Source organism: Chanodichthys erythropterus, chromosome 8, assembly GCF_024489055.1.
Source record: "Chanodichthys erythropterus isolate Z2021 chromosome 8, ASM2448905v1, whole genome shotgun sequence".
Taxonomy (NCBI): Eukaryota; Metazoa; Chordata; class Actinopteri; order Cypriniformes; family Xenocyprididae; genus Chanodichthys; species Chanodichthys erythropterus.
This window is the reverse complement of record NC_090228.1, coordinates 37,470,234-37,542,322: the sequence shown is the minus strand read 5'-3', so window position 1 is coordinate 37,542,322 and position 72,089 is coordinate 37,470,234. Positions and strand designations below refer to the sequence as shown.

General features: G+C 39.7%; 1 protein-coding gene across 1 annotated transcript; it reads left to right on the top strand.

Moving 5' to 3' along the window:
• The first annotated feature begins 29,660 nt into the window (after positions 1 to 29,660).
• On the top strand, positions 29,661 to 46,786 carry LOC137024870 (NACHT, LRR and PYD domains-containing protein 3-like). The gene is made up of 10 exons (XM_067392811.1): positions 29,661 to 29,741; positions 32,059 to 32,226; positions 34,224 to 34,367; positions 35,528 to 37,384; positions 37,482 to 37,655; positions 40,799 to 40,972; positions 41,954 to 42,124; positions 44,742 to 44,900; positions 44,987 to 45,033; positions 45,377 to 46,786. The coding sequence occupies exons 2-10, from the start codon at positions 32,078 to 32,080 to the stop codon at positions 45,898 to 45,900; spliced, it is 3,399 nt and encodes a 1,132-aa protein (XP_067248912.1). The 5' UTR covers positions 29,661 to 29,741; positions 32,059 to 32,077; the 3' UTR covers positions 45,901 to 46,786.
• The last annotated feature ends 25,303 nt before the right edge of the window (positions 46,787 to 72,089 follow it).

Here is a 72,089-nt window from a genome sequence, read left to right as displayed (position 1 = left end):
ATCCTGGATTCAATCTTTTTGTCAACAAGTTCTCTTTCAATTAGGACTGGTTTTATATTTTGATTTGGATCTGAATAATCATAGGCCTCATTTATTTGAGAGTAGGCATTTCATTTTTTTAGTAATTTTTTTAAAATTTTTGAATAATTTTGGAAATATTAAATAAAATCTGAAGAAAATTGGTATTGTTGATCACACTAGTTTTGAAACTTTTGTTTTGTAAAAAAATATGGCACATAGTCACACTTGTGGTGTTCCCGGTCAAAAATGACCGGCCTATAAAAAATAGCTTATAAATCACTCATTATATCATATTTTCACCCAATCTTGGATTCAATCTTTTTGTCAACTTGTTCTCTTTCAATTAGGACTGGTTTTATATTTCTGTTTGCATCTGATTAATCATGGGCCTCATTTATCTGAGAGTAGGCATCTCATTTTTTGAGTAAAAAACAAATAATTTATGAGTAAATTTGGAAATATTAAAAAAAAAATATGAAAAAAATGGCTACTGTTGATCACACTAGTCTACTCTAATGTTTCACCAGGAATTTTGTTTTGAAACTTTTGTTTTGTAAAAAATATGGCACATAGTCACACTTGTGGTGTTCCCGGTCAAAAATGACCGGCCTATAAAAAATAGCTTATAAATCACTCATTATAACATATTTTTACCCAATCTTGGATTCAATCTTTTTGTCAACTTGTTCTCTTTCAATTAGGACTGGTTTTATATCCTGTTTGCATCTGATTAATCGTGGGCCTCATTTATCTGAGAGTAGGCATGGTCAAAATGGTCACAATGGCCGACCATTGAAAGTGAATGGGAGAGATTGAAAATAACAGAACAATTTAGATTTCAGGAGCATGTTCATTATTTTCATGTACACATATGAGCATATGTGCTTGCAAACATCGAGCCCTTGGACCTGTGCATGTAAACTTTTGCAGCTCGTTTTTGTATTTGGTTGCGTTGTGAATTTTTGCAGCGCGTTTTTGTATTTGGTTGCGTTGTGAACTTTTGCAGCGCGTTTCTGTGTTTGGTTGCGTTGTGAACTTTTGCAGCGCGTTTCTGCATTTGGTTGCGTTGTGAACTTTTGCAGCGCGTTTTTGTATTTGGTTGCGTTGTGAACTTTTGCAGCATGTTTTTGTATTTGGTTGCGTTGTGAATTTTTGCAGCATGTTTTTGTATTTGGTTGCGTTGTGAATTTTTGCAGCGCATTTCTGTGTTTGGTTGCGTTGTGAACTTTTGCAGCATGTTTTTGTATTTGGTTGCGTTGTGAACTTTTGCAGCGCGTTTCTGTGTTTGGTTGCGTTGTGAACTTTTGCAGCGCGTTTCTGCATTTGGTTGCGTTGTGAACTTTTGCAGCGCGTTTCTGTATTTGGTTGCGTTGTGAACTTTTGCAGCGCGTTTTTGTATTTGGTTGCGTTGTGAACTTTTGCAGCGCGTTTTTGTATTTGGTTGCGTTGTGAACTTTTGCAGCATGTTTTTGTATTTGGTTGCGTTGTGAACTTTTGCAGCGCGTTTCTGTGTTTGGTTGCGTTGTGAACTTATGCAAGATGTTTTTGTATTTGGTTGCGTTGTGAACTTTTGCAGCGCGTTTTTGTATTTGGTTGCGTTGTGAATTTTTGCAGCGCGTTTTTGTATTTGGTTGCGTTGTGAACTTTTGCAGCGCGTTTCTGTGTTTGGTTGCGTTGTGAACTTTTGCAGCGCGTTTCTGTGTTTGGTTGCGTTGTGAACTTTTGCAGCGCGTTTCTGCATTTGGTTGCGTTGTGAACTTTTGCAGCGCATTTCTGTATTTGGTTGCGTTGTGAACTTTTGCAGCGCGTTTCTGTGTTTGGTTGCGTTGTGAACTTTTGCAGCGCGTTTCTGTATTTGGTTGCGTTGTGAACTTTTGCAGCGCGTTTCTGTGTTTGGTTGCGTTGTGAACTTTTGCAGCGCATTTCTGTATTTGGTTGCGTTGTGAACTTTTGCAGCGCGTTTCTGTGTTTGGTTGCGTTGTGAACTTTTGCAGCGCGTTTCTGTATTTGGTTGCGTTGTGAACTTTTGCAGCGCGTTTCTGCATTTGGTTGCGTTGTGAACTTTTGCAGCGCGTTTCTGTATTTGGTTGCGTTGTGAACTTTTGCAGCGCGTTTTTGTATTTGGTTGCGTTGTGAACTTTTGCAGCGCGTTTCTGTATTTGGTTGCGTTGTGAACTTATGCAGCATGTTTTTGTATTTGGTTGCGTTGTGAATTTTTGCAGCGCATTTCTGTGTTTGGTTGCGTTGTGAACTTTTGCAGCATGTTTTTGTATTTGGTTGCGTTGTGAACTTTTGCAGCGCGTTTCTGTGTTTGGTTGCGTTGTGAACTTATGCAGCATGTTTTTGTATTTGGTTGCGTTGTGAATTTTTGCAGCGCATTTCTGTATTTGGTTGCGTTGTGAACTTTTGCAGCGTGTTTTTGTATTTGGTTGCGTTGTGAACTTTTGCAGCACATGTGTTGTCAAACTCATGAAGAAGTTACCCGTTGTACTCCAGTGAAGTCCACAATATGGAGAAAAATCCTGCAAAGTTTTCCTCAACCTTATTTTCCTTTCAACTGAAGAAAGAAAGACATGGGGTGAGTGAGTTATCAGGAAATTTTAATTATAAAGCAAATCCTTCTTCTTTTGAAGCCGGGTCACTGCAGTCACGGCCAGTTTGTGTTTGTGTGTGTGTGTGTGTGTGTGTGTGTGTGGTAATGTCAGATGGATAAATGTATATTAGATGCAGGTTAGGGTAGGATCAAATTTCTCTCTGTGGAAAAGAATGTGTGTAATACTCAAAAAAGTTTGTATGTTTTAACGTGTGTGTGTCTGGGTAGCGTGTGTATAAATGTATCGATACATGCACAGGTCCAAGGGCTCGATGTTTGCAAGCACATATGCTCATATATGTACATGAAAATAATGAACATGCTCCTGAAAACTAAATTGTTCTGTTATTTTCAGTCTCTCCCATTCACTTTCAATGGTCGGCCATTGTGACCATTTTTGACCATGCCTACTCTCAGATAAATGAGGCCCATGATTAATCAGATGCAAACAGAAATATAAAACCAGTCCTAATTGAAAGAGAACAAGCTGATAAAAAGATTGAATCCAAGATTGGGTGAAAATATGGTATAATGAGTGATTTATAAGCTATTTTTTATAGGCCGGTCATTTTTGACCGGGAACACCACAAGTGTGACTATGTGCCATATTTTTTACAAAAAAAAAGTTTCAAAACAAAATTCCTGGTGAAACATTAGAGTAGACTAGTGTGATCAACAGTAGCCATTTTTTTCATATTTTTTTTTAATATTTCCAAATTTACCCACAAATTATTTGTTTTTTACTCAAAAAATGAGATGCCTACTCTCAGATAAATGAGGCCCATGATTAATCAGATGCAAACAGAAATATAAAACCAGTCCTAATTGAAAGAGAACAAGTTGACAAAAAGATTGAATCCAAGATTGGGTGAAAATATGGTATAATGAGTGATTTATAAGCTATTTTTTATAGGCCGGTCATTTTTGACCGGGAACACCACAAGTGTGACTATGTGCCATATTTTTTACAAAACAAAAGTTTCAAAACAAAATTCCTGGTGAAACATTAGAGTAGACTAGTGTGATCAACAATACCAATTTTCTTCAGATTTTATTTAATATTTCCAAAATTATTCAAAAATTTTAAAAAATTTACTCAAAAAATGAGATGCCTACTCTCAGATAAATGAGGCCCACGATTAATCAGATGCAAATAGAAATATAAAACCAGTCCTAATTGAAAGAGAACAAGTTGACAAAAAGATTGAATCCAAGATTGGGTGAAAATATGGTATAATGAGTGATTTATAAGCTATTTTTTATGGGCCGGTCATTTTTGACCGGGAACACCACGAGTGTAACAAGGTAACAAAACCCCCACAAAAAATTAAGAAAATGTCCAAAAAAATATTGAGATTTAGTTATACCCTTTGGGAACAAAGTCACTAAGTTTCAGTCCAAAGCGATAACATTAACTAGTATTTTCGGGAAAAAGAAAATTGGTGTTCGGGTCAAATTGACCCAAACACAACATGAGGGTTAAAAAACGAATTTTTTTTCAACACATCCCATAATTTTGAAAATATCAGCCTCTACCAAATGGTTGATATGGCACTTAAAGGTAAAATAATGAAATGCATACACATAGTATGAAAATCAGAAAATATGAACTATAATACTAATTTATTTTAAAACATAATCAAAATAATATATATTATATATTGAATCTTGTTTATTAACTGAAATATTCCATAAAATATTTCAGATTTTCATTTTAACCCAGGAAATTACATGTTTTCTTGTTTGTTTGTTTTTTAACAATAAACTAAAATAAATAATACAAATTACATTCTTTCTGCATTCAAAAACTATAAACAAAATAGCAAAAGATAGTAATATAATGGCATTTTAGGCTTTTATGATTCAAGAAACACCATCAAGTGTGGTAGTGCAACAGGATTTTTCTTTTTTTTTTAGACATATGAACATTTCTCTTCTCTATTGGGTCATCAACATCACTGAGCTCAGCATCAGAATATGGGGGGTTTTCTGGGGCAAGGGCCTGAAGAGTGCACGTTCTTGTACCATAGAAACTGTTGACATCCATCTAGTAATTGTAAAAAAAAAAAAAAGCAATAACAAACACATAAATAACAATCTCTTACAATTTTAGTAATGTTAGTACCAGCATTTGTCATTTAAGTAGTAATTGCCTCTGATAATTATGATTTCCACACATTAATTCAATGAATTAATTATATTTAGTTCAAAAAATATGCAAAAGTGGCAAAAAATACATATTAAAGAAATTATCTCAGCATATTCATGAAGAAATAACAATAGCTGTCATATTCATAGCTAAGAATGGTCAGAAATTTATATTTCTCAGCAAATAGTCCATTCTGACTGCAGAAATGGACGATCTGAAAAGATTATCTTAGCTTTTCTGCATTTACCTTTAAGTGACAAATCAAACGTTTGGTTGAGCATGTTTTTGAAAAATTATTAAAAACATACTAAAGTTTTTTCATGTCACCAAGTAACATCATTTTGTAAAGTTGGGGCTCTTACAGTGTAATATGTCAAAAAAGTTTGCTTACCTTGCAAAATTTCACCAAGAACAGTTCACATGGCAGGAGTGATTTCTTTGTTTCTGACATCCATGTTTGAGGAAGTGTTGTAACAAGTGCTGTTGATCGAAACTCTGACATCTAGTGGATTTTTTTTGGCATAACATACCTCAACCAGATGGTAGAGATGGCTCAATCAGCTTGATTTAAATTAGGTACTCCTCTCAATGAAATAAAGTGACTCAAATGTGCTCAACCATTTGGTCGAGCGGGCAGTTAAAGGGTTTTAAAGGTAAAACATGATTGTTCATTAATAAATGACACCTAATGCTATAACTTATTATTTATTGTTGAATAAAAGTTTCTTAATAGACTTTAATATATATTATTGGCTTGTTTAATACAAAATGGCTTGTTTAATACATAATTACATAAGTGTGCTTACCCCATAAGTGTGCTTACCCCAGCAAGAGTGGTTAGTAAAATTAGCCTTAATAATCAACAATATTTTCAGGTTATTTAAATGACAATGTGTAGTAAATTAGGCCTACCTATAAAATCAGTTAGTTTAGACTGGAGTGAGGTGAAACCATAACAAAGCAAGTTGTTGTTAGCTAGGTGCATTCAATTGTATATGGTACAAAATTATATTATTAGTTAATATAACTTCTAAATGCTACTTTTTAATACTTTTCAGGTTTAGCAAAAAAGCATCTTCTCCTACAAAGCTATAAAATCACTTTTTTTTTTTTTTGCAAAGAGGGCAAGAAATAATTACAGTGAGAGTGACGGGTACTTTATTGACAGTATCAGGCTCGCAGATCACGTGGGTAGGGCACTTTTTACTGTTTGTGTGTTCACCACCGAAGACCATTTTTGACCCAGGAAAAACCCTGCATTGATTCATTTGAACTGAAATATTTAATACTTTCAAAGCAAAAATTATGTATGCGATTAATTTAGATTAATTAATCACAGAGTATGTAATTAATTAGATTAAAATTTTTAATCGATTGATAGCCCTAATATATACATATATATATATATATATATATATATATATATATATATATATATATATATATATATATATATATATAGAATGCTGTTTCTGTTGATACACCTCAGGTGCCACTGAGACACCAAATGGGAGCTTTAGCCACCGTTTCCTGCCCCATGGGGTCCAGAATGTGGTCATGAAGCTGCTCTCTTGGTCCAGCTTGCACTGTAAGAATGCATGTTTGGCATCAACCAATGTGAAGATCCTTGCCTTAGGCAGTTTGTATAGCACATCCTCCAGAGTTGGCATTATGTAATGAGAGCGCTTCAGAGCTTTGTTCAGGAACTTTGGGTCCAAGCAAACCCTCAGTTTGTCTGTTTTTTTTTTACAATCACCATGTTGCTGATCCAATCAGTTGGCTCTGTAACATCTGCAATATGACCCTCTTCCTGATACATGTCCAATTGGGCTTTGACAGCTGCTTTCATAGTGATTGGAACATTCCGGGGGGCACATTGTATCCAGCTCAAAGTGGACCTCACCAGGCAGAGATTCCACAGGAGAGTTAAACACATCACTGTATTTGTCAATTAACTGTTCCTTAGTTAGAGGCTCAGAACGTTCATGTTCCATTTTGAACACATCATCTGGGATTGTAAACTGCATCAGGCCTAGCTGTTCACAAGTAGAGCCTGAGAGAAGTGGACTTTGATTTGTCTCTACTATCTCAAATGACAGTTGGTATCTCTCTCCTTTGACCAAACATTCTGTGTTAAAAACACCCATGGAGTCCAGTGACTCGCTGGAGTACAGCCACAGCTTGACGTTACTGGGGTGGAGTGGTGTGTGTGGTGCCACCCTTACTTTGTCTTTGTAGCTCATGACATTGCATGTTGCCCCTGAATCAAACTGACAATGCAGTGACTTGCCATGTAATTGCAGGGAAACAAACCATTTCTTCCCTTTCATGTGCACTGTGCAAATGGACTCAACCGTGTAAATATCATCATCACTGTGTTGACCGGCTCCTCCTTGGAATATTCAATGCAGTGGAGCTTCCCCTCTGTAGATCTGATTTTGCTTTTAAATCACACTTTAGCAAAGTGATTGCCAGTTCCACAGAGTCTACATGTTTTGCCGTATGCTGGACAATGATCCCTGCCTCTTGAATGCACATTACCACAGTATCGGCATGTATTGCTTGTGTCTAAAAGTCTTGGTGAATTACTCTGCTTCCGCTGGTTAGGCCTGAATGGTTTCCTAGCAACCGCGTGAACTGTTTAGGCAGGAGGCATGCATGCTTGAAGTATGCTTCCAATGCATCTAGAATGGTTGTAATGTCTCTCTGTTGCGCCGATGTGAGATTCAAATTGTGCCGATAAACACATCTGCATTCAGATCCCATCACACTTCTCAGTGTGGCAGCTTGGACCTCCATGGTCTTTTCAGCCAGGCCCGTGACTAGTGCATAGTCCTCAAACTCTGCTCTGAATAATTCCCAGTTAATGCTCCAGTCTCCGTTCATGTTCATCGGTGATGGCGGAGGTATGTTAGCCGCAACGTGGGCTGGTCCGCCGCTAGACAGGTGAGACGCGGCCGCCACATTATCAGCGTCCATAATCAGAGAAATGGTTGGAATCAGCGGTTACAGCGTAAACTTAAAGATGAATGCGCTAGGCATCTTCTGACACCATGTTTATGCAGCAGTATAAGCAAAATAATAGGCAGACTCGTGAGTTTAGCTCAGTAACTGTATGGATAACAGCGCGGGCTGCCAAAACAACAAGCCCAAAGCAATCGACTGTCGATCGCATGAACCATCCTGTAACACTATTCACCCGTAAAGAGCACTCAAATAAACTACATTTAACAAGTTGATAACACGAACTAATGGTCAAATATAACATCACACAGAATACTTTCTCGTATTTGATCATATAAACATGACATGAACACATGACACATGACATTTCCGACCGCATCACAGCACAGAGACAGCACTCATAAAGATAATAAATGATATTCGCCTTAACACAGATTCAGGTAAATTATCAGTGCTGTTTCTACTCGACCTCAGTGCGGCGTTTGACACTGTCGATCACAACATTCTTCTTGACAGGCTGGAAAACTGGGTTGGGCTTTCTGGGATGGTCCTTAAATGGTTCAGGTCATACTTAGAAGGGAGTGGTTATTATGTGAGTATCGGTGACCATAAGTCTGAGTGGACATCCATGATATGCGGAGTCCCTCAAGGTTCAATTCTTGCACCCCTCCTGTTCAACCTATATATGCTGCCACTGAGCCAAATAATGAGAAAGAACCAAATTGCATATCACAGCTATGCAGATGACACCCAGATTTACCTAGCCCTATCAACTAACGACTACAGCCCCATTGACTCCCTGTGCCAGTGCATTGATGAAATTAAAAATTGGATGTGTCTAAACTTCCTTCAGTTAAACAAAGACAAAACTGAAATCATTGCGTTTGGAAACAAAGATGAAGTTCTCAAAGTGAACCAGACCTTCACTCTAGGGGTCAAACAACTAAAAATCAAGTCAGGAATCTTGGTGTGAATTTGGAGTCAGATCTGAGTTTCAGTAGCCATGTAAAGACAATAACTAAATCAGCATATTATCATCTCAAAAATATTGCAAGAATTAGATGCTTTGTCTCCAGTCAAGACTTAGAGAAACTTGTTCATGCTTTCATCACCAGCAGGGTGGATTATTGGAATGGGCTCCTCACTGGTCTTCCCAAAAAGACCATAAGACAGCTGCAGCTCGTACAGAATGCTGCTGCCAGGATTCTGAGCAGAACCAGAAAATATGAACACATCACACCAGTCCTCAGGTCCTTGCACTGGCTTCCAGTTGCATTTAGAATTGATTTTAAAGTACTGTTACTTGTTTATAAATCACTCAATGGTCTAGGACCTCAATACATTGCAGATATGCTCATAGAATATAAACCTAACAGATCACTCAGATCATCAGGATCAAGACATTTAGAAATACCAAGGGTTCACTCAAAGCAAGGAGAGTCTGCTTTTAGCTGTTACGCCAGCCACAGCTGGAACCAGCTTCCAGAAGAGATCAGGTGTGCTCCAACAGTAGCCACATTCAAATCCAGACTCAAAACACATCTTTTTATCTATGCATTTGCTGACTGAGCACTGTGCTATGTCCGAACTGTTTGCACTTTATTTTATTCGTATTATCTTTTTATTCTTTTAATTCATTTTCCTGTTTTTATTTCATTTTTAATGTATTTTATATACTTTATGTATCATCTTGTTATTCTAACTTTTAATGCATTTTAAATACTGCTGTCTGGTTGAAAGAGCTGGGAGAATTAGGAAGAAAGTGATTAGGTTAAAATTTGGTAAATTTGGATAAGGGGACAAACCATGGGGAAATTTAAGCTGTAGTGCATGGTTAATATATCTCTGGATTACAGTCAGGACACTTTCCAAAGGGGGAAATTTCCAAAAGGGAAATTTTAACTGCATTGCATAGGTAAGATATCTCCGGAAGGGGGATTAGGGCTGTGTGGTGCAGTTTGAGGTGTCTTGGCAAAAGGGGAGATTGAAACTGTGTTTATCAGTTTGAAGTGCCTTAACAGGTAGCAGTCCTGTTGTGTGAGGAAGATCCATTCTGATCCGCTCTGATGGATAGATCCGTTTAGATCCAACTCTGATGGACGACAACAACAACAAAAACAACAACAACAACAAACTCCCTGAGACTTCCTAGCTCTTCCATCCAGATAGCAAAATTCTCTGTTTTTACTGTTTTTTCTATTCCTTATGTTCTATTTTTATTATTCTTTTTTATGTAAAGCACTTTGAATTACCATTGTGTATGAAATGTGCTATACAAATAAAATTGCCTTGCCTTGCCTTGCCTTGCCTTCAACAAGCTGGCGCGCATGTGACGTCAGCACCCATCGACGCATTTTTTATTTTTATTTTTTTTTTTACTTAAGTTGCGTTCACGTCACCTCACATTTACCGGTATCTTGAAATGACAACACGTGACATTATATTCAGAGCTGTTCACATTCTTTTGGTCCTTGGTTGATCACTATCAACGCCTAATAAATGAATCTACAGCGGTCAGGTGGTACAGCGGCCATGTGGTACATCTGGGAGCTTTCAGAAATCTCCCAACTTACAAGCTGTAATTACGAGCTCTACGAGGACGTGAACGCTTTTTACAAGATAGAATCTCGTAACTACAGGAATTACGAGGCCGCGTGAACGCACCTTTATTTTCGTCCGTCACGAAAACAAATGAATAATTATAAAAATAATATAAAAAAATGTCTGAACATTTTATGCATTAGGAAAGAGAAAAAAATATATACATAAAAAAAATACATAGGAACAACCTCAATTAATTGGGTGGGTTACACATATATTATTGCACATCATGTGAACAAAATGTTGTCTTGCTTCGATGGCTCAACCTTCCAATCTCCATAATTGGCAGGATAGCGGCAATAAAGATGAAAATTTTACCAAAAATGAATTATCTATTCTCAATGATTCTAACCCACCCCACACTCACATGGTTTAAATCACTAGACTCCATTATCACTCACTTCTACTAGAAAAATAAAACGCCAAGGATAAAACTCACTACAATACAAAAAAACAAGGCTCAAGAAGGACTAGAAGCACCAAATTTTCATTACTACTCAATGGCTAACCAACTGCAATACATATACAAATGGATCCACCTGTCACAGACACGTCAGGTTCCACCTCACTCCCTTACCCACGCACTCAATCACCAGCATACTAATCATCCCCACCTGCACCTCATCAGCACCGGCATTTAAGCCCCACACTCACACACACTCACTGTCCGGTCTCGTTCGCAATACAGCCAATTGTATGCTTACCTTAAGGACTCCAAGTGCTATACTTACCTGTCTTCATCATCTCCTTCGTCTCCAGATCTCCTCGTGTTCCTACCTACCTGCCTGTGTGTGTGAGTGTTACCTTCTGCCATCTCCAGCGTCTCCTTCCACCATCACCTGAACATAAAGAAAAGGACAGTATTACCTCTCATTCATCTGCAAGATCTTCATACCCACCATTCACTTACCTGTTGCTCTGATGATCATTCAAATAAACCATCATTACTGCTTTTATCTCTGCCTCCGGTGTCTCTGTTGTAACAGAAGACCGGACCATAACAGCAACTCATCAGCATGAGCCACAACGATCCCTTCCAAGAGCTCGTAGACGCGTTGCGCCGAGCACTCCCCTCACAACCATCATCACCGTCACCAGCACCCATCGCCGCTGCTGCTTCCGCTTCCACCGCCACCGCTGCTTCCGCTTCCACCGCCACCGCTGCTTCCGCTTCCACCGCCACCGCTGCTTCTCCTGTGTTCACCGCCAGTCCCATGACCAAACCGGCGCCCTACAATGGATCGGCGGAGGATTGCAGCGGATTCCTCCTTCAGTGCGAGTTGGTCCTGGAGATGCAGCCGCACCTCTACCCCACCGACACGGCTAAAATTGCGTTTATAATTTCCCAACTGCAAGGCAAGGCCCTTCAATGGGCAGATTCCCTCTGGACTCAAAAAGGCTCAGTTGTAAAATCTTACCCAGCGTTCGTCACCCACTTCAGAGAAGTCTTCGGGAAGCCCTTGGCCGACTCTTCAACTGGTGAGAAACTTTACAATCTCAAACAAGGAAATAAAACTGTTAACGACTATGCCTTGCAGTTCAGAACGCTAGCCGCAACCAGCGGATGGAATGAACAAACCCTCATCACCACCTTTCGCCAAGGTTTGGAGCCTAATGTGCGGCTGCATCTCGCTGCATGCGAGGACTCCATTGGACTCGAACGCTTCATCCAACTCGCCATCCGCGTGGGTTCTCATATGCAGTCGTGTCTCCTTGAGAACCAGGGCCAGCCACTTACACAACCACTCTCCTCCGTCGGTCCGAACCCGTCAGCTCTCCAGAACCAGCAAGTGAACCCATGCAAGTGGATAACTCCCGTTTATCATCTACAGAGAGACAGAGAAGGCTGACCCTGAATCTATGTTTATACTGCGGATCTCCTGGGCATGTAATCTCCACATGCCCAACCAGTCCTCCTCGGCCCGTGGTGAGTGCTATCATTCCCTCCATCCAAAAAATGAAACCACTCACTACTATAGTAAACCTTACTGCTGCTAATGCTTCCGTTCCAGTGGTGGCGCTCTTCGATTCAGGGTCAGCAGGAAATTTCATCTCCGGCGCCCTCTGTCGACACCTCGGGCTCAAGACCTCGCCTTCTCCGACTAACTACCATGTCCACTCCATCACGGGCAAACCCCTGAGCCGTAAGATGATCCGTCGAGTTACTGGTCCTCTTCAACTACAAGTGGGTATCTTTCATACGGAGAACATCCATCTGCTGGTTCTGGAGGAGTCCACCGCTGACGTGGTTCTAGGGCGCCCATGGTTAGAACAACATAGCCCCACCATCTCCTGGCGCACGGGCAAAGTCCTGAAGTGGGGCGACCACTGCTTCTCCAGCTGTTTCCCAGGACTCCCTGTTCCAAGATCTCCTCTCTCCAAGAATATCTCCATCAACGCCACGTCCATCGAAAGTCCTGTGGAAAAGCGCTCCGTCGACATTCCACCCGACTACGCCCCCTTCAGTGACGTCTTCTGCCCGCAACGTGCCTCCAAGCTTCCTCCACACCGGCCATGGGACTGTGCCATTGATCTGTTACCGGGTGAGCCAGTGCCTAGGGGACGCATTTACCCCCTATCCTTACAGGAGGAGAAGGCCATGGAGGAATATATCAAAGAGGCCCTTAACCAAGGATACATCCGCCCGTCTACTTCCCCTGCTGCTTCAAGCTTCTTCTTCGTGGCCAAGAAGGACGGAGGCTTGCGGCCTTGCATTGATTATCGCTCCTTAAACAAAATTACTGTCAAATTCCGTTATCCACTTCCCCTCGTCCCAGCGGCCCTGGAACATCTCCACGGTGCCACTGTATTCACCAAGCTGGACCTCCGCAGCGCGTATAACCTCATCCGGATACGCGAGGGGGACGAGTGGAAGACCGCCTTCGTCACGCCCACCGGCCACTACGAATACCTTGTGATGCCGTATGGCCTGGTCAACGCCCCCTCCATATTCCAGGACTTCATTCATGAGGTGCTCCGGGAGTTTCTCCACAAGTTCGTTCTGGTGTATATCGATGATATCCTCATTTACTCCCGGAGCTTGGCCGAACATCGCCACCACGTTGCGGAGGTCCTCCAACGCTTACGGCAGTTCCATCTATTCCTCAAGGCAGAGAAGTGCTCGTTCCATCAGCCCTCAGTCCACTTCCTGGGATACGTGATTGATCACAGTGGCATCCGGATGGACGAGGGGAAGGTCTCTGCCATCCAGAACTGGCCAACTCCAAGCACCATAAAAGAACTCCAACGATTCCTCGGTTTCTCCAATTTCTATCACCGCTTTATCAAGAACTACAGCACCATTGTCAGCCCACTCACCAACCTGTTACGTAAGCAGCCCAAGTCTCTGTCCTGGTCCCAACCTGCCACCGACGCATTTGAGACCCTCAAGAAGGCCTTCACCATCGCTCCCCTCCTCGTCCACCCTAACCCGGACCTGCCATTCGTCGTAGAGGTGGACGCCTCCACCACCGGAGTGGGAGCGGTTCTATCACAGCAGCAGGGGAATCCAAGTAGACTCCACCCATGTGCCTTCTTCTCCCACAAGCTCAACCCGGCAGAGGTAAACTATGACATCGGGGACCGTGAACTCCTGGCTGTTAAGCTCGCCCTTGAAGAGTGGAGGCATTGGTTGGAGGGAGCTAACCATCCCTTCCAAGTTCTCACCGATCATAAGAACCTTGAGTATCTGAAAGCGGCCAAAAGACTCAACCCTCGCCAAGCCCGGTGGGCAATGTTCTTTTCAAGATTCAACTTCTCCATCTCATATCGGCCAGGCTCCAAAAATATTAAAACTGATGCCCTCTCACGTCTCCATGCATGCGAAGAAAAGAATGAAGATCCTAAACCAATTCTGCCTGAATCTGTCTTCTTGAGCCCCATCGAGTGGTCGGAAGAGACCTTACCCTCCTCCAATGCCTCATCACGCACTCCGCCGGGTTGTTGGAACCAGTACCTGGGTTGGGTAGAGTACGCCCAGAACTCCCTCCGTCAAGCCACAACTGGATTAACACCTTTCCAATGCGTACTCGGTTTCCAACCCCCACTGTTCCCCTGACACGGGGAACCCTCCAACGTTCCAGCTGTCGACTACTGGTTCCGGGAGAGCGAGAGGGTATGGGACTCAGCTCACCACCAACTGCAGAGAGCCCTGCGCAGACGTAAGATGACAGCCGACCTTCGGGGCTCCCACGCCCCAACCTACCAACCGGGGCAGAAGGTCTGGCTGTCCACCAGAGACATCCGGATGCGTCTGCCCTGCAAGAAGCTGAGTCCCCGCTTCATTGGCCCATTCACCATCCTTCGACAGATCAACCCAGTCACGTACCGCCTCCAACTCCCTGCACAGTACAAGAGAATTCATCCCACATTTCATGTCTCACTATTAAAGCCTCACCACCCTTCTGTTCTTCCCTCCACAGAACCTGACGTGGCAGCCGTCGAGCCCCCCCTTCCACTCATCCTGGACGATGGTACTGCCTACGTGGTTCGAGAGATCCTGGACTCCCGGCGCCGTGGTGGTCTATTGGAATACGTAGTAGACTGGGAAGGCTATGGCCCCGAGGAACGCTCATGGGTCCCCAAGAATGATATCCTTGATCCTAATCTGTTACAGACCTTCCACACCAACCACCCGGACAGACCTGCCCCACGCCCTCGAGGACGACCACCATGACGTCGGGGTCCTCGGCCCTCAGGAGCGGGCCGTGGGAGGAGGGTACTGTCACAGACATGTCAGGTTCCACCTCACTCCCTTACCCACGCACTCAATCACCAGCATACTAATCATCGCCACCTGCACCTCATCAGCACCTCATCAGCACCGGCATTTAAGCCCCACACTCACACACACTCACTGTCCGGTCTCGTTCGCTCTACAGCCAATTGTATGCTTACCTTAAGGACTCCAAGTGCTATACTTACCTGTCTTCATCATCTCTTTCGTCTCCATTGTCTCCAGATCTCCTCGTGTTCCAACCTGCCTGTGTGTGTGAGTGTTCTCTTCTGCCATCTCCAGCGTCTTCTTCCACCATCACCAGCAACATAAAGAAAAGGACAGTATTACCTCTCATTCATCTGCAAGATCTTCATACCCACCATTCACTTACCTGTTGCTCTGCTGATCATTCAAATAAACCATCATTACTGCTTTTATCTCTGCCTCCGGTGTCTCTGTTGTAACACCACCCCACCTAATCCGATATTATATGGCTAGATATAGAACAGTCACTATGCAAAGAATTAAATATAGCTGACATACCATTCCTTTCTAAATCAATCAAACAACACACATGTTTTAACGCTGTAACAATAACTTCCACTCTGACAGCCTGGTGGAAATTTCACCAAATCACAAATTCTATACTAGCTCCATCTAACCTCACCCCACTGTGGAACAATCCTGACTTCATAAGCAATAAAAAAATACTGAACTTCCGCACATGGGCTGAAAAAGGTATCACTCACATTAAACATATTTTCAAATCCAACACATTAACAACATTTCCGCAGTTGGCCCAGGAGTTTGGCATCAGGAGCAATGAATTTTTAAAATACCTACAAATCAAATCTTCTGTTCTGGCAAAAATAAACATCAGAGCCACAAACTTAGAACTTCCACCCACAATATCAGACTTGGTTAACATTCCATCTCAAAAGAAACTTCTCTCTAAAATATACAAAATATTTTCAAATCAACTTCAGACCATATACTTGCCAACAATAAAATGGGAAAATGATCTCTCAATAGCTCCTGATGCCAACGTCTGGACCCAAATCTGCAAAAACATCTATCTTATGTCCAAAAATGCTAATCTTCAATTAATACAATACAAAACACTTCACAGAACACATTACACGGGCAATAGATTAGCTAAAATGGGTTTTACATCAGAAATTTGCACACATTGCAGTCAGAAATCCACAGATACATACATCCATGCAACCTGGCACTGCACTCCCATCAAACAGTTTTGGGAAGAGGTCACACAGTCACTATCCACTTTAGTGGGCTGCCACATCCCACTATCGCCCTCTCTCTGCTTGCTAGGGGACCTCACAATAATTACTGATAAATTTATAAACTTTAAAATTCTCCTAATAGCTCTAACCATCACCGAGAAAATTATGCTCATGAACTGGAAAACTCGCAACAACATACACATTAACCACTGGAAAAATCTCCTTACTGACATCATTACATTTGAATATACATCTCCCTCCTATAATTATTCATCTGAAACCGACCTCTGTCATCCAACACTTTCTGACCTCTTACAACTCTGAATCCCTTCTCTATCCTCAACTCCAACTCCTCCCACCTTATAATCAAACCACGGATATTACTGCATTGCTGTTATTGTTGTCATCATTGTCATTATTTTCATACTTTCATTAATGTTAATGTTATGATTGCTATTATTGTTTGTTGTTATCATTGTCATTATTGTTTTATTTATTGTTGTTCTTATCACTCTTATCATTGCCATTGTCATCATCATTGTCATCATCAACAGCACAACAGCATCATCATCATCATTATTATTATTATTATTGCTATTTTGGAATAACTAACCTGGTTTTCATTGTCAATACCACTATATTTAAACCATTGGATTATTTCCAATTCCCCCCAAATCTTCTGATGTGTTTTTAATGCACCACAACATAAAAGAGAATATATATATATACATACATTGAAAAACCTCACAAACACTCAGGCAGGTGAGACAGGCGAGAAGTGGTTCACTGGGACAGCAGCTGTGTCCCAGGTTGACACACTCACACAATGTCCCCCTTCTTTTAATGCACCTTAGACACTACGCATAACATACAAAAAAAAAAAAAAGAATAGGAGAACATAGGTACCGAAAAGATGCGGGGGGGAGAGTTCTCTTATATTATATTATATTATATTATATTATATTATATTATATTATATTATATTATATTATATTATATCACTAGCTAAAATGAATTGATTCATTGAGAGTGGTGTGACAATGGTAATCATTACATCGGACAAAAAAAAAAAAACTTAACTAATACAACAATAGTGATGGTGGGTGAGTGGTGGTAATGGTGATGACAATGGTAAATATAGCTGCAAGCAGCAATTCGGGGCCAAGCCCCAGAAGGGGCAGTAGCGCAATACGGAACAGGAAGAGCAAAAACAGCAGAAATTGAATGTACATGCTAAACAGCTCGTTCAGAAGGACAGGTGGAAATGAAATGAAAATTAATAGAAGTTCAGAGAATGAACACGGAATGAACTAAAAACACTTGTATCTCATTTAAGAGGAATAAAGATTAGTACAATGCTTATTTGGATAAAAAAAGGTATCAAAATGACTCATTACACACAATTGTATAAAGGCACCCCACACGGGATTCGAACCCACAACCTCCAGGCCCAATGTCCATTTCTCAACTCATTGCACCACTGTGCAGGTGAATGTTGGCACACCTGCCGAAGTTCATTAGTTCATGTGAAAATGAACTCAAAATGAAGAATTTTTATAAAACTGCACTGAATGTTATATTTAATAACTACTTTAGATCATTCTGCAGCTCATCATGCTGTAGCGCAATACAGAGCAGGAAGAGGAAAAACAGCAGAAAATGAACAAACATGAAACAGCTGGTTCAGAATTACGGGCGAAAATGAACTCAGAACTTATGTACATAAGCTTAGATGAAAATGAATACAGCATGAAACAAAAAGCATTTATTTCTAATCCAAGAGGCAGTAAAGGAATCAAAACACACTATTTCATAAAACCGCTCCACCTGGGATTTGAACCCACTATCTTGGGGTGCAGAGCTCATCAGGTAACTGGCTTTACACATTGAGCTACTTGAGGATGCACATTCAACAATCTGTGGAAGAGAACTTTTAGTGTAAGAAAGAATTTACAATAAAGCATTACTTAGCATGCTAACCATATTAGCATGCTAAGCTAACTTAATGCTAATGAAGCTCATGGTTAACTTGATAGCTGAAGAGCCACATTAAAGAGAATGACAACTGGTTAGCATGCTAAGCAATTAGCATGCTAAGCTAACTAGCATAAGACAACAAACACAAGCAAGGTCACATTCAGAGATGAATATCTTGGGAATGGTAGCGAATATCAAAAATCCATTCAGTCATTTCTGTGCGGCTCGGTCCAAAGATCACCTGAGCTGATTTTGGACAAAATTGGACAAAAATTGTAGGAGGAGTAGTGAAAAAATGGAATACTGTACTTTTCAAAATGGCCACTACTGTACTGGGTGGAGTCTTAATGTAAGATATTGAATGTGATCAGTATGAAGAGAGGAATCAGTTGTATTGACATTCATTTTTCTGGAACAAAGGGTTCAAAAGTTATAACCTTTACAAAAGTGAATATTTGAACTGGTGGTGGCGCTATAGACTTAGTCCTAGATACTCCAAAGTTGGTCAAATTACTTTTAATTACTATCACTACAAGCATGCCAAATTTGATAATTTTCCTTCTTATGGTTCATTGATTACCATACAGGGGGAAGAAGAATAACTACGAATTTGGACATAAAGGAATTGCATGTGATAGCTTCAGATTAGACCAGTTTTAGGCAGAATGCCTAGAACAGACACAAGTTCTGCATCTTTTCCTGCCACAGTACCTCATGCGGTCTGGGCATGTGTCACACTGAGTTTCGAACCCACGATGCAGAGCATTCGGGATCCGTGGCGTAACACATTGAGCTAATCAGCCATGCAAGTTCATCAGTATGCTAAGCAGAGGTTTCAGTGTGAGAAAGAGTTCACAAAAAAAAGCTTCATAGCATGTTAACCATATTAGTATGCAAAGTTATTTAATGCCAACTAAGTTTTGGTTAACCTGTTGACTGAAGACCACATTAGAAAGAATAGCAATAGTTTAGCATGCTAAGCAATTACTGTGCTAAGCTAACTAGCATAAGACAACAAACACAAGCAAGGTCACATTCAGAGATGAATATCTCGGAAATGGTAGTGAATATCAAAAATCTGTTCAGTCATTTCTGTGCGGCTCGGTCCAAAGATCATCTGAGCTGATTTTGGACAAAATTGACCAAAATTTGTAGGAGGAGTAGCGAAAAAACTGTTTTTCATTTACTTCAATATGGCAGACAGGTACATTTAAGGAAAATGGCAAATGATACATTGTCGGAATCGGCATAAGCCAGGGAATAAAATGACATGAAGCATACACATTTTGGAAAGTGTTTTCAAAAGTTATAAGCGTTTTTGAAATAATCATTACATCTGTGGAACAGTAGGTGGCGCTGTGCTGAAACTTCTCAGGTACCTTCACGACCTTCTAAAGGTCATACATACCAATTTTTGTGAAGATATGTCAAATTGTTTAAAAGATATCGCAATTTATGACAAAATTCAAAATGGCGGACACGTGATACATCCAATATTGACAGAATCAGTATCGTCGGATTCGGCATGATCCAAGGAATCCATAGACACCAAGATCTTGATTTTCTGACAAACTGTTCAAAATGTATTGGCCAAAATAGCCATTTTTCATATCTCATGACCTGTAGGTGGCGCTGTTCCCAAGTTTGGCATAGACCCTCAGACCATGGTTCTGATGAAGCGTACCAATTTTTGTTTCGATTGCTCAAAGTTTGGCCGAGATACAGCCTCTATACTAATTTTGGGTCGACCTCGTTAACTTCGTGACATCATAACCTTTTAACAAAGATGAATAAAAAAAATCTGTTCAGTCATTTCTGTGCGGCTCAGTCCAAAGATAATCTGATCAAAGATTGGACAAAATTGGACAAATTTTGAAGGAGGAGAAGCGAAAAAAACAAATACTGTACTTTTCAAAATGGCCGCTACTGTAATGGGTGGAGACTTAATGTAAGAAGTTGAATAGCATCAGCATGAAGAGACGAATCAGATGAATTAAATTTAATTTTTCTATGACAAACAGTTCAAATGTTAAAACCGTTAGAATGTTGAAATTTTGAACTGGTGGTGGCGCTATAGAGTTGGTTCTAGAGACTCCAAATTTGGTCCAATCACTATTCATGAGCATCTCTACAACTGTGCCAAATTTCATCATTTTCTCATGTTCCGTTGATAGGGCTGCCATAGACTCCCATTCGGGAGGAAGAATAATAATAATAAAAGTGAAAACGTACAATTACAATAGGGGCTACAGCCCCTTCGGGGCTTGGCCCCTAATAAATGGGCATATACACACACACACAGACACGCACACACTTATACATTTACACATTTTTATTTCACTTCTGGAATTATGGAACTACTAGATTGTTGGTCACTGCACTATTATAGTCTGTACATCTGTCTGTCTGTCAATAAAAAAAAAAAAAAATATAGCTGCGAGCAGCGATGGCGGGCCCAAGCCCGGTGGCACCGCCACCCCGGTGGCTTCAGGGCAACTGTCCCTGCCCATTTTCAAAGGATTACATGTGCCAAGTTTTAACATTATTCTGATGAATTTTGAAGCAAATCAGCTAAAAATAAGAGGGTGATCTCAATGTATGCTGAAAGTGACACATTTTCTGCTTCCAGTTGGTGGCGCTATGACTTTGAATCACAATAGTCAAATCCATGTGATCAGCCTTGTACAACGAAGACTAAGCCAAAGTTTCATAAAGATCAATATATGTATGCAGACGTTATAACACATTTCCTGTTTCCTTTTTCTCGCCATAAATTTGTTGCCTCGCCACGGCCAAACCGTTTGAGGTATCCAAAATCTGTTTGCAATTAAACAACTTCAATGTGTTAGCAACAAGTTAAAAAAAGCTTGGTGTAAATTGGATAAACCCTGTAGGAGTAGTAGTATAAAATTCATAGCCTGTTTTTTCAAAAAATTAACATTCAAACAAAAATAGCCGACTTCCTGTTGGTCGGAGCTAATGAATGTAAATTAGAAAATTGTCCGGCTTGATGAGAACAATATGTGTACCGAGTTTGGTGACTGTAGGAAAAACTAACCCCCCCACTTTTGACAAAAGGTGGTGCTACTGAGCCCCTCCACCACGCCCATTTCTATGGCTTTGTCCATGTCTACTGGTTGACAATATTGATGTGTGTGTCGAGTTTCATGCAATTTGAAGCATGTTAAGAGCCTCAAAAACACTCAAGAATATTATTACAGTTTGACCTGTTGCCATGGCAACAATATTTCAAATATCAAAAATCCTGTCATAGGTCTACATCTGCTGTGTATTGACATTACACTGATGAAGTTTGAAGCAAATCAGGTAAAAATAAGAGGGTGATCTCAAAGCATTTCAAAAAGTGATACACTTCCTGCTGCCAGTTGGTGGCGCTATAACTTTGACTCACAATAGTCACATCCATGTGATCAGACTACTACAACCAACACACTCGTGAAGTTTCATAAAGATCAATATATGTATGCAGACGTTATAACACATTTCCTGTTTCCTTTTTCTCGCCATAAATTTGTTGCCTCGCCACGGCCAAACCGTTTGAGATATCAAAAATCCCCTGGCAATTTTTAATCATCAGTGTCTTGACTTCATGCTGACCAAGTTTGGTGGCGATCGGATTAATCGTCTAGGAGGAGTATATCAAATTCCAGAGCATGTGTTTTTCAAACAACCTTTAATAGCTGACTTCCTGTTGGCGTGGCGTTTAACTTAGAGTACGAAAGTTGTTCGGCCCGATGAGGTCTATATGTGTACCGAGTTTCATACTAATACGTGCAAGCGTGTTTAATATATGGACCAAATTTTCAGACTTTTTTCAAGGGGGCGCTGTCGAGCCCCCCTGCCACGCCCGGATACCAGCCTCTGGGGCGTCCTAATGGCCGCAGATTCCAATGTGTGTGCCAATTTTCAAGAGTTTTTGAGCATGTTAAGGCCCCCAAAAAGCCCCGGAAGACGAAAAAATAAATAAATAAATAAATAAATATAGCTGCGAGCAGCGATGGCGGGCCCAAGCCCGGTGGCACCGCCACCCCGGTGGCTTCAGGGCAACTGTGCACAGCGGGCAATAGGCACTTAAAACGGTTAAACATCAAAGGACTATGTCAAATTCACTCCACATTTACTGCACTACAAGGTGCCGCTATAGAGCCCCTCCTCCCTGCCCATTTTCAAAGGATTACATGTGCCAAGTTTTAACATTATTCTGATGAATTTTGAAGCAAATCAGGTAAAAATAAGAGGGTGATCTCAATGTATGCTGAAAGTGACACATTTTCTGCTTCCAGTTGGTGGCGCTATAACTTTGAATCACAATAGTCACATCCATGTGATCAGCCTTGTACAACAAAGACTAAGCCGAAGTTTCATCAAAATCAATTAATGTATGCAGAAGTTATAACACTTTGTTTCCCTTTTCTTGCCATAAATTTGTTGCCTCGCCACGGCCAAACCGTTTGAAATATCCAAAATCCGTTTGCAATTAAACAACTTCAATGTGTTAGCAACGAGTTAAAAAAAGTTTGGTGTAAATTGGATAAACCCTGTAGGAGTAGTAGTATAAAATTCATAGCTTGTTTTTTCAAAAAATTAACATTCAAACAAAAATAGCCGACTTCCTGTTGGTCGGAGCTAATGAATGTAAATTAGAAAATTGTCCGGCTTGATGAGAAAAATATGTGTACCGAGTTTGGTGACTGTAGGAAAAAAAAAAAAAATAATAATAATAATAATCCTTAGAAGAACAAGAGGGCCCTGCGCGCTTAATTCGCTTGGGCCCTAATAATCCTTAGAAGAACAAGAGGGCCCTAGGCGCTTAATTCGCTTGGGCCCTAATAATCCTTAGAAGAGCAAGAGGGCCCTGCGCGCTTGATTCGCTCGGGCCCTAAAAAAAAAAAAATTATATATATATATATATATATATATATATATATATATATATATATACATATGATGGATCGGTAATGGCTGATGAAAACTCACGGAAATAAAATGTATTTTACAGACTATTAAAATAGAAAACAGAACATGCAGGATTCATATTTAAACAGTCTTTTTGCGGTTTAATTTTCAGAGACACTATATTGTGATTAGAATAAAAAACTTACCTGTCACAATTAATCCTGCTTGATCAAGTTGCTCCTCGAAATAAGGAGGTAAATTCTTCCAGCATTATTCCACACCATGTCTAAAAACAATGTACGGGTGTTGACTCTGTGGCATGGATCGCCTCAGAATTTGAGTTTGAATGCTGCACACTCTCTGTGGGCTTGTCTGCGTTAGCGGATAATGAGGTAACTCATGAACGACTGACATCTCTTTTTTTTCAAACATTACATTAACAGAGGATAATTGTTTTCAATTTGACTCAAAATTTAAAACCTGACATTTTAACGTTTCTTTAGACGTGTCTCATGTCTGTGTGGTAAATATTGGCTGAGTTACAGTTAATTTTCTGACAAGTATCAGAATTGACTTCATTGAGGGAGAGACAGTAGAATGTGCATCATGTTAGTTTTCTTTATTTTACGAAAAGCACATTTTTATTGATGCTCAACAGTTTCAAAAGATGTGTAACACTTGTCTATATGACAAAAATCGACAGAGTTATTTGAGTCTCTTTTGCACTGAATAAAACAAGGCAGACTTCAATTCAGTCAGTCATGTTTGACATTACATCAGAACAAACTGATGTATTGGGATCTCGCCTGAGAGCCCAATCACCTTCAACGAGTCTATTGTTTTTCTTTAAAGGGGGTTATAGAAAATGTGTTGGGTTATTGTCATATGTTGATTTCAGTTAGTTTTGTATTTATTCATTTATTTATTTTATTGTGTATATATTTGTATTTCTCAAGTGGATTATGTTTATATGTATATATTTATGTTATTGTAAATATATAACCATTGTAAGGTTATCAGTTAACCTGACAAGCAAGCATGCAACTGTGGTGCCATGAGCAGTTCATTACTATCATTTACAAAGTTTGAATGTATATATTTATATATTTTCTTTTGTTCCTTTTGTACATACTTTCGATATAGCTTTGTTTATTTTTCTACTGTTTCACCTCTTGAGCACTGTAGATAAACATCACACTTATACCACTATTTGTGTGTGTGTGTGTGTGTGTGTGTGTGTGTGTGTGTGTGTGTGTGTGTGTGTGAACCCAGTTTGTGTGACAGCCATGATTGTTGATGAGTCTTGTACCCACTACTAGAAGGAAGTAGCCACTGGATCCTCCAAGAATTTGTTCCTTATGCATGTGTCTTGTGACTTCATGCTCTCTTGAATTCTCTTTAATGATCAAACAGGTAGTGTCATTTTTTTAAGCTTTGCTCTTTATGATTCCATGTTTTGGACTGTGTACTTCCCAGAGACTCTAACACAGTTTACTGAATTGCTACAGTAAAATGTGAATCTTAAAGTCATACCCGATATTTTTGGATTAAAATATTTAATGCACTTACTTAATACTCTGGAAAAATGTAAACACTCTGGAAACATGCATCTTACACTTAAGGTACTTAAAAATTTTGCCATTTTAAAATCCATACATGTGGCTGTAAGAAATTAATTAACAGGGCAGCACAGTGGTTTAGTGGTTCAGTGGGTAGCACTGTCACCTCACAGCCAGAAGGTCCCTGGTTCAAGTCCAGACTGAGCCAGGAGTTAGCAGGTTCTCTGTGTGTCAGTGTGGGTTTCCTCCAGGTACTCCAGTTTCCACCACAGTTCAAAGACATGCAGCAGAGGTATATTAGCGATACTCAAGTGTCTGTGTGTGAGCCCGGTGATAGACTGGCCATCCGTTTGTGGTGTTTTGAATGTTCAGAAAAGATTTAAAATGAACATTTTCATAACATTTCCAAAATTATAGAATGGAACGTTCATCTAAAGTTCACATAAACCAAGAAAGAAACATTTTTGATACATTAAAAAACTGGACGTTTTCAATGTTTAAAAAATATTCAGAAATAACGTTTTCATAACTTACTGGGAATGTTAGCTAAATATTCTAAGAACATATTTTTGTTAGCTGGGAACTCAGGTGATTCTTGTTTCCTGGTTCTGTGTTTGAGTGACATGTGTAAAACAGGCGTGTCTGTAAAACAGATCACTAATTTCTGGACATGAAGAGCCTCATTCCTGCTAATGTTCCTACTAAGTTTTTAATTTCCGTGTGTGTTCCCACACTCATTGTGTTTAATCAGACATGCAATCTCAGACATGCACTCAAACTATATAAGTCAGAGAGAAGCAAGACAACAACCTTAAAAGTTCAGTGATTCTGTATCCTAAATACTGCACTGGTACTGCAGGAATGAAAACCAGTCTTGGCCAGATCTTGTTTTTATTGAATACTGTAGTAATTATTATAAATGATTTATCCATACACATACAGTGGCATGAAAAAGTATGTGAACCCCTTGCAGAATCTGTGAAAATGAGAATTATGTTAATAAAATAAGAGGGATAATAAAAAATGCATGTTATTTTTTGTTTAGTACTGTCCTGAGTAAGATATTTTACATAAAAGATGTTTGCATTTAGTTCACAAGACAAAACAATAGCTGAATTTATTAAAATAACCTCATTCATAAGTATGTGAACCATTGATTCTCAATACTGTGTGTGGTTACCTGATGATCTACGACTGTTTTTTTTGTTTTGTGATCTCTTGTTTGTCCTGAGCAGTTAAACTGAGCTCTGTTCTTCAGAAAAATCCTCCAGGTCCTGTAGATTCATCAGTTTTCAAGCATTTTGATGTCTCGGGCTGCTTCTCTCCCTCCGTATCGTCCCTATGACTGTGCCATAGATTTATTGCCAGGTAAATCTCCGCCTAAAGGCAAGTTATATTCACTTTCTGTTCCAGAAAGGGAGGCTATGGAGAAACATATTTATGGTTCACTGGCATCGAGGTTCATCCACCCTGCCTCTTCTCCAGCGGGGGTGGGATTCTTTTTTGTGGGGAAGAAGGACGGATCTCTGCGACCTTGTATTGATAACCGGGGGCTGAACAACATCACGGTAAAGAATACATATCCTTTACCGTTGATGTTTTCAGCGTTCGAGAGGTTGCAGGGAGCGTCAATTTTCACAAATTTGGATTTACGTAATGCTTATCATTTGGTCCGCATTAGGGAGGGGGATGAATGGAAGAAAGCTTTTAACACCCCTAGGGGGCACTTTGAATATTTGGTTATGCCGTTTGGGCTTTCCAACTCCCCAGCGGTCTTCCAGGCACTCATCAACGACGTGCTGCGAGATATGGTCGACCAGTTCATATATGTCTACCTGGATGACATATTGATTTTTTCCTCTTCTCTCCAGGAACACGTGCAGCATGTTCGACGAGTGCTTCAGAGGTTGATAGTGAATGGGCTTTTTGTCAAGACGGAGAAATGTGTTTTTCATGCATAGTCTGTTCCTTTTCTAGGGTACATCGTGTCGACTGAGGGAGTACGCATGGATCCTGAGAAGGTTAAGGCTGTGGTGGATTGGCCAAGTCCAGATTCCCGTAAGGCCCTACAGAGGTTTCTGGGATTCGCCAATTTCTACCGGCGTTTTATTCGCAATTTCAGGCAACTAGCCGCACCTCTGATTGCCTTGACCTCCCCCAGAACTACGTTCAGGTGGTCAGACACAGCCGAGGCTGTGTTTGCCAAACTGAAGGGTTGCTTTGTTTCAGCCCCCATTCTCATTGCCCCTGGTCCATCACAGCAGTTCATGTTGGAGGTCGATGCGTCAGAGGTGGGGGTAGGTGCGGTGTTATCCCAACGTTCTCCCACAGACGACAAGATGCACCCTTGCGTGTTTTTTTCCCATCGGTTATCTCCTGCTGAACGTAATTACGACATTGGTAACCGAGAGTTGCTGGCGGTCAAGCTTGCATTGGAAGAATGGCACCACTGGTTAGAGGGTTTAGGGGTGCCTTTTATCATATGGACTGACCATAAGAACTTGGAATATATCAGAACCGCTAAAAGATTGAACTCTAGTCAGGCTCGGTGGGCACTTTTTTTTCGGTCGTTTTGATTTTACTCTCTCGTACCGCCCGGGTTCCAAAAACATCAAACCGATTCATTGTCACGCATTGACCGTTCCGAACACCCGTCTACTCCCGAGTTCATTTTACCTGAGACTTTAGTTGTCTCCACACTCACATGGGAGGTCGAATCGAAGGTCAAGACGGCCTTAGAAGGGGTAACGCCTCCACCCGGGTGCCCACTGAATCGGTTATTTGTGCCAGAGGGATTACGGTCCATGGTCATTCAGTGGGGACATTGTTCTAATGTGGCTTGTCATCCAGGAGTTATACGCACTAAATTTCTAGTCAAGCAACGATTCTGGTGGCCGCTTATGGCTCGTGACGTTCACAGTTTTGTTTTGGCTTGCTCAGTTTTATCACCGTCCTTCCACTCTCTCAAGGATACACGGTAGTTTTAACCGTGGTGGACCGATTCTCGAAGGCAGCTCATTTCATCCCCTTGCCAAATTACCCTCAGCAAAGGAGACAGCGTTGATAGTCGTTAATCACGTCTTTCGCTTACATGGCCTCCCGACAGACGTGGTTTCCGACAGAGGACCCCAGTTTGTGTCCAAATTTTGGCAAAAATTTTGTAAGTTGTTGGGAGAGACTGTCAGTCTGTCCTCAGGGTTTCATCCCCAGAGCAATGGCCAAACTGAGAGAGCCAACCAAGATTTGGAAAGAACGTTGCGATGTTTGGTCTCTAAGAATCCTTTCTCGTGGAGTCAGCAACTCTCTATGGTGGAGTACGCCCACAATACGTTACCGCTGTCGTCCACGGACCTATCTCCGTTTGAGTGTAGTGTAGGTTACCAGCCATCCATTTTTCCTAGTCTGGAATCCGAGGTCGCGGTCCCCTCCACTCACGCCTTCGTCCAGAGGTGTCACCGCACTTGGACTAGAGCCCGTGAGACTCTACTCCAGGTGAGGGAGCACACCAAGGCCAAGGCCGATCGCCACCGGTCTAAGCCTCCCGTATATTTTTATATAAAAACTTCATTTTTACTAGTAAGAATTGTATTTCTGATATGTGAAATTGGAATTTCAACTAGTAAGAAATTAATTCTTGATATCAACAATTGAATTTGAATGGCAGCCTATGGTGACATTTCACTAGTAGTTTTTACTAGTGGAAATTCAAATGTTGATATCAAGAATTAACATTGTTACTAGTGGAAATGTAATTTCTGATATCAACAACTGAATTGTTGATATCAATAATTGGATTGTTGATATCAAGAAGTAACATTGTTACTAGTGGAAATGTAATTCCTGATATCAACAATTGAATTGTTGATATAAAGAATTCATATCATGAGATGTCAATAAAAGTCAAAACGGCTTGCCATAGCTGTCATTCAGTTATAGCAATGGGTTTGCTGTGCGCACAGTAGACCAATTACAAAGGATTGGGCTATCTGACCAATCAGAGCAGTGTAAGCTCACAGAAAGGAGGGGTTTAGAGAGACTGATTTATTGAACTGCTTCTAAGTAATTGTTTACCAATCTTTACCTGTTGTAGGAGGCTCCCAAAACAATATTAGGAAGCTTAAAAATTACATAACAGGGGCACTTTAAATTATTATTTTTATTATTTTAAAGTTTAAATATCAGTAGCATTTCTCCTGCATTACTTATAAGACCAAAGCATTTGCTTCAGTATTTAGTAACAGAACATACATTATGTCATGTGTAATTTTGTTTTATTTCTTAAGAAAAATGCAAATATTACTGTCCTTAATAATGCTGTTATTGTTACTATTATTCTTTTCAATATCTAACATTTTTAGCAGATTTTATAAAATATATGGGTTGCGATACACATAGCTAGATTAAAACATTTAGGCCTACACTATGCATTATGTTCTCTTATATTTTTTAAAACAATTTAGACAAAACCTGTTTATGCCGTTATGTTAAATCATTCATGATTTCTTAACGTTTTCGAAGCTAATGTCTGACAAATGTCAAGGGAACTTTATCTCAGTAAACATTTTTGACAGACTCAAGCACATTTGTAGATAAGCCAGTAAGAACCATATTTATTACTCAGTGCTAATGTTTTCTTTTAAGGGCTTCCAGATTTTAATCCAGCCAAATATAACTTTTAATGACTTAACTCTACACACAATAAAATTTGAGCCCAGTGTCTGATTGGCGTTTATGTAAACCTGTGTAAGTACGCTTGGATAGTTTGTATGTTTAACTCCAAAAAAGAAGGTGACATGAGAAGGATGAGTGGCACACTCATGTACCTGCTATTGGCCAATCACAGCCCTCTGCTGTCAGGATAGACCAACCACACTCGCAATAATACTTGTTATCTGATCCTTCAGTCACAGTAATAGAAAACGAAACCAAAAGTTTGCATTTGGTAAGACGCCATTTCAGATTGCTGCACAAAAGACTACAAGTTCTATCATATTTATTGGTAAGTCCAGTAATGTCCTTCTCATAACTTCCATTAAGTTTTCATATAAATATTTTGACGTGTGTGTGTGTGTGTGTGGTATTTATATTTATGATAAACTCGATTGAGAGTTTACTACAGGGTATACTCGAGGCGCGATGCAAAAGTATCAAATAATGTTTATCATATAATGTATTGTACACATTTCTGCAAAATATGAATAAATCCAGGTTTTAATGAGGTTTTATCAACATTCACATCGAGATCAACATTTGTTATATTTTTATTTACCCCATTGTCATAGCCACGGGTTGGGCTGGGCCTTTCTAGGAAACGTACATAGATACTGTTTTCTCTAGCTTCAAATCCGAATCTGTAATTGTTTTTGTGTTATTAATACAGCATCATCTGCCCTGCTTAGTAGTGCATAGTACAATACATAAGGTTATTGTTTACAAAGAAATGCTCAATGATGGCACTTCAAGGTTCTTTTTGGCACACCAGAAATTAATTGCACAATATTCACACACACACGCAAACACACACACACACACACACACACACACACACACACACACACACACACACACACACACACACACACACAAACGTTTCAGTGGATTTTGTTCAAAATGAAGTCACATCAGTTCGTTCTTTGATGTTGTTTGAAGTATATTGGGGCCTTAATAGTCAACTTATTTTCAGCAGTTATCAAGCTTGTACACACTGGTCACAGACACAAAGATGTACCTTTAATTTCACCAAGCTGATGTTATGGAGGGCCAAACCTGCAAAAACATTCAAGCTCAGAGTGGCAGTGCTAAAGCTTTGAGGCCACAGTGACACCTCATGGTGTGACTAAACGAAATGCAAGAGGTTTGGACGTGCATTTGCAAGAAGTCGCACAGGGAATGAATGACTTAGAGATGGGCAATTTATCCAAAATCTTATATCACTGTTTAAGTCATTTAAAATCACCCTAACCGTATATATATATATATATATATATATATATATATATATATATATATATATATATATATATATATACCATCTTTATTTCAAAAAACATCACTGGTCGGGATTTCTTAATTGTCTTGGCACACATAAACAGAAGCAACTGCCTTAAACAAATCTGATACTTTGACACAGAAGCACGTGAAATGATCCACTATTAATCACATTTAATGTAAATGCGCTTGCGTTTATTGTCAATGAGACTCGCACACCAGCTCAGAACGGAGAGAATTCAGCACACATTTCGTTGAAGTCTATGCAAGCATATTGTTCAAAACGTGGCTTCAAATACAGTTTATATTCGCATTTCCTAATTTTGCATGCATAACGTGCATTAAGCATTCAAATGCTTAAAATATAATGCATATTTCATAGATGCTGCTCTAAGATAACCTACTGATTATAAATCATCAATTGGAATTATTCGGAATTAAATCAAACAAAAGGTGTTCATGTAAACGCAGACAGTGAGACATGCATCTCGCAATGCATTGTAGTTTAGTACACAGAAGCATCATGCCCGTTCAAACAGCACCTGCCGTGCCCCCTCAGATTTCTGAGCCAACTGCATTTTAATGTAACTTCCAAAAACAAACTTTTTTTTCTATTAAGAGGTCATATTTCCCCCAATAAATTGATTTCCAGGGGCATTTTATTCAGATATTATTAAATATGCATCATCATATGATCAAGTTCTTAATTTTAGTCATGAATCACCTGAATTAATGATTGAACTCACTCATTAAGACAGTGACTTGCTGCCACCTACTGGCTGTTTTAATTTCATATTTAAACATATTATTTAATTGATTCCATCATTTCATATTTTTATTTTCAAAATTGTATATTTAAAACAATCTCTAAATGATTTTTTTGGAAGTGTAAAAGAATTCTCATCTGCATTAAGCAGTCTGTGTACATATACCTAATGCCACTTGAAGAGACAGATTCTGTCCCACCTCTGCAGTGCAAAGATGGCTTTTGTTGATTTTATTTTTGGGGTAACAGCCATAGTGGCATATGACACTGAAAATTCACATTCACAATTTTAGTTCCCTGGCACAAACACACTTCATTTGCTTCCTTTTCTCTGCAAAATGACTACTACCTAGACTACTACTACACAAAATGACAAAGTGCAAAGAAATATGAAAATCCAATGAACAGATTTCATTATTTTTTTGTTTTGTTTTGTTTTCTTGTTGATTGTGTAAGATTCAGCAACCCTGCATTATAGAATGATATTGTTTATTTTTTCTTCTTATATATCATTTATGTTCTCAGTGTTTCTAATGGTCTGAAAATCATGATTAAATTATAGGAGAGCACCACTTGTCAAAATGAATCTCTCTGAGGAGAGAGAGGAGGGAGATCCTGTTCAGAACCAGAGAGCAACATCTCCAGAGCCCAGCTGTGTGTCTATGAAGAGTGATGAATCCATGAGAATCCCTGTCACCTTCAGTGATGGAGAAGTGATCTTCAACCCCAGGTGAGACAATAACCAGTATTGGAGATAAGAGACAAAACTATTCATTGAACAACAGAGAGTTTATTGGAATTATTGTTTTATTAGTATCAGAATCCATCATGTCCAGTATCCAGCTGTGTCTATAAAAAGTAGGATTGGGAATCGTGAGAAATTTTCTGGTTCCAATTCTGGTTCTGCCTAATGATTCTGGTTCCATTAAAATAATTAAAAAACTAATAAAAAATAGTAGTAAGTGAAAAATGCACAATACTCAACTCAAACAGTCCTTTTTGTGTTTATTAATGTTGTAAAATGAATTTAACAGAATGTTTATCTCAACAAATTTGCTAACACTTTACAATAAGGTTCATTAGTTAACATAAGTTAACTACATTAACATGAACAAATAATGAACTACATTTCTAAAACATTTATTAATCTTTGTTTATGTTAATTTCAACATTTACTAATACATTATTGAAATCAAGAGTTGTATTTGTTAACAATAGTGCACTGTGAAGTATCATGAACAAACTCTGATCAGCTGTATTTTATTAACATTAACAAAGATTAACAAATACAGTAACAAATGTATTACTCATGGTTAGTTCATAAATGAACCTTATAAAGTGTTACCACAAATTAGATAAGATGCTTGAACACACATGTAAGATTCAGACAGGTAAAACAGAATATTTTTGTAAGTTGGATTCATTAAGACATGTTTCTGAAAGAATGATTTAGTGATAGACACATTTTTAACAGTAATTTTGTTGCCACCTAGTGGCGTAATACAGTGATACAGTTGTCACTTTCAGAACAGAAGTTAATTTATTATACATAAACATCAGCATTTCTATCTGAATAATAAACTTTTGTATACTTCTGTTATAACTGGAATAGGCCTATTTGTCACATAAATAATGATACTCTGCATTTGAAAAGATTATTTGTGAAGCTGTTTATATTTAAACATGACAACTCTCTTCAGATCAATGGCAGCGCGAATGCAGATTTGAATGTTGCGATTTTATTTTTGTCAAAGATTTAATATACACGAGCGACCATGTGGGTGATGATGAAATCGAGAATGCCATCTTTTAAAGTTTAATCGTGCAGCTTTAGGCACCTCTCTCTCTGCATTGAAATCTTACACATATGAGTAGCGCCACGTGAGGGCTTTTAAATTGTTTTCATTGCTATAAAATTCATTATGTGAGACGTCTCTATTAAAGGATATGCTCCTCACACTTCGACCATCCATCAAACCAGAACCATTTTCGGAAACCAAAACTTGGAAGTCTTGCACGGTTCCGGTTCTTTTCAAAAATCACTACAGTTCTCAGTTCCCAACCCTAATAAAGAGTGATAGTGATTTGAATCCTTTCATCTATTTTTTTTTTTTTATGTGACAAATGACATCAGAAAAGCGTCAGTACGTTATAATTGGTTATGGTCTATTACTGAACCAATACCGAATCGTCCACGTCTGCATTGCGATGCATCATAGAAACTATTCATTTCAACACCCCTACTCAGAAGGCCTTTATTAACTCATTTGGAGCCGTATGGATTACTTTTATATGGATGGATGGATGAATGGATAGATGGATTTTTTTGTTTGTTTGTGTTTGGCTGAAAGAAGGAAGTCACATACACCTAGGATGGCTTGAGAGTGAGTAAATTATGGAATAATTTTTGGGTGAACTGGCCCTTTAAAGAAGACCTACTATGCCCATTTTTACAAGATGTAATATAAGCCACAGGTATCCCCAGCTCAAAATACACCACAGATCATTTACTTTTTGGCCATATGTGTCTCTTTAAATGAAAATAACCTGTTGCTTCCCACCCCTTTCTAGAAAAAGGGGAAAAAAAACATTTTCTTGTTGACTGTGTGAGATTCAGCAACCCTGCATTATAGAATATTAATTATTAGAACTGTCAGTTTTTTTTTCCTATGTATCATATATATTCTCAGTGTTTATAAAGGGCTAAAAATCATGATTAAATTGTAGGAGAGCACGAGGTGAGGTGAGAGAGGAGGGAGTTCAGAACCAGAGAGCAACATCTTCAGAGCCCAGCTGTGTGTCTATGAAGAGTGATGAATCCATGAGAATCCCTGTCACCTTCAGTGATGGAGAAGTGATCTTCAAACCCAGGTGAGACAATAACCAGTACTGGGGACAAGAGAGAATTATCTGTATGTATATATATCTGAAAAGTTCTAGCATATATTTCTTAGTAACTAAAAACAAAAGCTTTACAATAGGTTGTTTGCAATCACGTGGTTCTGGTGACGCGCGAAATTCCGGTGGAGGGCAAGCAGTGAAAATTAGAATGGAAGAGATGGGGAAAAGTCCTTTCTTTGCTGGTTTAGAAACTTCAGCAAGCAAGCATTCTTAGCATTCTTCAACAGGCGACATCAGTCAGCTTGTTGAACACATTTATTTTATTTGGACATTTTCTAACATACAATGGCTGAAGCAGCAGCGCGTGACACTGTTCTCATGATAACCAGATAAACATTGCGAACAGAATACTACAAAACTGAAGTGAAAATACCAAATTATAATTAAATAGGAAAAAATATCTTCTCCTCCCTGCAAATGATAGCATGAAGAATATGAATATTTAACCAAGTCAAAAAGGTAAGCAAGTATCCATATTCATTTACGTTAAGCATCAGCAGACGCAAAACGCTATAAAAGGCGACAACTTTTAAAATTAAAAAATGAAATAAGTTATAAAAAGGGTATAAGTTATGTAAACGATATAAACACCTTCTGGGTTCTCGATTTTATTGATTTGAGCAACCATAAACGATGCAAAACATGCAAATTTTGAGTTTTTGATAGGATTCCCATATAGAAACATCACTCCCTGCCCTCCAAACTCATTTGCGCTTCTGCTGTGATGTCATGTGCAAACAACCTATTAGTAGAGAGACACTGCCAGGTAGAATTAATTCACACAAAAGGTCTCTAATTATATAAATGTAAACTTTACTGTGCTAATTTATCTGTATCTGATTTAGAGCGAGCAGAAATCTGTGAGAAATATAATGACCCAAAGTGATGAAATTAAACTGTTATGTAGGAGCAATAGCCTTGTGGGCAACACTATGTCATACGCCAAAGCTGAGCACAAGGTTTATTTGTTCATTAATGACATAATCAGTAATAGTCATGGATTTCTTTTTTGATTTTTCAGCAGGGCTGTGTCTCAGTTGGTTTTGAGAATGACACATGGCTTTACTAGACAATCTTGCAGCTATTGCCCTTATTCATTCTATGTGTTTTTCCCCCTGTTGTGTGGATAGAGATGATCAGACTGGAGAACTGCAGGATTTTCACTTACCAAAAGATGATGAACTACAGAAAGCCAAAGACCAACACAAAACCAGCATGAAGAACAAGAATGAGAGCTTATTTGAGGGAATCAAACTACAAGAGAATCAAACTCTTCTGAACAGGATCTACACACAGCTGTACATCATAGAGGGAGAAAGTGAAAAGGTGAATGAAGAACATGAGGTTTTGCATATGGAGAAAACTCCCAGAACACAACCTTCACAAGACATTCCAATCAGCTGCAATGACATCTTTAAACCTTTGGCTGAACCAGGATGTGAGCAGAAAGACAAAATAAAGGTTGTTCTTACTAAAGGCATCGCAGGAATTGGAAAAACCGTCTCTGTGCAGAAGTTCATTCTGGACTGGGCTGAGGGAAAAGCCAATCAGGATGTAGAATTCATGTTTGTGCTTTCATTTCGGGAGATAAACTTGATTAAAGAAGATCAGTACAGTCTTCACAGACTTCTGGTTGACTTCAATCCTGAACTTCAAAATCTGGACTCAAAGATTTATGAGGAGTGCAAAGTTGTGTTCATCTTTGATGGTTTGGATGAAAGCAGAATTACACTGATGTTTTCAGACAGTGAGAAGGTTTCTGATGTAAATGAGTCTTCATCAGTGGGTGTGTTGATGTCAAACCTCATCAGAGGAAAGCTGCTTCCCTCTGCTCACATCTGGATCACCTCCAGACCAGCAGCAGCCAATCAGATCCCCTCCAAATACATCAACCGTGTGACAGAAATTCAAGGATTCAGTGACCCTCAGAAGGAAGAATATTTCAGGAAAAAAATTAATGAGGAGCATCAAGCCAGCAGAATCATCTCACACATTCGAAGATCAAGAAGCCTCCACATTATGTGCCACATACCCGTCTTCTGCTGGATCTCAGCCAATGTCCTTCAAAACCTCCTGAAACAAGATAACAGTGTAGAAATCCCTCAAACTCTGACTGAAATGTACATCCACTTCCTACTCATTCAGATAAACACAAGGAATCAGAAGTATGAAGGGAGAGATCCAAAGAAACTCTTGCAGTCCAACAGAGAAATGATTTTAAAACTTGCTGAACTGGCTTTCAAACAGTTGATGAAGGGCAATGTTATGTTTTATGAGGAGGATCTAAGTGAGTGTGGCATAGACATCGCTGATGCCTCAGTGTATTCTGGGATTTGCACTGAGATCTTTAGGGAGGAATCTGTGATTCATCACAGGAAAGTCTACTGCTTCATACATCGGAGCTTTCAGGAGTTTCTAGCAGCTTTATGTGTATTTTACTCCCATCTGATGAAGAAAATGGAATCATTGCAGTTTTTTCTGGATAACAGAACTGAGACGTACACATCTAAGCCAAAGTCTTTGTGTGAACTTCTAAAATCAGCAGTTACTAAAACTCTTCAGAGTAATAATGGTTACCTGGATCTTTTTCTGCGATTCCTGTTGGGCATCTCACTGGAGTCTAATCAGAGACTCTTAGAGGATCTACTGACACATACAGAAAAAAGCTCAGAGACCATCAGAGAAACCACACAGTACATTAAAGACAAAATTAAGGAAAGTTATGGTCTATTGGCTGACAGATCCATCAGTCTTTTCTTCTGTCTTCTTGAAGTAAATGATCAGACTCTGTACAGAGAGATTCAGGAGTTTGTGAAATCGGGTGAACATTCAGAGAATAAACTCTCCCCTGGTCACTGCTCAGCAATAACCTACATTCTTCAGATGTCAGAGGAAGTACTGGATGAATTTGATCTCATTAAATACAACACATCAAATGTGGGTAGAAGGAGACTAATACCAGCTGTGGTTAACTGCAGAAAAGCTCTGTGAGTATTTTATTTACATATTTTTTTGTCAATCACAGAATACAGATAACATTAGCCACCCATCTCCTCTTCACTCCATTGTTATTCTTCACTACAGACTTGTTGGATGTAATCTATCCGATCAGCACTGTGAAAGTTTGTCTTCAGCTCTGCGATCATCAAACTCCTGTCTGACAGAGCTGAACCTGAATAACAATAACCTGCAGGATTCAGGAGTGAAGCTACTCTCTGTTGGACTGAAGAGTTCAGACTGTCAACTGAACATACTGAGGTTTGAGTTTTACACATATTCATTCAGTATGTTGAAATATGTTAATGAATAGTTTGTTTAAATAAACCAGTTAATGTCATTGTATTGTATTTTAAATATTTGTTTAATGGCATTTTTTTATGAAGGAAAGCCAGTATCACTAATTCCAATATCGCTACTGATGTCTCTATGAAACCGATTTTTATTACTTAAAGGCATATAGCTTTACAGTATAATGAGAGAGCAGTTCCCTCCTGGACGAAATCTACATAAGAGAGCCATCAAGGAGAGAAACGAGGTCCGAAAACCAAACTCAGGCTGACCAGAATGGGGCTATTAGCAGATGACTGACCCCGTACAGGTGAACTCTCTCTAGAACTCCTGGGACCAGAACAATCGGGGAAAAGCGTACAGATTTAAGCTCTGCCACTTCTGCACCATGGTGTCCAGCCCAAGAGGAGGTGAGGGAGAACCACAGTGGACAATAAGTTCTCTCTAGAGATGCGAAAAGATCTACTCATCTACTACATCAAGGGCAAAGTCTCCATTCCCAGGGCCTCAACCCCTGCCTTGACAGGATGTCTGCTCTCTGATTCAGGTACCCAGGGATGTACACCGCACTCAGAGAGAGCAGCTTCCCTTGGGCCCACATGAAGATCTGGTGAGCCAGGTTGTATAAGGGGACAGCATATCCAGGCAATTTATGTGCCACGAAAGAGGATGGTCCCGCCACAAAACTTGAGCTGAGTCTGTGAAACTGTTTGAGAGTGAGTGATTGGCCTAGCTTTAGCATCGCCATCAAATCCAATACCACGCCTAGAAAAGTGGTCCTCTAAGTAGGAGAACTCTTCTTGGCATTCATTCTCAACCCCCAACTTTCTCACGTGTGCGAAAACGACATCTCAGTGTTGAACCGCTAGATCAATCGATTGAGCTAGAATTAACCAATTGTTGATACAGTTTAGTATGCGGACACCCTGGAGTTGCAGAGGAGCCAGAGCTGCATCCACACACTTTGTGAAAGTGTGAGGTGATAAAGCTAGGGCGAAAGCGAACCTCAGAAACTTCCTGTGTTGAGGAAGAACAGATACATGGAAGTATGCGCCCTTGAGCTCTATCGAGACAAACCTGTCCTCAGACCGGATTTGTGACACGATTTGCTTTAGAGTAAGCATTTTGAATTTGAGCTTCACCTCAGAGCGATTCAGTTGTCCCAGATCTAGAATTGGATTCAATTCCCCATTGTTTTTTGGAACAAAAAAGTACTGGTTGTAGAACCTGGATTCCCTTTACAGCCTTTACTTCCTGCTCCAGAGTCTGCTTGGGGAGTGAGGTGGGCGAGACCTGAACTGAATGGTTTTTCGAAAAGCCGAAAAAGAACGAAAAAGCCTTTTTCGACTGTCTGCAGGACCCAACAAGATATATTTGCGAACCTGTAGGGAACAACTGACTTGATTGCTCTAGAGCCCTCTTTGGAAGGGAGCAAGGAACTCAATGCTGCTACATTTCTGGGCAGACGTTGGGAATACATCTATGATTCTTTTCCCTTTTTACAGACCATTCACCTTATTACTTTTTGGCTTTACCTACATATTACTTCTAGAACAGTCTAACTTAGGAATTAAATGCATGTTAAGTCACCTTCACATATTAAATCTCCTTGGGCATCATTATGTCATTGTGAATGATGTAATTGCATGATGATGTAACTGATTCATTGAAACAAACTGTCTGAAATAGCAAATTTGTGAAAAAGAACCATACTTCCCATCACTAATTCCTGGAGGGCCACTGTCCCGCAGAGTTTAGCTCCAACCCTAATTAACCCTTTAAGACCTGAAGGCTTTTTTAGAGTTTTTTTTTTCTGAGCGACACACACAAAAGTAAAGACTCATAACTCCAAAACTCTAGCAAGGAGAGTCAAAAGGTAGGTATCATTTGATAGAAAACATTTTAAATTTTAAGAAAATATAAATTACATTACATTTGGACATTTTTCTTGCTGAGAAACAGCTGATAAAAGACAAAAAATATATATAATTTTTTAAAATAATTTTTCTTTTTTTTTATTTGACATGGAATAACTCAGGAACACAATAAGATCGCTAAAAAAATCTTTTTTGGTGATGCTCTCCTATATGTGAGCTGCATCTGGTTCAAATTTCGTGGTGATAGGATAAAGAATAGTTTGAAAAATTGTTGTTCATTTTTTCCGCAGCCAGGTGGCGCCAATGGGCGGTAAACTCCGGTTTAGAGGTGCTTCTCAGCACTCGTTAGGAGTTTTTCAAAATGGTTAGATGCATTAAAAAGATGAGATTCAAAGCTTTAAAATGATATCTATTATGTGTTATTCCACATTGGAAAACGAACATGGATGGGTCCGGGAACATTGGATACACACTGCATCCCGGAGAGAGGAGAGACATGTTTTTAGCGAAGTATGTTAAATCATTCCGTGAGTAATATCTTGTGATCAACGCAATATATTATATTGATATTCATTTTAATCTTGAGAATCTGCTTTAAATATTGATGTGCAATTTTCTATGATCTGTGCATTTTTCATGAAGTTATGAGCACGTGAAATATACATACTTGTATTCAGTTAGCGGCTGTGCTATTTTTGTTGTAAACGCATATTACTCAGACTCATTAGAGGTTGAAAACAATGCAACAGAAGCATGTTGGAGGCTTGATATGAAAGTTTAAAGTTTGTATTCAAAAATAATTTTTGTGCTACCTATATGGATTCAATTTTTATTGGCTTTTAAAGAGAGACACGCAAATGGGAGCGCCGACACTCCATCCGGTCTTAAGGGGTTAAACACACCTGATCCAGCTAACCAAGGTCTTTAGAAGTTCTAGAAACTTCCAGGCTGGTGTGTTGTAGCTGGTTGAAGCTAAACTCTGTAGGACAGTGGCCCTCTAGGAGACAAGTTTGACACCCCTTCCTAAAGTGTATTTACTTGGTTTTCCTCTTAATCATCATTTATATTTTAAATTACTCTACATATCCATCTATAAATTCTATCGTAATAAAAAATTTGTATAATAAAATATATTGTAATATCTAATCCAAGGGTGATATTTGTAAATACAGAATTAGTATCAAATTTAGAAATAGGCAATTATTGGGTATACTCACGTGTTTTGTTTTTCTTCAGATTGACAGGTTGTAGATTGACTGGTGAGTGCTGTGAAAGTCTGTCTTCAGCTTTACAGTCATCAAACTCCCATCTGAGAGAGCTGGACCTCAGTAACAATAGCCTGCAGGATTCAGGAGTGAAGCAGCTGTCTGTTGGACTGAAGAGTTCACATTGTCAACTGAACATACTGAGGTTTGCCTATTACATTTAGCTCTAAATAAAAGATTTTAACAAAAAATAGCTTGTGAGTAAAGACCAAGTGTGGTTTAAAAAAATAATTTGGATGTAGCATGGTTTTAAGCAGTTTATATAATTTAACTATCAAATAAAAATTACTTAATTTTAATTATAAAAGTACTATTCAAAATAAAAAGTAAAATAAATCAGTTGAATTTAATCAAGTAATTTTCAAAATACAAATGCATAATAATAAAAAACACGCTACAAGCAATACACAAAATGTTAGACATTTTTGCTAAACAGTTGAGGTGAGTCAAGTGAGTTCACACTTTTGTCTGCACGTCCTGTTTCCCCCACATCTTCTTTGCTTGTTTACATATGCCATGTACATGTTTGGCCACATATTCTTCAGTGATGTTTTCAAATTGAACATACACTGCATTCCAAACTAAATAAATGATTCCTATGTAAGGCAATTGGAAGGGAAAATACATTTAAAAGGTCATGGGTCAGATTTACTAACAGTTTGCACCAGAGCAGACACTCTTTTGACCTTAAAAAAGAAGTCAGGATTTTCTTAAGACAAGCAGTGAAAAATTAACATTAAAAAGGCATGGACACAGTCATTTTTATAGCTTGACTTATTACAAATGCATTTGTAGGAGTCTCAGACACAAAATGTATGTGGTTTGCAGTTGTCAGTTTACTGGCATTTGCAACATTATTTAACATACAAAAGTCTTAACCCATTATGATCTGACATGATGTTACACAGGTTTCAGAGATGCTCACTTCTGGGCAGATGTTCCATTTCTTCAGTCTTGTCACATGAAAAGATATAATAAAATATTTACAAAAATGTGAGGGGTGTACTCACTTCTGTGAGATACTGTATATTACACATTTATGTTCAAACACCATGTTAAAAGTGAGTTTTGCAAAATAGGTCCCCTTCAAGGTAGAAGTTTCTTACTTCTTTATTGTTCTGCTTAGATTGGTCACCTGTAATATCACTGGTCAGTGCTGTGACAGTTTGTCTTCAGTCCTACAATCAAACTCCCATCTGAGAGAGCTGGACCTGAGTAACAATGACCTGCAGGATTTAGGAGTGAAGCGGCTGTCTGCTGGACTGGAGAGTTCACACTGTCAACTGAACATACTGAGGTATTTAACAGATTAAGAATTACTCTCATCAAAGTAAACATGTCAGTTTTGTCCTGCTCTTTACTTATTGGGTGCTTGTAATGTCTTAGCAGAACCTAGTTGCTGCATTTGCTCCAGTCTTTTAATGAAGGCAGTGGTTATTTACACTAAGTGAAAATAGCATATTCCCTTAGCAATAGATTCTGTTTACAGAAAATACTGACATTCTATTTACACTGACAATTGCAGCATTTTCTTAGCAATATGCTACTTACACTAAGTGAAAATACCTATATTTTCTATTTACACCATATAAAAGTAGCAGTTCTTTGCAATAAGTTGCAAATATGCAAATAGTTGTTGGGTGTTATTTACTTTTAAATAGTGGCTGATACTATTTGCACCACAGTATTATTGTACATTAACATGATTTAGTAATAACAGAGTGTAAATGACTACATAAAAATTATTAAATGGATACCGCTTTATTGGGACAATAAAGCACTCCCTACACCTACCCCTACCCATAACCATAACCGATTAACACTTTATTATTAAACAGATGTTAGGCTCTTTATTTTCAATGAAAATACATGGCTTTCCGATCTGATGTGTGATGGGAAAAGATAGAAGAGCAAGTTCAGCAAAAGGCATATTTGAATTTGAGTTGAATGCATAAAAAGTTACTTTCAGGCACCACACTCTCAATGGCCTTCACCACTGTAGACATTAAGTGGCGTGCGTCTTTTTTTTTTTTTTATCTTGTGTGGCCCAACCAGATGTGGGTGGAGTTAGTAGAAATAGCCTTTGCCAACAAGACAGGCTATTTACACATAGCCGGGGTGTTCTACTAAGTACCAAAGATGCTTACCATGAAGGGGTTGAATAATTTTTTTTAAAAAAGAATGCAGATGTCGTTAAAAGTTGCATTTTCTGTTGAATTTGGGGAAACCACTTGAAACATTTGAGCTATTTCAATTACTTTTTAATTTGAGCTGTTACAAACAGCTTAAAGTCTATAGCCAATAAACCTGATTTGCAATAAGGGTTGAATCATTTCTTATAACTTCAAGTACTGGAGTGATGCTGTTAACAGTGCCCTTTTAACTGAACATGAACACAATCCATTCAGATTAGAATCTCACCTAAGGGTTTGAGAAGCACTGACCTATATGAACAGTATACATCACATTACTATGTGCCATTGTTATTGAATACCTACAGTTTTGCAGACCACACTACATCAAGAAAACATTTTCAAATGTATCGCCCTTGGAGAGTATTTTGGTAACACTTAAGAATAGGGAACACATATAAACTATTAACTATGTGTTAATAATGTGTGATTTATAACTGTATTTTTATTCATTAAAAGTAATTTTAATTACAGTAGGTGGACAACCAAAATGGGTATTACAGCCGCGCATACCGCCGCCGCAGGGCCATTGCGTTAACTGAAATTCAGTCGCGTGTAAAAAACTACCGCCAGGTGGCGCAAAGTGATGGATTGGAAAGTGACTTTAATAATAAAATGTCGGTTTGTAAACGGAGATGAAAGGACAAAGTAAAACAACAATAACATTATAATATAACCTTTTAACATCCTTAAAAACCATTAGAAAATTTTAAGTGAGTTAATTTCAAAACGTGGGATAGTCTTAGGCTACTCTATGCATCAAAAATTAAAAGAAAGACCTTCTGGTTTCATTCTTTTCATCATATTTTCATTCTGGTTTGCTCTTAGCAAAAAAAAAAAATCCTTCAAGTTCCATATGCCGAGCAAAATGAGAACGGTCCAGCATTAAGACCACATTAAGAGCAATAATTCTTATTAACTGCTATTGTTCTTGATTTTTTAATTGTTCTTGATTATTATTATTATTATTGTTATTATTATTATTATTTTGGCTATTATATATGCCATGTAATTTTAGTGATTTTGATATCGCAGACTAAAATACCGGCAGGAATAAATATTTAGGCTAATTTACTAATTAAAACCAAAGGTGTTCATCAGTGATCAAGAGCAAGGACACGTGTGCATTAGGCAGAATGGATACAGAAGTATAAGAGGATAAAAATAATAAAAGCATAAATGTGTCTCCAAATATACTTGGGCGGCCGTTAATATACCTGGGCAGCCCACCCAAGTAAAGTCTATGTGTGGGAAGCACTGAGTTAGCATTTATTAAGTGCAGCATTACATCAGGCTGAATAAAAGAAAGTTGCAAATGGAGATCAGGTTCGACATTAAAGGGGTCATGACAAGAGAAATCTAATTTTCCTTGATCTTTTGGCTTATAAGAGGTCTTTGTATCATTAATACATCCTTTAAGTTCCATAATTTAAACGTTCTTGTTATCAATGAAAAAAAAAAACTGAATCCAAGGTGGCATGTGACATCACAGGGGGACATTAATTTGGATACAATTGCCTCTGGAGCCAGACAACATCACCTACTTTTACATTGTTGCATCATTTGATGAGTTGTACCAAGTTCTGTTGTTACCAATAGAGTTAAATTAAACTTTCAACCATAGTTGGCTGACAACACTTTGGGAAATGCACCCCAGGTCATAGGGTGATAAAGAGAGATCTTTCTTTGTCAAATTGGACTCTTGTTGTGTCTTGTCTGTAGATTGTCTGGCTGCATGGTGACAGAGGAGGGCTGTTGTTATCTGTCTTCAGCTCTAAAATCCTCACACCTGACAGAACTGGATCTGAGCTACAATCACCTAGGAGATTCAGGAGTCAAGTTGCTGTCTGATAGACTGAACCATTCAAGCTGCACACTTAAGTATGTTGACACTACTGTGTATGCTTGTGTGTATTTACTGATTGTATCAGTTCTGCTGACTGTGTTTTATGCTTTGTTTTTTACAGTGTGAATCATGGAGGAAAGTTAAGGATTACAGCAGGATTACACAAATGTATGTCAACACACACACATACTTGTTACATGGTTTACTGGGACTCTCCATAGACATAATGATTTTTATACTGTACAAACTGTATATTCTATCCCACTACACTTACCATACCCCTAAACCTACCCATCACAGAAAACTTTCTGCGTTTTTTGAATTCCAAAACAACACTGTTTAGTATGTTTAAGCCATTTGGTTTACAGAAACACAGGAAGTGTTATCATAAACCATGTTTATATTATATAATACCCATGTCATTATACACATTTGTGTTCTCATAATCCATGTATACAAGAAAACACACATACACGCTTTGTGATTGTTAAATGTCTCTTTTTGTGTTTAGATGCCTGTGATCTCACACTGGATCCAAACACAGCACACACTCACCTCATTTTATCTGAGAAGAACAGAAAGGCAACAAATGTGGAAGAGTATCAATCGTATCCTGATCATCCAGACAGATTTGATGGGTGTCCTCAGGTTCTTTCTAGAGAGAATCTGTCTGAACGCTGTTACTGGGAGGCTGAATGGAGTGGAAATGCTATTATATCAGTGACATATAAAGGAATCAGAAGGAAAGGAGGAAGTTGTTCCTGTGAATTTGGATACAATAAAAACTCCTGGAGTCTAATATGCTTTAATAACAGATTTACAGTCTGGCACAATCTTATTTCAATTGACATATGTGTTCCTTCACACTCCTGTAGAAGAGTTGGAGTGTATGTGGATTTGTCAGCTGGCATTCTGTCCTTCTACAGTGTCGCTGACACAAACACACTCACTCATTTACACACATTCAACAACACATTCACTGAGTCTCTCTTTGCTGGATTTACAGTTTTCGATTCTGTGTCTCTGTGTCAGTAAGTAAAAAGAGAGCAGCACAGTGTAAGAGTCGCAGAACAGCTCAGCATGGTGCATGTCATGTCTCCAAGCTGTCTTATTCGTTTTGTTAATAAATGAAGAGTTCATTTGCAAAAACGATAAATGGCACTTAAAAATAAATAACATTAACTGACTGCTGTGTGTCAACGTTCTGAACCCTAAATACATTTTGTGAGAAAAGCCAGTACTGTCCACTGTCAAGGCATCACAAGTTAACGTTTTACAGCAGAAACCGACTGCTAGCTGAGGGGAGTTTCGTCAAAGCTGACTAAAATTGATTGTATATTTTTAATTTCGACTCCTGCAAGTCCTTTTACACCATACACTTCCTACATGTTGAACCCCTAGTTGTCCTTTTGCATCTGTGTGAGTGTTTGTGTGTGTCAATCTGTTGCAGCGTGTGTGTGCGTTTGAGTGTGTTTTAAGTGCAATTACAAAGCAATTACTTGGTTTGGTCAAACTCTGAAACATGAAATGTGGAGTTATCTGCTTTTGCCAAAAAACTTTTAATATGGAAAAAAATTCAATGAACCTTAATCTTGTAAGTTACTTTAATATTTTTTGGAGTTATTATTACTTAATCAAAACAACCCAACTGCAGTTTGATTGATATTATTTGGAATACACACACACAAAAAAAAACATGATTTGTGAGAATAAATACAAATGGAGTTATGTTTTTGCAAATTAACTCTTCAAATGTTCTATGTTTAATATAAGCGAGTTTATATTTGTTTCTTATTTATTTGGTTCCAAGGTGTTTGCTGTTTTTCATTTTTTTATTTAAACTTTGTGTAAGTTATTTGTTATTTTATATTACACCTATTGCAAGGTGCATGCCATGCTTATTTGCTTTGTTAATTAAGCCGTCTTATTCCTTTTGTTAATAAAAGTTCTCTGTTTAATATAAGCAAGTTTTGTTTAGTATTTGTTTTGATGCCTTATGTCAGTGACTTCATTTTTTATTGTTTTACATGTTGCTCACATATTATGGTAGCATAGTTCATGCTGAATACAGTGTAACAACAATTTTGCTATTAATATTTTTATACACAACTGAAAAAAAACAAAAATGTCTGGGCAACTTCTCCATGGCCCCAAAAATCCTCAGACCCCACAGGGATGATGACAGATTTACTGTCTGGCACAATCTTAATTCAACTGACATATGTGTTCCTTAACTTTTGTAGGAGAGTTGGAGTTTTGTGTCAGCTGGCATTCTGTCCTTCTACAGCAGAAGGGTGGTGTTACGTCCCCTGTTGGCGTAGGGATATGGGGAAAATGTACATAAAATTGAAGCACACTCTTATAATTTTGGGATGTGGGAAGTACTGTGGGAGAATGACACAAGGACAACTGGCATAACTATAAGTGGTTCGCTTTTATTTACAAAGGAAAGAACTTACACAAATGAAAACACATAAACCAAAATCCTTATTTACAATTATGTACAACCAAGCAAAAGAAAAGAAAAATAATCATAAATTGAAATAAGCTACAGAGAAAAAGAAAATGAGCGGTGCTAAACAAACTAAAATAACAAAACCAAAACATTCACTAACGAATTCCCTGTCCTCCAAACTAAACAAAACCAGAAAAGACAGCAGAGAGTGGGAAAACAGGAAGAAACCAATAACAAAGGGGAGAAACACAACAACCAATAAAAAAGGGGAGGGAACAACAATCTGAGCATGTAACAGGTGGGGAACGTTGATCCTGGAGAGTCATTGTCATGATCACCGTCTGTCCCTGTCACGCCCCGTACTACATCTCCCACGATCCTCTCTGCCAGTCACATGTTCTCTCCTTGTTAATCACCACACCCAGCTGCAGCTCATTACATGGACTATAAAAGAGTCTAAAAGTTAATATTTGTCACGGCTACACAACCTGCACCTTCAGACACGGACACTTACGCCACGCCCACTCGTTCACAATCACCGGAATACTGAACACCTGTGCATCATCACCAGAGCCACACATAAGCACACCAGTCCCATTCACTCATTGTCTGGTCTTGCACCGATCCCTACACGTCACTCGACCTCGTCTTACCTGAACATTGTACCTACTGTTGTCTTCATCGTCTTCATCTCCAGTCCTGAGTCCTCCGTCATCATCTGTGTCACCATCGTCATCTGCCAAGGAAAGTTTACATTGTTATACCATTCACCAGTTCTACGTGTCAAGATTCTTTACCTGTGTCTTCACCTGTGTCTGAAACCTCTGTTAATAAACACTGTTGCACTTACTTCATCTGTGTCCTCGTCTGTGTCTGACAGAAGACCAGACCAGATGCAGAGCTCTTCAGGCACAGGCGGGGACCGCACCACGGATCCCTTCCTGGAACTGGTCAACGCTGTACAGTCCTCACTCCTTCAAAATACCACAACCACCACACCGTCATCATCAACACCTACTCCACCGCTCACTTCTTCAGCTGCCCCTGCGAGTCCCATGGCCAAACCAGCGACATACAGCGGCGTGGCGGAGGATTGCAGCGGGTTCCTACTACAATGCTCTCTTTTCCTGGAAGCCAATGCTCATCTGTTCACCACCGAAAGAAGCCGGGTGGCGTTCATCATTAACCTATTATCAGGTAAAGCCCTGCAATGGGCCCAATCATTATGGGAAGCAAATTCTGCGATCCTTGGTTCTGTATCCTCATTCTGTTCCCAGTTAAAGGAAGTCTTCGGCCAGCAGACAGCGGATTTATCCATTCACGATCAGCTATTCAACATTCGCCAAGAAAGGAATGAAACTGTAAGTTCATATGCTGTGCGCTTCCGCACCCTCGCTTATATAAGCGGCTGGAATGAAACCGCTCTCATCACCGCTTTTCGTCATGGATTACGTGAAGAAGTTAAACAATGGATCGTGGTATATGAAGATTCCCTGGGGTTAGAGAATCTTATCCAAAAATCCATCCGGGTTTCCCAACGACTCGCTGCTTGCAGTCACACCGCTCCCGCTGTAAATCCTCCGCCCGTCTCACCATCTGTCGCGCCTCCAGCACCTGAACCCATGCAAGTTGATACATACCATCTCACCACCTCAGAACGACAACGCCGCATCAACTTAAGGTTGTGTTTGTATTGTGGGGGAGATGGACATCAACTACCCACCTGTCCAGTTCGACCTCCTCGTCCAGCGGTGAGTACCATTCAATTACCTCCTCAAACAGCACGCTTAACTAAAACCTGGGTGAACCTAAGACATGGTCAATCTTCTGTTTCAGTACAAGCCCTCCTCGACTCCGGGTCGGCGGGGAACTTCATCAGCCAACAAACTGTCAATCTCCTGAATGCCAAACGTCAACGCAGCCCCGTCGACCTGGAAATAACGACCATACAGGGAAAGCCGCTGGGCCGAGGTCATGTCCGGTACTTCTCCCCCACACTCATCCTTCGCGTCGGTCACTTGCATGTGGAGGACATCACATTTATGGTGCTGGAGGAGTCAACCGCTGACATTATCCTGGGACGCCCATGGTTAAACCAACACCAACCTCACATCCATTGGCCAACTGGTGAAATCCTCAAGTGGGGTAAGAACTGCCATGAACACTGCATCACCTTACCTGTAAAAGTTCTTCAATCATCATCTTCATCCAGAGAACCACCACTACTGATCCAATCTACCTCAGTTGAAAGTCCAGAAACCCAAGTCCAAGTAACCATTCCCTCAGCTTATCGGGCGTTCCAGGATGTCTTCAGTAAGCGGTTGGCAACTCAACTTCCACCTCATTGGCCATGGGACTGCGCCATCGACCTCCTGCCTGGGGCCACGTTACCAAAGGGAAGAGTATACCCCTTGTCCATCCCGGAGCAGAAGGCCATGGAGGAGTACGTCCAAGAGGCTCTTCAGCAGGAATTCATACGACCATCGACTTCCCCTGCCGCGTCGAGTTTCTTCTTCGTGGCCAAGAAGGACGGAGGCTTGCGGCCGTGTATTGACTATCGCCATCTCAATTCACAGACAGTTAAGTTCAGCTATCCCCTTCCTCTGGTCCCAGCTGCCCTGGAACAATTACGTGGAGCCACCATTTTCTCAAAACTGGACTTGAGGAGTGCATACAACCTGATTCGCATACGGAAGGGGGATGAGTGGAAGACAGCGTTCATCACCCCGTCCGGGCACTACGAATATCAGGTGATGCCGTATGGGTTGTCCAATAGTCAGTCTGTGTTCCAGAATTATATGAATAAAGTTTTCCGAGATTACCTGAACAAGTTCGTCATTGTATACATCGACGACATCCTCATCTACTCTCATCGTAATTAAGACCATGTGAACCATGTCAAACTTGTCCTCCAGAAGCTCCGTGAACACAAACTCTACCTTAAACTGGAAAAATGCGAATTCCACACCTCCTCAGTCCAGTTCCTAGGTTATGTCATCGATTCCAATGGTGTGAAGATGGACCAGGGGAAGGTGGAAGCCATCACTCACTGGAAACAACCCAACACCATTAAGGAGCTTCAGAGATTCCTGGGCTTTGCTAACTTCTACCGCCGTTTCATCAACAACTACAGCATGCTCAGTTCACCACTCACCTCTCTTCTCCGTAACCGGCCCAAGTCTCTGTCCTGGAACCCCACGGCCACGAACGCCTTCCATCAGTTGAAACTCGCCTTCAAGTCCGCTCCGATCCTGGTCCATCCCGATCCAAACCGTCAGTTCATCGTCGAGGTAGATGCCTCTTCCACCGGGGTCGGAGCGGTACTGTCCCAGCGGCAGGGGGATCCTCCACGACTCCATCCATGCGCCTTCTATTCCAAGAAGCTATCCCCGGCGGAGCAGAATTACGACATTGGCAATCGTGAGCTCCTGGCGATCAAGCTCGCATTGGAGGAGTGGCAACATTGGCTGGAGGGAGCAAAGGAACCGTTCGAAGTTATCACTGACCACCGCAACCTTGAATATTTACGAGACGCAAAAAGACTCAACCATCGCCAAGCCCGATGGGCCTTATTCTTCACCAGATTCAACTTCAAAGTCACCTACCGTCCAGGAGATCAGAACAACCGTGCCGATGCTCTATCTCGTCTTCATCAAGCAGATCCCGATCCTGAACCTCCAGAGCCTATCCTCCCTCCAGCCATGATCGTAAGCCCAATCCAGTGGACCATCAACCAACAGATCCAACAAGAGAACCTCCTCCAACCTGCTCCGCCGGGAGGTCCAGAGGGTAGGATATACGTACCACCTCAGCACCGTATCACCCTCTTGGACTTAGCTCACTCATCTCCGGGCTCTGGACACCCAGGCAGGAGAAGGACCCTCTCGCTCCTTCAACAACGTTATTGGTGGCCATCCATGCCTCAGGACATCTCCAGGTACATCAGGGGCTGCTCAGTCTGTGCCATCGCGGATACCCCTAGGAGATTGCCTGAGGGAAAGCTTGTGCCTCTGCCCATCCCAGAACGACCCTGGACCCACATTGGAATAGACTTTATGACAGATCTGCCTTCCTCTCAAGGATTCACCTGTATACTCGTTGTGGTGGATAGATTCTCGAAATCCTGTAAGCTCATTCCTCTCAAGGGACTACCTACGGCCTTCGAAACGGCAGAGGCACTCTTTCACGACGTCTTCCGCCACTTCGGTTTACCTGAAGACATCGTTTCTGACCGCGGACCACAGTTCATCTCCTGGGTCTGGACCGCATTCTTCCGCCTCCTAGGGGTATCCGTCAGCCTCTCGTCAGGATACCACCCTCAGACCAACGGCCAGACTGAGCGGAAAATCCAGGAAATCGGGAGGTTCCTGAGGGTCTACTGTCACCGTAACCAGGACTGTTGGAGCCAGTATCTGCCCTGGGCCGAATACGCCCAGAATTCCCTCCAGCAGTCCACCACAGGGCTCACCCCGTTCCAGTGTGTGTTAGGATACCAACCTCCCTTGTTTCCATGGTCGGGTGAGCCCTCGGAGATCCCAGCGGTAGATCACTGGTTCCGACAGAGCGAGAGGGTCTGGGACTCAGCTCACGTGCACCTCCAGCAGGCAGTCCGGAGGAACAAGGAACTAGCTGACGCCCGCCGACGACCCACTCCTCAATATCAACCAGGACAACAAGTTTGGCTCTCCACTCGGGACATCCGCCTCCTGCTGCCTTGCCGTAAGCTGAGTCCCCGGTACATCGGACCATTCACCATCGAGAGGCAGCTGAATGAAGTGACCTACCGTCTCCAACTCCCAGCACAGTACCGCATCTCACCATCCTTCCATGTTTCTCTTCTCAAACCCTTCACTGACCCTTTGTCTCCTCCTTCCACAGAGCCTGGTGATGATGCCGTACCTCCTCCTCCTGCCATCGATGAAGACACCAACATCTACCGGGTGAGAGCTATCCTTGACTCGCGGCGACGTGGGTCCCAACTGGAATACCTAGTGGACTGGGAGAACTATGGCCCAGAGGAGCGATGCTGGGTCAACCGCCAGGATATCCTTGACCCCAGTCTACTTACCGAGTTCCACCAGGAACATCCCGACCGTCCCGCTCCTCGAAGCCGTGGTAGACCCCGTCGCCGCCGTCGTTCCCAGCCGTCAGGAGCCGCCCGTGGAGGAGGGGGTACTGTCACGGCTACACAACCTGCACCTTCAGACACGGACACTTACGCCACGCCCACTCGTTCACAATCACCGTAATACTGAACACCTGTGCATCATCACCAGAGCCACACATAAGCACACCAGTCCCATTCACTCATTGTCTGGTCTTGCACCGATCCCTACACGTCACTCGACCTCGTCTTACCTGTACATTGTACCTACTGTTGTCTTCATCGTCTTCATCTCCAGTCCTGAGTCCTCCGTCATCATCTGTGTCACCATCGTCATCTGCCAAGGAAAGTTTACATTGTTATACCATTCACCAGTTCTACGTGTCAAGATTCTTTACCTGTGTCTTCACCTGTGTCTGAAACCTCTGTTAATAAACACTGTTGCACTTACTTCATCTGTGTCCTCGTCTGTGTCTGACAATATTAACAACTCAAATTAATATAATGCAGATTAAATAATAACTTTATATTATTTTTATAATAAAAGAGAAAAAAATATAATAAATATGTAATATTATGTTAGCAACATATGTTCAAAAAAAAAACCTCTCTACATTCTCATTTTTCTTGTTAACTAACATGCTGGTCATTAAATGGCTTTCCTGTGGTAAATTTTTAAGTTACACAACACATTGATAAAAGCTGTTTTACTGACCTCTTTTCATTGTTGAAACATTGTTTAATTGATTACATAAGACATAATACATTTTGGTATGTTGTTCTGTCTTTCATAATTCCTTCTAATGTTGTGGCGTGAGAGTGTGAAAACAGTGTCAATTGTGTGAGTCTCACGCTGAATGCGTGAGATTTAGCAGCCTTATGTGGGATTACAAATTTACAATTTTTTTTATCTGCTTTGGTACTATTTTCACAAGTAAGGTGTAAATTTTCAAAACTCTTAGTACAAAAATACAAACTGATCATACTTGTTACACATCTAGTCATTCGTACAAAACCTGATCTCATGTTTTCATTCCAGTTGTACATATTTTCATTCTACATAATCAGCACAAGATCATTGTGATATGTAATAAGAACTAGGAACTAGGAAAATTAATTTCTTCGAAGTGCTGACCAAACTCCATAAAGTTTGGACACAAACAGGGACGGACTGGGACTAAAAAACGGCCCTGGACATTGACTAGGCCCGGCCCAAAGCAATCGGCGTGCGGAAACTCGACAACAACAGCAATAACGCATGAGTGTCACAAGACTTTAATTGAATTTGTGGCTCATGATACTATACCATCCAAATTATAGCAATAGCACTGATGTTGACTAGATGTTGTGTTAAAAGCATATTATCCTAGATTAACTTGAATACTCATATAGCAGGGGTCTCAAACTCAAATTGTTGCGGGGCCGTTTCTGTGATTGACACCTCCTAGGAGGGCCATATTAACCTTCAAGCGCAAGAAAGTGCAACATTTCAGAAAATTTACTTTGCTTTGCATTATTTCTCATTTACTTCAAATTTCATTAGGCCTACTAAAATAATTTTATACCAATACTATAAATATCTTATTTACCATACTAAATTGTTACAGAGTGTAATATAATTATATAATACTATTACTAACATAATTCTACTAATATAGTAATATAATACTACTAATGTAATAGGCTACTATTAGTTGCAATAGTCTGGTGCAACTTCTCACATCCAACAAGATGCATGAAATAAAAAAATTGTAATTTAGGAACAAAACCAGCAACACTTGTGGTGTGGAGGGGTCAGAAATAAACAAAAAAAAAACTAGAGCTATACATCAACTTTATTTTGCCAAAAAAAAAAAAAAATCTCTCATTGTTAAATACATTATTAGTTTTTAACATTTAGTGTATTTCCCTTACTTTGTTAGCTTAAATAACATTAAAATCTTGCACTGAACAATACTGTAATGAACAAATACAATCCATGAATGCATTTGTAGACTCTTCTGTTTCTTGACAGACACCTGCAGCGCTTCTGCTCACACAGCTGAGACACATTTGTCCAAGATGCCGTTTGAGCATCGGTAACGTTTAATTGCTGCATCGGACGCGTTTCGGTGGTTTAAATCGACGCTCGTGACTTAAAGTCGAGTGCTTTTACTGTAATTTAGGCAAGCGTGCTCACAATAGAAGCGACGCGGTTGAGAGCGCGGCTCATGGTTGCATAGCAACGACAGACGCCACTGGAGCGAAAGCGCAAGAAGGAGAATGCGGCGCGGCCGCTTATGTGACGCGATATGTGAATGCCCTCATAGAACGGCGACTTTTTCTTTGCATGTCTGACCGGTAGCAACTAGAGAAAAACAATAATAATTTAGCGGGCCGGATTATGTTTTATTTTTGAGATCAGTTGCGGGCCGGGTAGAGGGGGTGGGCGGGCCGGCAGTTGAGACCACTGATCTAACGTCTTTGCTGTTGGTTTCTTCCTACTCTTTCACTTCTTCTTCTCCTTACTTGGCGGCCACGGCCAGTGCAGCTGGCATCCAACTTAAAGGTGCATTGCTGCCACCTAAAGTACTGGAGTGTGAAACAGATTAGTGGGGGGAAAAAAAACATGTGATGACCATGTGCTAGGCGGGTGGTGGGCCGGCCCGCTGGCCGTCCTGGAGTACCGGCCGTTCTGTGATTCTCCAGATCACACAGATGGCCAGTCCGCCCCTGGACACAAAGGACTGTAAGGACATTATGCTAATTACATACAAATACAGGAGAACTGGCCGTAGGACCCGCCTAAAACCACACCAGACTGGTGGAAACACTCAAAGGGGTGGAGCCAACATACCGTTCAAATCTCAATGCCGCGTATTGTTCTAAGCTTTTGCTTACTTTTTGCCTTGGCTTTTGCTAACGCGTGCGGACTGACCATCATCCTGACTGCACATTAGACCTCTTCAAGAGCTCACTAAAGCTCATCAACTTCCTGCAAGAACCTTTGTTGAACTTCACCGAAGAAGACTTGCTTAAGTCCTTTGCTTCCAGCAAATTACAGAGACACAGAGAAACAACACGTAACCTGGCAACCAATCCACAAATATTTCCTTCCTGCAAAGACAATCAACTCACCACTGAACGCTGTCCCTCAGAACTCTTGACTGACCTCCAGCCGAGCAGCACTGCAAATATTCCTTCAACTACTTCACGAAGGGAACCCGCTTACAGGAGCATCCAAATGCAAGTAACACAGCCTCATAATTTTGCTGAGCTGGTGCAATTTTAATTAAGCAAACAAACTAGGGTTGAATTGCTAGTATATTAATTCTCTCATGGTTGTGGCCAAAAAATACTGTTTAAGCATGACAAGTGGGACTCCGTTCACCTTCCGATAACAATCTCACAATCTCCCTGTAACTGTATGAATGAATGAATATTTGTGTGTGTTTGTTAGATTAGTTTGTGTGTAGTAGAGTAGTAATAAAGTCTTGTTTGATTTTTCATATATCCCTTGTGCTGTGTGCTTGCAAATTACTGCCTAAAACTTACATATTTCAGAATCATAACTAACTCCCCGTTGGCCATGGGTAATATTTTGACCAGAATTGGTAAAATACCCTAACTTCAATTTTTCAGTGGATGAATAATTGATAAAATGTTAAATATTATTTATGAATCATTTACAGTTTAGTTCAGTTCTTATCTAAAGCATAAAAATACCCCAGTATGTTTGCAGATATTTAGGAAACATGCTAAGTTCACCTACTTGTTTTTAAGAAAAACAATGCTACAGCCAGATATTCTACTTTAAAATGTGCGTTACGTGTCGGAATGTCTGTCTTTGTTTTGGTCTGTGCGTAACCATGTGCTGCCAGTTTATCCAATAGTATTTCGACATCACAGGTTGCCAGTTGGCGGAAAACACAGCGTATTTGTGACGAGCAGCGCGGGCGAGAGCCGTGAGGGAACGGCGCGAGGCCGGTGACGCGAGTGATAATGAGCGTCACCTGCGAGGCGTGCCGGCCTCGAGTCTTTCATTGTAGTCGCTCCTCCTTTTATGCCTCCGGAGCTCCTCCGTGAGAGACTCGAGGCCGGCACGCCTCGCAGGTGACGCTCATTATCACTCGCGTCACCGGCCTCGCGCCGTTCCCTCACGGCTCTCGCCCGCCCTGCTCGTCACAGTATTGCAGCCATTGAAACCAGCAAACAAACTGGGTCAGAGAATCGCAGATTCTACCTGATCTAAAAGCCTCTGCATCCATCTAAAAATCTCTATGAACAACAGTATATTAAAACAGATAAATCAACTCATCAGCTTACAGTGTGCAAGTCTCCTCAGCTTTCATTGTCAATTATGCTCCCTCTTGTTGCATCCCCAAGCTGGCCACCCGTGTCTTTGAATGAGGGGGCGGGGCAAACAATATTTTGAATTTGGACTGCAGTAGCTATTTTGACCACTGGGTGTCATTCCTACATAGAGCCCCTTTAATAGCACCAACCTTAAACAGGACCAAAAGGTTCCTTCTTAAATCTTACTCCAGCATTACAGTCAAAGTAATTTTGACCAAATAAATAAATCCAAAGGAACAAAAAACAAGAATACCAAAATTGCTTGTCTCCAACTTTTTTGAAGTTCTTGGGAAGTGCTGTTTATGTCAATGTCTCAGAAGCTTTCCAACGGCAGAAAACTTCAAATGAAGCCATCTCTCCAGAGTATATGTGAATGGAAATGTTCCAAAAAGGCAGCAAAGCGAGAAAAAGTATCTTGAGGAAAACAATTGTTATAAAACAACCATTGAAAAAGTATATTCTATATAGTACAAATGTGTGTAGTATGAATGAAATCCGGATGTACTGTCACATGACCTACCAGTGTCAGTTACGTCCCTTCAAATCCATTCACAAATCTTCTCATGTGGCCTCGTCCATCAGATGCGCACTTCAGAATCTCGCCGGAAGTAGCAAGTCATCTGGGTATTTTTCGCCTACCCTTTTTTGAATACTATAAATTCGGACATACTAATATTCATATTAATATTCAATTACAGACTCAGTGCAGGTTTCCACTGACCACACCATCTTTACTGACACAGGTCTTTAAAATTAGTACTGCCACAGGGTAGAATTTACTCATGGCTGTTTTTCAAATGTACATAACAGATTTTTAATAACATTTTTAATAACATTTTTAAAAAAAATATCTCCCATAAAAGTTTCCCAGCCATTGACTTTTACTAAAATTGTGTTATTTACAATCCCCTATTGTTAAAAATTATTTAGATAAAATCAGATTAAAAAACAGGGCATTTATACTTATAAGCGGCAGCAGGTCAAATTTACCCATATATGCCTTTATATTTGCACTGTAATTTTTGTGCCGCTTATGTTTTAACGTTCTATGTTACTAGGCAACACCTTTCACCCACTGTGATTGCGGTAAACAAAACAGTAAAGGGAACTAAATGCCATGAGTGATGGTCAGTCTGATGGTGGGGAGATCAGGGGTGAATGATGCATTCTGGGTGACGGGTCATCCAGAGCCTCCGAGAAAAATTGTAGCAACTGAGCCTATTCTTCAGAACAGGACTTAGATTACTACAGGAGTTACAAAAGGTGAGCCCAGAAGGGACTTCATGCTACAGCTGCCCCAGGAGCTGTGCGTTGAGTGGATGGCATCTAAAGTGGCACCGTGCATAGACGTGCCCCTAGACAGTGCTGATCAGCCGAGTAGAATGAAGTGCATAGTGAAGTCACAATACAATACAATACAAATTAATACAATTATTAATTTTTGTTTTGCAATTTTTAGTTTATTGTTCGCTAATGTGTTGCTATTTATTCTAGTCTGCCCATATCAAATAAAAAAAAATCTGTTCTATGATATAATGAACAAAACAATTTGTAATAATTAAACCAAGTTTATTGGTGTTGTTCTATTATTCAAATTAAACATAACTAAACAAATGAATAAATAATTAGGTGAAACTTGAATTTGTTGTTGCATCAAAGGCTACATCTTATGTAGCACAGTGAATTATTATTGCTCATTATTGTCTATTTAGGGTATTATAGTAATTTAAACAACATGGGTTATCTTAATATGTGATTAATTACATTTTATTATAATATTTCACATATTCATATTTCCTGAATATGTATTTTTTACTTCTTATTCTCGTTGTCATTGCAGGCTGGTTTAGCCTATATTCACTGTTAGGAAAAGTGATTAGTGTATCCTGCTTAAAATTAAGCATCAGCGTTAGTTCAGGCAGGCCTCGTAGTCAAGCTCCGCTATCAGCTGATTCTCAAATTCCAACTCCCCCCATATCAGCTGATCCAATTTCTATGGACTCCATTGGCAACTCTAAAATAAGGCGCTTTACTTAAACGCAGCTTCCGTCTCTCTGCCTGCTTGGCTGCTTCCACTGCACGCTGCATGCAACCCACCTCCTCCCCAGCTCCTCCTTAAACTTGTGTATGACTTAATCAGTGTCATTCTGTTGTCATTGATGCATGCTCTGTTCTCAATAGGGGGATTTTCTGCTGCTCTCCCAGTTAAAAAATGGGAGGTTGTCCCCAGAAGCTGCTGCTGTTCCCGGTCATGGCTTTCATGGAGCTCATGAAAGGACGGGGAATTTAGAACAGAGCCATACCGCCAAATTGTAACTTTAGCAAATATGCCAATAAAAAATTGACTAAATTTTGTCTCTTGTAATTTTTGACTTAAGTGGTCCTGACTGAAATAGCCTTGAACATAAAACAACAGCATAAAAACATAGTTGATGACTAAACATTATCATTTTTTGACTCTAGACATTACTTTGTAAAGACAGTGGCATAATACAGTGACATAATATGTTTTTTACCCATATCAAAACAGTAGGTGTGTGCGTGGGTACATTTTACTGAACGTCTCACTCTTCAAATGCAAAAAGAAAAGAAAAAAGAAAACACATTGCAAACCATATTTATAGAGGTGGGTGATATATTGAATATAACTGGTGATATAATATCGATTATATGCATTAAATATATAAATGTCTATGAATGTTAAAAGAAAACATATTTTAAGATATACTTACTTGACTCATTATTTGCAGTAGTCTACATAACTTCTCATCTGTAGTCATCCACAGAGGTCGAATTGTAAAAAAATTCAAGAGGGATGGTGTGGTCATCAGCGAGGAGGTTGGTGCTACTGTGCCTTAAACATTTTTATTTATTGATTTAAAGAATAGTAAAAAAGCCATTATTCATTAAATTATTTAAATCATTGTAGTATTGGAGTGACCACCAGACTCATTCTCTCTCACAATCACAAAATCCATATCCTTTATGTAATGGTGCCTTTGGAGAGCAATGACACATTTCATCATTATCAACATATATTTATAATAAAAATGACTCTAATGACATTTCCCAGATAACAACTTTGTCCACCCCAAGTTTCAGAAATCAGTAGATTGAAGATAAAAACCGCACTGTTGGCGCACTCCGCAGGCATTTTTTTCATACATTATGTACATAAGTTGATTGTCTATATTATGTATATTATATTATGTATTTTAACAATGTTGCTCTGTATAACCATATGATTACTAGCTTTTAATACCAAATATTTATTTTAACAAACAATTATTGCCTCATTTTTATTGATTGTTATTTTTTTGGGATGCTTTACCGCAGGATTTTTTTGTATAGTATGTAATATTCCTGTAATATTCTTGCGGCACTGTGTGGAATTACTGTCATATTTCTGGAGTACTTATCAAAGGATTGTATGATTTTTTCCAATAATACCACAGCTAACATGCCTTAAGACATTTTTAGGTTTACGTCAAAACATTTTTTTTTTTCTAGGTTTTTGTCCCTGAAATGCTTTTCTGATATTGTACAATACAGGTTCCTGACAATTCCTACTCCTCACTTATATACAATTAGTTAAATCAATTAGCTTATGTGTAGTGAGGTTTGTGATCAGGGGCGGCGTTTGAGTAAGGCAGTTGTCTGACATAAAACAGCAGATAATGATGATACTGATTAAAGATAATACAAATATTTTTAGAAGAACTGATCTGACCATTGGTAGGTTCCTCATAGTGACAGTTCATGGTGGCGGGGTCTCGCACTATAATCGTAGAAATCACAATGGCAGATTTTACATGAGCATATAAGATAAATGTATACTTTTTGTGTGGGACGCAGTTTATTGCATCAATTAATCACATGTCTTTTTGATTAACTGTCAGATAGTGAATAAAAATTAAAAGAAACAGACCTATCTAGTCTTCCCTGGATGTTTTTTAATGAAGAAATTAAATAATAGCAATCAGGAGAATGGGAGAACAATGAAAAAAAACATGAGGACTGTAGTGCTTTCAGTGGAAAGACATCTGGGCCTACAGTTTCTAACAATTTCTGTAACAGACGATTTTCCAGTGTCACTTTGAATAAAAGGCTTCAGTCATCGGACAAAACAGCATCGCACCCACTGAGATTATTTTGCAAATATGAACTTATTCGCTAGTTTTATTTGCATGTATAAAAAGTTAAATACCACACTAAATAACACATTGCAACTTGCTGGCATCGCAAACTATTGTAAACACAGGCTACGAAAATTAATGGGTAAAAGTGTGTTAACTATGATTTATTTGTCAGATTGATAGGCTACTGTTTGTATAACAATAATTTTACTACAAATACCATAAACTATAGTGTAGCAAAACCATGGTTAATTTGTGGTTACCATGGTTAAGAACGAAACTATTCAAGGCATTCTTAAAAAAATATGGCAGATTAACAGCACTGAAACATCTGGATATCAAGCATGTTAAATCTTTTCAGCTATATACAACATGATATTGAATGCACAACAAGATCCACTCCTCTTGGCTGTAAAGCTAACAAATAAAGGCAAAGATTACACAATCTTTAGCTCGGATCACATGTTTCTTGTGTGAAGAACAAGGGCATGTTAGACAAACCTGTCCAAATAAACAAACAGATGAGCCATCTTATTTGCAAACATATTGAGCAACATGTTGGACAAAATAATGACCTTGTTCCAGGTTGCTGACAGTAAATGAAAAAGAACTAACAGATAAAGAAAATAATAAAGCAAATTAATGACTTAATGCAAAAATGAAACTAAAGAAGCTCGCTTTTTGTTCATAAAAGTAAAACTGCAATGGAAAAAAGCAACCTTCTGAGAACTTTTTAGACCGAAGCGCTATCACCTCAAGAAAAGTTTTTTTTTTTTTTTTTTAAGAAGAGAAAAGAATATGCATCTTGCATTTTTTTTTTTTTAATAGTTAGCATCATGACATCCTTAAACTTTTGGATCTTTGAATGTTTTTACATGAGCATATAAGCAGATCAATGTTTTGTGTGGGCCACATTTTGTGTTATTGCATCAATTAATCATGTGTCTTTTTGATTAACTGTCAGAGAGTGAATAAAAATGAAGAGAAACAGACCTATCCAGTCTTTCCTGGATGTTTTTTTTAATTAAGAAATCAAATTATAGCAATCAGGAGAATGGAAGAAGCAATGAAAAAAAAAAAAAAAAAACCATGAGGACTGTGCTTTCAGTGGAACGACATGTGGGCCTACAGTTTCTAATGCAGGAGTACTGGCTGCAGTCTTCGACAATATTTAATTGATTCTCAATATTTTATTTCCTTTCAATGTATTCACAACATTAACATTTGTAACTTTACAGAACAACCATTATTTGCTTCTTTGTAAAACATTTTCAATAAAGACAGTTAAATTACAATAAAGACCTTTCAAAAGTTATTTGTGTCTTCAGTTCTGAAACATATTACTATCAAACACAATACATTCATCTTTTACAGGATTTTCAGTCAAACATCATGTATTTCACATCACCATAACATTCACGAGACATTAATCTAATTTTTAGACGGTCACAAATGAATATATAGCATTTTGTTTCATGCGATCCTCGTGTTTTACATGTACGTCGCCATTTTGGCTCTAGATAACTTCCAGTTACAAATGCACATTTAACTCACTTAAACTTTCTCATTCAATAACAATCAATGTTGTAAATTCTTTAAAACATCAATGAATGCTTTTCACATGTATATTTTATCATATTTCATTTCACATTCACATATTTGTCTCTCTTATTTTGAAAACGTAACCCTACTGAATAAGAAAGTCTTTCTCAGTAACTCAACAAAAGTAAACACACACATCTTTGAAACAGTTTTACATTAGTTTAAACTAGTTTTTGAATTTTGCTCCCCTGTAAAAGAATAAAGATGCTGTAAGACAGGAGTATGGTGTACATTTTAGGACATCCTCACATCTCAGTCGTACAACGAAAAGGCGTCATGCCTCAGACTAAGGCCCCATTTACACTGCACAGTTCAAGTGACCCAATTCCGATTTTTTCCTCCCATGTGGCACAGATCGGATATGAGTCACGACCGTGTAAGCAGGAAAAAAGCGCATTGAATCCGATTTTCACAAAACGGTTTCAGGCCTCATTCATATGTGGTTATAAATCAGATATGAATCGGATACGTGCGTTTGCGCCTGCAGTGTAAGCGGATCGGAAAGCAAAACAGATCGGATATTCCCCTGTAAATGCGACTGAAATTGAAATTGATTTGTGATGTCAAATAGGCTATTTTTGGTACGTTTCGCCAAGTGCAGTGTAAAAAGGACACATCCGATGCAGGTCACTTTTAAAAGAAATGTAAGCACGTCGTCCAAAAAAATCGGATATGGTCAAAAGATCGGATCTGTGCATTAAGACTTGCAGTGTAAATGCGGCCTAAAAGGCTTCAGTCATCAGACAAAACGGCATCGCGCCCACTGAGATTGTTTTGTAAATTTGTATTATTCGCTAGTTTTATTTACTACAATGACAAAACCAGGAGGATATACAACTCTGACAGCACTGCTTGGATATTATAACTAAAACTGCTGCACTATTTTGAAAAAAAATATACTTTGGACACAGGCTCATTTGTTTGTTAGATACGATCGCTGCTCAGATTGCATCCTTTCTTGAAGAACGATGACAGAGAGCAGATCATTCAGAAGAAATGTGAAATGTTTTTTTTTTTTTTTGCAATGGACACTCATATTTTACCCAAGTGCCACAGATTGGATTCATCTCGCGATCTCTATTATAAAGGTATGAAGTCCCATTTGATTTTCCATGTTGTTATTTGCACACCCAACACAAATTACTGGTGTTGGAGCATCTATATCTTAAAGAAACACCGTAGATTGACAGTAAACCTTTATAACTTTCTGATGTAAAAACTTATCTTTATTAATAATTTAGATAGTATCTAGATAGATAGCTCCTTTGCTTGCTAACGTGGTCACGTCGAGCTAGGCGGGCGTGGTTTCAGCAACCAATCACATCAGCTCAAACCACCTCCCCGCCTCTTTGCCCATTTTCAGTTATCCGGGAGTGACGTGCGGTGACGCGCAGCTAAGATGGCCGCGTCCTCATTTTCGCTTCAAAACTGCTGTTCAGAACTCTAAGGGTGACGTCACGGACGCTACGTCCATATTTTTTTACAGTCTATGGGGACCACTCACCTGTTGAATGCAGGAATGATTTTACAATGACGCAAGATCTCACGGAGACTAGCAAGATCAACCTTGACTTGAGAAAAACAATCGATGGTGTCAGCAGGCTCTCCTGCCAAACGTTAAGAATATGTGTGATCTTTTTTCTCAATACTTGACTTTTGTGGCATGTTTGTGGCTGCCAAGTTTCAGTTACAGAAGCACACATCATCTCATTGGCTATCGCGGGTACCAAGAGTTGTAAAATCAAACATGTTTTATATTTATGATTTGAGATCGGGGATGCTCGGTCTTGATCAGGAGCAGTTAAATATTTGTAATGACACCACACAAGAGGATTTTTTAGACATTATATTTTTTGCGACAAGCTTTGAATCTGGTCACGCCCCCGATCGCTCGGGGTTCAAATTGGGTTTAAAACCGGGCTTAAAATCAACAGGTTTGTGGCCAGCCTTAGCAAGCATTTTAAAAACATGCTCATGTACACAAAAGAAAAAAATTTTTGGAGCCACAAAGTCAAATTATACAGAAATAAAGTCAAAATAAAGCGATTTCCTCTTTGTAAAAGTCAAAATGGACAAACTGGATCTAGTTGAGATCTAGTTTACTCATGGTTATTTAATGATTGATAGAAGCAGAGCCACACCTACACTTTTCTAAGAGATTCAAGTACACTGCCCATGAACTCACTCTCTGAAGTGCAAATCAACTCGAGCTGTTTATATTTACTGTTGATTGTTCAAACTAATCCAATGATACTTGTTTGCTTGGCATAAATTCAGTTTGCTTTGCTGATTTCACTGATTTTGTTGTTTTCAGTTGATTTCAATGAAACTTTATTTACATGACAAATAGACAAATCTGTGGATCAACAAACTCAGTCCGAAATCATTTTACCCAAGAGCTTGATTACATGTGATGATGCAACTTGTCTGTTCGCCAGATTTACAGCCGATCAGCATCTATGGACATGCCTGCTCTAGATTTAGGACATTACCCACAGTCACATCGATTAACATACATCTACACATCTCTGTCTGACCTTGAGACCATTGAGACTTTGAGACTGAGGTAATCAATCGCTATTCAAACTGTCACAGAGATCTTAGAGTTTTGATAGCAGACCTTAGTGTAGTTCATTATCTCAGGGAAAAAAAACTGGCTGCATCAGAAAACTGGAAAATGCTGCCTTCAGAGGACACATTTCAAGGTAGGAAGGCATCAGGGCACGTCTGAATCCAAAGTTAGCTTCACTTCCTGTTTCCTGAGATACCTTTACCTGATCAATTTCTGAAGGCAGCATAGATGCTTCGCTGCCTTTGATATCCCACAATCCTGTGCTTTCCATTCTGTGACAGTTGAGCTAGAAAAATAAAGATGGCATCTGAAAGTTGCGTTTACTGGTCAGTTTGTGTGTAAATGTACGTTTTTGACCAATATTTTCCACTTTTGATTTAATTTCTATTGAGAAATTACTACTGTAGTAATTAAATATTTGTTTAGTTTTCACCAAAGCTTGTGCAATATTGCGGTGGAATATTGGCACTGGCATATTTTAAGATACACCATATGTGTATAAAATCAAGCACCTAGGCATGCAGACTGCTTCTACAAACATTTGAGAAAGAATGGGTCGCTCTCTGGAGCTCAGTGAATTCAAGCGTGGTACAGTGATAGGTTACCACCTGGGGTTTATGGGATTATGTTGTGGGGTTGTTTTTCAGGGGTTGGGCTTGGCCCCTTAGTTCCAGTGAAAGGAACTCTATTAATGCTTCAGCATACCAAGACAATTTCATGCTCTCAACTTTGTGGGAACAGTTTTGGATGGCCCCTTCCTGTTCCAACATGACTGCGCACCAGTGCACAAAGCAAGGTCCTTGACTGGCCTGCACAGAGTCCTGACCTCAACCCGATAGAACACCTTTGGGATGAATTAGAGCTGGGACTGTGAGCCAGGCCTTCTCGCCAACATCACTGCCTGACCTCACAAATGTGCTTCTAGAAGAATGGTCAGAAATTCCCATAAACACACTCCTAAACCTTGTGGAAAACCTTCACAGAAGAGGGATGTCATTAAAGTTAATGTGCACATAAAGACAGGCGTCACAAAACATTTGGCAATATTGCTCATACAAGCATTTTAATCTGGGACTAGTTTAAGCCTTGTCTGTGAAACCGGCCAAGATTACTTCTGGAAGAGGTGTAAGATATGCACATCATGGTTACATCAGCTAATGTATCTAATTTAAATAAAGTCACTCAAACTTGCATATAGACACACATTTTGAGGTAATCATTCCTCATAGTCACACAGCCTGTTTTATTACCTTATGTGCTATTTAATAGTATTAAATTGTGAGATTTTAACCTGATCTGGCTATCTATTGTATTTGTGATAATCCCTCCTCATCCAATAAGGATGCCGACCAATGATCTGTTAAAAAAAAAAAAGAAAAAACATTGAGTCAAAGTTGTTTTCAGTTGAGATTAACATAAGGGGCCCTATTTTAACGATCTAAACGCAAAGTGTAAAGCACATGGTGCAGGTGCACTCAGGGTGTGTCCAAATCCACTTTTGCTATTTTAACGACGGAAAAACGGTCAGTGCGCCGGGGCGCATTTTTGAAATGGGTTGTCCCTATTTTCTTAATGAGTAATGGGCATAACGTTCAATAAACCAATCAGAGTGTCATCTCTCATTCCCTTTAAGAGCGAGATTGATATTTACATGGCGGAATTTGTTGTCGGAAAAGCTGAACGCTTTTCAAGCGAAGAAACCGCACGAGCAGATCATCTACGGGACAAGCAGGAATCCACCAAAGCTTCCCGAGGTGAATAAGGCGTGGGATGAATTAGCAGTGATTGTGTCCTCGTCTTCTGGCATCAGAAGAACGGCTTTACAATGCCGAAAAAGGTATAATGATGTCAGGAGACGGGGAAAACAAAAGCTCGCTGCTAATAAAAAACAGCAGGTGGCCACGAGAGGAGGGCCACATACAGCCACCTAATGCCAGCGGAGGACATCGCTGCCTCTACCCTCAATGCTGAAAGCATTGAGAGGTTTGGTGGTTTAGAGGTGGGCGTCCAAGGTAATGAAGTGATACTGTAAAAATATGTACAAAACTTTCAAGCACAAAAATATTTTTTTTAACAATAGTCATAAAATATAAAAACATGACATTTCATTCAGTTCCGCTGGCTGAAGATTGTGTGGCCGGACCCAGTAGGCAGGAGGAGGGGGCCATTTCGGATGGAGAAGAAACGGTAAGAGAGCACGACGCGAGAACTTCAGGCACGAAGACCACCCATTCCTGACACTACAGCAGGACGGCTTTAATATGCTGGAGAGGGTAATGGGTACACTCAATCAGAGTATGCGGCAGGTGAACACTTGCTTGAGCCGCTTGGAGATGTTGCTGCTGCCCCTCGGACGCATCGCAGACAGTGTGGGAAGGCTCGCTGATGCAGTTGAGCGCATTAAACCTGCAACATCTCCTGCAATAACTCCTCCTTCTACCAGATCTTCTCTGTCCACCCGATCCATGTCCACGCTGCACTCTGCTCCTTTACCCTCCCGTCGCCCGTCCCGCCATGGTGGTTCCCGCCTGTGAGCCCGAAGAGGAAAAAAAAAACAACAACATATATATATATATATATATAGATATATATATATATATATAATATATATAAAATCAATGCAATCAGCTTTTAGCAAACAATTCAGCTTACCAGGCTACATTAGAAGCAGCTCTACTGCCAACTGCTCTCTCCTCGCCCGTGCTGCTGCTTAATGGTTTCGGTTAATTGGCATCGGCACATACAGTTCATTTTCATGCCTTTTAAAGTCCTCTAATATGTCCTCATTTATGTCTACGAGACATCCATGGCGTATGGCAATGTTATGAAACACACAACATGCCACAAAGAATGCTCCGACCTTCTGAGGGCTGTACTGTCCCCCCTGACTTATCCAAACACCTAAAGTGCATTTTTAGCATGCCAAACATTCTTTCGATGACAGCTCGTGCGTTCGTGTCTTTGCGATTAAAAAAACCTTCCCTTACTGTTGTAGGCATGATATAAGGTGTAATCAGCCATGTCTTTAATGGATAGCCATTGTCCCCTAACAGCCACCCGTCCAGGGGAGGGTCACCCTGGAAGACTGCAGGAATGACAGAGTTGGCCAAAATAAAGGAGTCATGGCTTGATCCAGGATAATTTGCGAATACACGTGTAACCTTACACGTTGCATCGCAAATCACCTGGATATTGATGGAATGGGTTCCCTTACGATTAACGTAAACCTGAGCGTTCTCTGACGGGGCACGTAGTTGCACATGCGTACAATCTATCGCACCCAAAACTCCAGGGAACCCAAAGTTAGTCAAAAACTCCTCTTTAACCCTATTTTAGGTAGCAGGCGTCATGGGGAATTTAATGAATTCGTGTGCATGTCGGACTAGGCTGCATGTATTGCCGAACTTAAGGCAGGTTGGGATATGCCTCCAATCGAACTCAAAGGATGTTGGAATGATCCACTCGCAAAAAAATTTAGCGCAACAGTTATTTTAACAGCAACGGGGAGTGCATATGTGCAATATGCATTTGTCTGCAGATCATCTGCCAGAAGATGACAAAGGTCTGTTACTGCCTGGCGGGATAGGTGAAGCTTCTGGCGACACTCCACCTCAGACAGGGACAGATATGTGGACCTCTGCCGGAAGATCCTATGCCTCCTCCGTCTTTCAATTCTTTGGCCGAGCAGGTACTCCATTTGGCTGAACAATTCGAAAATACGTAACATTATAAAATACACTGACTTATTAAACACACTGATTCAACTGAGGAGTGCAATGAGTGATGTTTTGCTGAAAATACCTGTTAAGTGGCCAGTCAATTTTTCAGGCTTTCAAATAGTTCTGCGCGATGAGTCAGTTAATATATATGTGTGTGTATTGGCACGATTGTTCAATTAATTAGCCAATTTCGTTCATCATTATAGTTTGAATTGAAAATAGGTAGCCTAATTCTAATACATTACACGCAATGACTATTCATCATTTTTATATTTATGTAGCCTACACAATAATATTCTTTTACACTGTAAAGGTCCTTTCACACTGGACGCAAATTATTCGCGCAATGGTTTTGTTTTTTGATCAGCTGTTTGCGTAATGAGTGCTTCCACACCGAACGCGAAGGTGCTTCTGCGAAAAAACATTTATTTTTTTCACTTCAATGTCGATTTTTTTTCACATTCGAGGTGACAGAAAAGGCTTCAACCAATCAAATACAAAGAAACAAAGGTGATGTCACAGCAACAATGACGGATCATCTGATAGCTTGTGTGTCGACGCATTTACAATAGAAAACTACCTTGTTAATGTTTATTTAAACTATTTCCCCATTGTGGACAAATAAAGGTTTTCTTATCTTAGACAGAAGCCTATTATAGCCTGGGCTACTCGCAGTATATGTGAGTGGGTTTCTTTTCTGTAAACGAAATGTCCAGTATATGTCACTAGCTATTCAATCAACATTAACCTTTGACAGGTATCGCATTTCTCACGAGATTACAGCTCCTGTGGGAGTACATGCAAGTCACTGTAGGCTATACAAGGATAACATAACCTTCTGAGGTAAAACTTGTTGATTTTTTTTTTCTTTTTCTTAAACCTAAATTGTGTCCGTGACTATGAAAAGTGAATGTGTTGTTGTTAAGACTGGGTGCACCCAAAAACTTATTTTCGGTCTTTGAAAAAAAATGAAAAGCTCATCTTCACTGGATGATGAAGTGTCTATGTTGTTTGTCAGTTAAACTGACCAACCTTTCCAACAGGATGAAGATTATTTTGTTGATATATATATATATCTATTTTCCATTCAGCTGTCGCCGCGAATGTTTTGGAATCTTTCAGAGCACAAACGTTGCAAATTCGTGTTGCGGCTGATGCGAACTATTCGCTTTTTTGTTTCGCTTTTCCGTTACGCGTCCGGTGTGAAAGGGCCTTAATCCTTTTGTTTTTAATATTTGTCATGTTTGTGTGATGCGCATCCCTGTGTGTAATAAGCAAAGTCAACGCGTTCTAACAAAAAAATATTGCACCATTGACTTTAGACTTTAGACCAGGTTTGAGTTGGTCTATGGCGCAGTCTATTTTCAGCTCCTTAAAATAGCAATGCACCGGCAATGCGCCTGAACACACCTCTTTTTTAGACCAGCACGCCCATGGGCGCACTAACTGGCGCAAATGCATTTACTAATTTAAGGACGTGGCGCTGAGCGGGAAAACGCGAACGCCGCCGGACGCAAACTAGCAAACACACTTGCGCTGCGCCTTGCGTCGCATTGCGCCGAGTGTATTATAGGGTCCAAGGTCACAAATGTTGTGAACAGAGATAAACATCAGCTAAGCCTGGAACATCCCACTAATGATTAACAGTTCACTCAAATTACTTATTTATCTGAAGCAATGTAAATCAAATACAAAAGACAGTGAATCAGGACACTATAAAAGGAACATGAAAGGACCTCTCTAAAGTGACATCGCCAACTACTGGCCCGGCAGCAGAATACAGTGTTTTTAAAGTCGTTTCCATGGATCTGTGTGAACTACTATGTAGTTACATCAAAAAATAAGTACAATGTACTTATTGGGTTCATATTGAATTGTAAAACACTTTTGCTGCTATTGAGGTGGGGTATGGGTAAGGTTAGGGAAAGCTTTGGTGGTATGGGTAGGTTTAAGGGTAGGGGTAAGGGTTAAGGGATGGGTCAACAGTGTAATTATAAATGTAATTACAGAAATTAATCACATATGTAATTACATTAAGGTGTTTTTAAAATATGTTCAATGTAGAAACATGTATGTACACAGTAAGTGCATTGTATCAAATGATTAATTTAAATGTAAGGATATAGTAGTTAAGGCCAATTAATATAATGTGGGTCTGAAAATGTTGTTGGCGTTACTAGTCAATTTTTAGGACATTGTTGTTGTGTACATGTAGTCTGAAATGATCTGCCATCTCTCAAAACTATTACAGTGTGTTTGGTAATGAAGCAATCATACAGGAAACAGCTGATTCTGTATCTCTTGTTATTTGATTTAGGTATTTTCACAGCCCCACTGAAAGGAGCGTACATGTTCAGAATCTCTGTACATGGTGGTGCCCCAATTGTAGCAGCTGCGTCCATTTATAAGAATGCCCATCTGACTCAGAATAAGTTAAACTCCTCGAATGGAGTTGTGTTGATCCTGGAGGTTGGAGATGTTGTCTGTGTCAAACTTATGAGTAACTGTAGGGTATATTATTATTACTACAACTACAACACTTTCAGTGGTTATCTACTGTTTCCATTAAGATAACAGGAGCTTTGAAGAATGTGATTCCAATAATTCTGAACTTTCAGCGTATGATTTAAGATGAAAATCATGAAGAATCATTAACATATAAACCTGTATTAATGAGGACTATTGTGGGTTTGAAATAGATTACTGTATAAGTATATTCATCTAACATTGTATGAAGAGTTTCAGCACTGAGAGAGACAGGACCCATCAGTATCACATGACTCAAATGTAGGGCTGTCACGATTCCTTGATTTAAAAAAAAAACCTCAATTGCAATTTAACTGTGTCGAGTAATGTTGAGTTCACACTGCATAATTTTAGCCCGCAAGAAGCTTGCAATTGTCTGTGAAAACTGTCTCTGTGGAAATTTGCAGTGAAAAGGAGAAATATAAAAAATGATTATGGAGGAGGAAATGTTTGGTGAGATGCGGGTCTATAACTCCTCCCGAACATCCCGCTGCCCTGTATCTTGCTCTCTCAGATCACGTCTTTGATAATTCACATTGTGTGATTGTCACTCGAGTGAACGAGCACCGATTTGCCTCCGATTTTGGGCATTTGTCAAAGATTTCACTCAATATGTCAAAGATTTGTCTATCGAGTGAAAATGGGGCCTAAAATCAAGCAGTGTGAACTCGCCATAACTGGCAAAATACCAGAAGTGAGAATCCATGAACCGCATTATTACATAAGGCTGTCTGTCTCAGATCTCTACAAATGATTTGTTCACAACATACACTTG

Excerpts from the sequence above, each read along its gene's own strand:
- LOC137024870 (XM_067392811.1), top strand. The coding sequence starts at position 32,078 with ATGAATCTCTCTGAGGAGAGAGAGGAGGGAGATCCTGTTCAGAACCAG. Across the intron at positions 32,227-34,223 it reads GAAGTGATCTTCAACCCCAG|GAGAGCACGAGGTGAGGTGA; the intron begins GTGAGACAATAA and ends ATTAAATTGTAG. Across the intron at positions 40,973-41,953 it reads TGTCAACTGAACATACTGAG|ATTGGTCACCTGTAATATCA; the intron begins GTTTGCCTATTA and ends TGTTCTGCTTAG.